The following is a 72,089-nucleotide window of genomic DNA, read 5'->3' as shown; positions in this document are numbered from 1 at the left end:
AATCCCTCCAAATACAAAATATGCTCATAATCAATTACAAAGTTCCTCAAACTGACTGAAGGTGAAAAGAATCCAGCTGAGTTTGGAAGAGATTCACGCTGCTTTGTGCTTCTATAAAACCTGGAGAAAGCTATTCGTTAGCATATTAATGGAAGTAGATGATCTGAAATGTGCCATCTTTTCCTCATCATGAGCTTTCATATGACTAAACTCTCTGGGGCAGCAGAACATTTACATCATTGCAACTCTGACACTACAAGAGCTTGCATTGTCCCCAAGCCTTTCCCCTAGCTGCTATGCTGAGCTGTGAGGTCAAATACAGCTGTAAAATGTCAAAAATGTCCAAGTCAATTTCGCCCAAGGAAACAACTTCATCTTACATTTTTTATAAGATCTTTTCAGAATATTACATAAGCACATTAACTTGTAGCATTGAGCATTGTCACGAAGAGCATGATGTTGCACAGTGCAAAGTACAGCGGATTTCCAAAACAATCATGCAATGGTAAAACATCTGCTATAATATAAATGGAATATCAGCCTTTATATACAGATATTTTTTAAAAGCCGACAAATGGAAAAAATGCTTCTTAGAACCAGATAGTAGGTACAGCATCTACTAGCAGGGGGTAAAGTCAAGTGCATCAGGCTAGTAACCAGCCAAACCTTGACCCTTTGCTTTTATAGCAGCTAGCAATATATCAATGCCATAGCTTAAGAGTCAGAGTGTAACATAATCTCTTGCTTGCTATCACACACTATCAGTTATAAATGTGTATTTATATGAATACATGCAGCCGTTATATTCTTTGCCCCACTTTCCTCACCCCACTATATCTGAAATCTATTTTTGTAATTTATTCAATATGCAATACTTTATCCTTCACTTCAAACTGTATTATGCAAGTACTTGAAAGCTGTAGCAATACTGCATTCTTCGACATGTATTCTGTCTCAATGATTTTAAAAGGTCTGGTAGGAGTAAGCGAACACAAAAACATCAAGATTACACTTAATATTGATTGATTCATACAATTTATTAAATTCCAACTTCGACTGTAAAGTATTTACAGTCAATGCAATTCGCTAATGCAATGTATATTATAAAATAGATATGCACTACTAGTCAGTAAGATTGTTTTATGTTTTTGACATATGTATTTATTTTATCAAAACACAGTAAACACAGTAATATTGTGAAACATTATTACAATTTAAAATGACTGTTTTCTATTTAACATATTTTAAAATGCTGTTTATTCCTGTGATGGTAAAGAAGCCCTTACTCCACTCTTCAGTGTCACATGATCCTTTAGAAATTATTCTAATATGCTGATTTGGTGCTGAAGGAGCATTCCCTTTCAAGGGAACTTCGAGCTGCGTCAAACGCTGCGGGAACGCCCCTGCGTTGTGCGTCATGAAGCACGTATGGAATCAGCCCAATGGAGAGATGAAACGTCATAGGCGGGTGACGTCATCGACCAGGAAACTATAAAGCACCCCAAAAACACAAGCGCATTAGCTTCTGTGCTTTCAGTCGCGCTACATGTGAATCTGTCCCTGTGTGATATTGTCTGTCTTACATACCCTGCACCACACAAACAATTTATCCCTATATATATATATATTGAGAGATTATGGCGGACGAACAGCAGTTTAGAAAGTGTGTTCCTCCCTGCTCGCGTTATTTAACGAGCGGGGATACACATGATCTTTGTGTTGTTTGTTTGGGAGTTCAGCATGCCCAGTTTGCTCTCGAGGGAGCAGACTGTGAGCATTGCGAGCGTTTGCCGTTAAGGACGCTCCGCTCCCGCCGGTCGCTCTTTGAGGAGAGCGGTTCGGTGCGCGCTCCCCGCGGTTCGGGTCCCGCTTCTGCCGAGGCAGAGCGGCGGCGCTTATCGTGGGGATCGCAGATGGATCTCACAGCGGGGTTTGAGACGGGCTCTGCCTTATCTCTCCCTTCACCTGTGAGATCCAGTGCCTCAGTCCCGGGTTCGGAAGCACGCGCTGCGGTTTCTTCCGCTCGGGCTGAGGCACCAATGCTGCAGCTATCCAGTTCTGAGGAACTTGATGTTGTTAGTGTTGAGGGAGATGTGGAGGATTCGCCACCCCACACTCCTAAGAGTGATGAGCTTATGGAGGTGTTAACAAGAGCTGTTGAAAAACTTAATATTGAATGGCCAGTGACTAGACAGGAGTCTGTTTCTAAATCAAAGTTGGATGAGAGATTTTTGCCGTCACGTGTGCAGCCTCCACGCCGGTGCCTGCCGTTTTTCCATGATCTCCACACCGAGGTGTCGAAATCATGGAGAAAACCGGTGTCATATAGAGTGTTTAGTCCCCAGACTTCAACATACGCTAATATTATGGGAGCCAAGGCTCATGGTTATGGTGCTTTGCCTCGTGTGGAAGAGACGCTTGCGAGCCATCTCTCCCCCGAAGCAGCATCATCTTTTAAGGCACCGGCATTACCCACCAAGCCTTTAAGAAACACTTCGGCTTTAGTGGGTAAAGCATATTCGGCAGCAGGTCAGGCTGCGTCATGTCTGCATACTATGTCAATCTTGCAGGCATACCAGGCTGATCTGCTAAGGGACATGAGTGAGAGTGAGGAGGTCAGTACTGACGTAGTTCGTGAACTGCGTCAGGCTGCTGATTTATCCCTGCGTGCCACCAGAGAATCGGCCAAATTAATGGGTCGTTCTATGGCAGCTCTGGTGGCCGCAGAAAGACATTTGTGGTTAAATCAGACTAATATTAAAGAGAGAGAAAAAGCTTTTCTTTTAGATGCTCCTCTTTCTCCCATGGGGTTGTTTGGTGATGCTGTGAATTCAGTTATCGATAAATTCCAAGAAGAAAAGAAACAAACTGCAGCTTTTAAAAAGTTTCTTCCCCTTAAAGTTCATGTCCCTGGGGCTGCTGGGCGGGAGCAGCCCCGGCCGTCTTCGAGCTCATCACATAGAGCGCAGCAGAGGCAGAGTGTCGCGTCTCGTGCTCCCCCTGCTGGACAGTGGGCTCAGCCGCGACACTCTCAGCCGAAGCCTTCTCCCAGTAGAACTGATCTGAGGACAGTTATATTGGCTAAGAAGGCTTCGGCTAAGAAGAAGTCCTGACGCCAAGCCGTTCAGGATGCTGAGGGTGGTCCCCACCGAGGCGGAAAGGTGTTCACCTCTTTTTACGGTGCCCATTCCTCCTCGGTGCCCTCAGGGGCTCGTTCTGCCAACCCCGCCTTTATGCCGGGGCACAGACGATCCCAGCGAGCGCTTTCCCGAGGGACGCTCGCTCCCTCTGAGGAGGGTCTCAGAGCGGTCAGACCAGTTGTTCCCTGCCGGTGCGCCGTTACAGGGCGCTGCGTCTGCTGCTCAAGTTACACCAGAGGCCAGTCTCGAGAGGCTGGTACCCTTAGTAGAATTTCTGGCAGAGTGGAAAAGCCTTCCAAAAATATCTCATTGGGTCCTGCAGACAGTAGAAAAGGGTTATGCTATCCAGTTCAGGTGTCGTCCACCAAAATTCAGAGGGGTTCTGCACACAGTGGTGGGCCCCGAGCAGGCTCTGGTATTGGAACAAGAGGTGAAAACGCTCCTTCAAAAAGAGGCTATAGAACGGGTTCCTCCTCCCAGTTTGGAGTCAGGTTATTACAGCCGATATTTCATCGTTCCAAAGAAGGATGGGGGGTTGCGTCCAATTTTAGACCTGCGCATATTGAATCGCTCGGTAGGGAAGCTAAAATTCAAGATGCTCACTATCAAGCAGATCGTGTCTCAAATCAGGTCCGAGGACTGGTTTGTCACGATAGATCTGAAGGACGCATACTTCCATGTGTCCATCCTTCCACAACACAGGAAGTTCCTGAGGTTCGCCTTCGGGGGCGAGGCGTACCAGTACAGGGTTCTTCCGTTTGGCCTAGCTTTATCTCCCCGCACTTTCACGAAATGCATGGATGCAGCACTAGTGCCTCTGAGGCTTCAGGGCATTCGTATTCTCAATTACATCGACGATTGGTTGATTTTAGCTCAGACCGAGCAGATGGCGGTTCGGCATCGAGATGTCGTCCTCGCTCATATCAGAAAGTTGGGGTTGAGGCTGAACGCAAAGAAAAGTGTATTATCTCCTTCCCAGAAGACCACTTTTCTGGGTGTCGTTTGGGATTCGGTATCGATGCGGGCGCGACTCTCTCCGACCCGCATCGCTTCGATTCTCTCAGCTGTGAAACAAGTGAAGCTAGGCCAGCTACTCACTGTCAAGCAGTTTCAGAGACTGTTGGGTCTGATGGCAGCAGCGTCCAACGTTATACCTTGCGGCCTGTTGTACATGAGACCGCTACAGTGGTGGCTCAGGACCAAGGGATTCTCCCCGAGGGGAAATCCGCTCCGCACGTTCAAAGTCACGCGGCGCTGCCTTCGTGCTCTGGTCATGTGGAGAGAAACTTGGTTCCTATCCAAAGGTCCTGTGCTGGGGGCTCTTTGTCGTCGCATAACGCTAACGACGGATGCTTCCCTCACAGGGTGGGGGGCGGTCATGAGTGGTCGCCCAGCCCAAGGTCTGTGGCAGGATCATCATCTTTCGTGGCACATAAATTGTCTAGAGATGTTGGCTGTGTTTCAGGCTCTGAAACACTTCCTAACAGACCTGAGAGGCCATCATGTGTTAGTTCAATCAGACAACACGTCGGTGGTCTCTTATATAAATCATCAGGGGGGCCTGCGGTCTCGCCGGCTTTACAAGTTGGCCCGTCAGATCCTCCTGTGGTCCCAAGGGAAGCTACTATCTCTGAGAGCAATGTATCTCCCTGGGTATTTGAATGTGGTAGCAGACTCCCTGTCGAGGCAGGGGCCGAGGCCAGGGGAATGGAGACTCCACCCCGAGGTGGTGGAGCTCCTTTGGTTGAGTTTCGGTCGCGCCGAGGTGGACCTATTCGCTTCCAAGGAGACCACTCATTGTCATCGGTGGTTCTCCATCACTCTTCCAGCCCCCCTGGGGTTGGATGCTATGGTGCAGCCGTGGCCGAGGTCACGTCTGTACGCCTTTCCCCCGATTGCTCTGTTACCAGGAGTTCTGGAGAGGGTCCGCCGGGACGGGGTCAGTCTACTACTAGTAGCCCCGTTCTGGCCGGCCCGAGTATGGTTTGCGGACCTGATTTCTCTCCTGGACGGTTCTCCTTTGGAGCTCCCGGTCAGGAGGGATCTACTCTCCCAGGCGGGGGGCACGATACTTCACCCCCGCCCAGAATTGTGGAAACTGTGGGCTTGGCCTCTGAGGGGGCCCAGCTCATAGACTCCGGTCTCTCAACCGAGGTTGTTGAGACCATTCTTAACTCCAGAGCTCCATCCACGAGGAAGCTTTATGCCTTGAAGTGGAAACTTTTCACTTCTTGGTGTGGAGAACACCTGCAGGACCCAGTTAACTGCCCAGTGGGTGCAGTGCTGGAATTCCTGCAGGAGCGCTTCTCCACAGGGTTATCCCCCTCCACACTAAAGGTGTATGTGGCGGCACTAGCTGCTTACCACGTCCCTTTCAGTGGAGTTTCTCTTGGGAGACACCCGCTTATAACTCGTTTCCTCCGTGGCACTTTGAGGCTGAGGCCAGCAGTTCGTACGAGGGTGCCGACTTGGGATCTGGCCATTGTATTAGAAGGTCTTTCCCTAGCTCCTTTTGAACCTATCGAAGAAGTTCCCGAGAAGTTTCTCACTTTTAAGACTATCTTTTTGCTTGCTATCTCTTCACTAAAAAGAATCGGAGATTTGCAGGCTCTGTCGGTTTCACCCTCGTGCCTGGAATTTGCACCTGGCATGGTTAAAGCTTTTCTGCATCCTAGACCAGGTTACGTTCCTAAGGTTCCTACTAATATTGTTAGACCTACGGTTCTGCAGGCTTTCTGTCCTCCTCCATTTATGTCATCGGACCAGGAGAAACTTAATTCACTCTGCCCTGTTAGGGCATTAGACGCTTATGTCCACAGAGCTGCCCTGTGGAGGAAATCAGAACAACTTTTTGTATGTTTCGGGCCACCCAGGAAAGGGTGTCCGGCGTCTAAACAGAGAATGAGCAAGTGGGTGGTTGAGGCTATCTCACTTGCTTATGAGTCGGCTGGCCAGCCTTCACCTTTGGTTGTCCGAGCTCACTCTACCAGGAGTATGGCTGCTTCTAAAGCTCTTTTGTCGGGGGTTTCCCTGAGTGATGTTTGTGATGCGGCTGGATGGTCTTCACCGCATACTTTTATTAAGTTCTATGACCTAGACTTAAGCTCTACCCCTGGGGCACAGGTGCTCTCGTCCTCTGTGCGCTAGTCTCACATGACGGTCATTTGGTCCTATGGCGACGTGGGTATTCGCGTTCCCGCAGCGTTTGACGCAGCTCGAAGTTCCCTTGAAAGGGAACGTCTCGGTTACGTATGTAACCCTAGTTCCCTGATAGGGAACGAGACGCTGCGTCGCTCCGCCATACTCCCGGCACTCCCGTTAGCGCTTCCTTCAAGCCTATCAGAAGCTAATGCGCTTGTGTTTTTGGGGTGCTTTATAGTTTCCTGGTCGATGACGTCACCCGCCTATGACGTTTCATCTCTCCATTGGGCTGATTCCATACGTGCTTCATGACGCACAACGCAGGGGCGTTCCCGCAGCGTTTGACGCAGCGTCTCGTTCCCTATCAGGGAACTAGGGTTACATACGTAACCGAGACGATTTTAGCCTTTACATGTGCGCTTGGTTATCTCTAAAACTGCTCTGACTAACTGGCCGGTAGGGCAGCTGTCTTGTGTTTCAGACATACCCAGTGCTGTACATGTTGTGGGCAGTGTTTGTCTTTCGACAGAATGAGGATTTTCAGATCTGTGAATAGCCTACTTCAAGGAGCTGAAAGCTCTCTGAAGCTCTTGTGTACCTCATCTTCTGAAGACAGGCAAAACCGTGGAGACGCTACAGCTACAGGCGTGAGTTTGAAGCACAGGTGTCCCTCCAGGTGTTGTATTTTTATCCTTTATGTGTTTTTATGATGTGCTCTTCTTTGCTTGTTCCTTCTTGACATCTTTAAAGCTCCTTCACTATACTGTCTTCTCATGGAGAGAATAAGTCTCAGAAAGACACAAGAGAACTAGGGCTGTGCGTAATTTACAGTGTAGCCTATTTGTGGTTAAATCTTGCGTACTAGTAAGTCTTTGTTGAGTTGCACTATTAAAATGACTTCCTCACATATAAACAAAATATTTACAGAAGCCTTCGATCGATTGGAAAGAAGTCGCAGGCTGATTGGATTACATCAATGAGCTTATGTTTTGTGTGACAGACTTTAATCCTTTAAATATATTGATTGATATGTAAATGAACTGAATTTTTATTGGTTGTCCAGAATGAAACTATTAAACAGTGCAATTTATTTATGCATTGCCATTTGTCACTGTGTAAATTTACAAAAAAATGTAAATAAATACACACTACCATTCAAAGGTTTGGGGTTATAAGGATTAAAAAGGAAATACATGAATACATTTATTCAGCAACGACATTGTAACATTATTAAGATTTTTACTATCTATTTCTGTTTTCAAATAAATGCTGTTCTGTGTACTTTCTATTCATCAACTAAAAAAAAAAATATTACAGTCGCCACACAAATATTAAGCTGCACAACTGTTTTCGAATGTGAAATACAAATATATATGTGTGTATATATATATATATATATATATATATATATATATATATATATATATATATATATATATATATATATATACATATATATTTGTATTTCACATTCGTAATCAACATTTGAAGTGGATAAAAAAAGTTCATCAAAGTTTTCCTAAGACAAGAACAGGTATAGTTCAAAATTCATGTATAACTTTGATAAAAGGTTTTGATCCTCTTCAAATGTTGACTATATATATATATATATATATATAATGTACTTCTTTTTTTTTTAAATGGAAGCGTTATATGTTACTGCTGTCATTTAAATTTGCACAGTACGGACAGCTTCCAAAGTACAAACTAACAAATAGTGCAACCAAACAAAGTACAGAGTTTTGTTACTTGCTAAGGTTAACTTTTTGTCCAATTTAAGAAAGACCTCACGGATGGCTGGTGCAACCCTGCCCTGATGAAATAGATTCTGGAAAGACAGACAGAATCATTTCTCCTCATCCTTTGGGGATGGGAGGTCTTACTTTTGCATTAGTGCCTCTCCAAACAAGCTCTTCACGTATCACCTACAGTTAATGGCCGGCCATGTTCATTAAGGAAAAAGCATTGCCATAGACACCACAACAGCCTTTCATCCGCCTCCCACTCACAGTCTCCATGGCAAAAAAGGCCACCATTAGTAGCGCGCGTCTTCGAGTAAGATCATCAGTGCTTTTAATGACTGCAAGGCCACAAACTCCTCACACACTCTCAAACACACACCAGAGTCCTCTGGCATCATCAGACCTCGCAAAAGTGAAATGGTCAATTAGGATTCTGGCCAGCTAGCTCCATTACAGCCCAGCACATGGTCATCACTGGTCATTAAGACACCCGTGTCACCAAAAGCCACCAATTAGGCTCCGTTCCAGCAGACCCTGAGATCAGCTTTCAAATGCTAATGTCTGTTTCAAAGAGATTTCGTATTTATTTCGAAGTTCTTTAAATAGTTGCATGGCTTTAGATGGAATGTACGTAAATGAGTCACACGCTCGCTCGTATGGCGAGGAAGGGGAGAAGGGGATCATGGGTACGATGATGGCGAGTCTATTAACAGTTGTGTTTAAGTAGCTTTGACCCGAACCACGGCTCAGAAAATAAATAGATCTCAAATTAGCAAAGGAGACGGGGATGAAATGCGGTGACATTTTAGCCAAATGAATCTCCTTCATCATTATCACAGGGGCTTAATTAGCAATCCCGGCGGAAGGACGAGAGGAATGGAGGATTGCTCATTCCACCTCCATGGCAGCTGAAACCGCCATCCCGGAGGTCGGATCATCTGAAGACTTCGTCTAATCTCTCAGATTAATTCATGGAGGCATTTGAGCCCTTGAGAAAATGAGAAGGCAGATATGCGTAACTGCTTCCTGGCCTTGCTGTTTTCCTGTTTTTAGCTGTTGTTTCACACCCCACCCACCCAGCCGCCCACCGCCGGTAAGCACCCTTGAGCAATGCAGGTCTGGCTGACACCAGGAAGAACCCGCTCTGGCCTCTGAGTCTCACCGTATCAATGCCATGACTACTAATGCCTTCATAACCGAGGAGCATCTGCCAAGTAACAGAGAAACCTGTGAGAAATGATCTTTCATTCACCACCTACACCTCTTTTATAATTAATTCAGTAGTCGTTGCTTAAAGACTACATGTGAAGTACAGATGTGTATATACAGATCATCTATTTTTATGGGAGAGCATTATCTGTGTGGTCCTTAACTTTGTGAAAATATACTTTTCTGGTTTAATTGTTTTGTATAAAATTGTAACACTTTAAAAATAAGATTCAGTTTAGTCTGGGATAATGTTAATATCTGCATACGGTAAGCTTCTTTGATAGAAGTCTTTTATGTTCACTAAGGCTGCATTATTTAATCAAAGATATTGATTCTGAAACAATAGATAACTGTTCAAAATGTAATTTATTCCTGTGGTGCAAAGCTGAATTTTCAGCATCATTACTCCAGTATTCAGTGTCACATGATCCTGCAGAAATCATTCTAATATTCTGAATTGTTGCTCAAGAAACTATTGCCTCTATTATAAACTCTATTATTATCAATGTTGAAAACGTCTGTGCTGCTTAATATTTTTGTGGAAACATTCTTTTTTCAGGATTCCTTGATAAATGGAAAGTTCAAAAGAACAGCATTTCTTTTTTTGTAAAATTATAAATGTCTCTATGTCAATTTTGTTTAATTGAATGCATCCTTGCTGAATAAATGTATTTCTTTCTCTTTCTTTCTTACTTTCTTTCTTTCTTTCTTTCTTTCAATATACCGTATATATATATACACTTTTGAACCACAGTGTATGCTAATATAGTTATAGAAGTTACCATGGTGTAAATGAATTATAAATGTAAATTAAAAAGAAATAATTATTGGCAATAATATATTTATTTAAATTTAAGGCATAATTTTTATAAATGAAATAATTTTGTACTGTAAAAGTATTGGTAAAAGTATTATTCATTATGAACAATTTAAACCTTATTCTAAAGTTTTACCAGGCATTTAATGTACACAATTTTTATATTCATATTAGTCTTATAACAATGGAATGTAATAAACAAATTGGCTTCCAAGGCAATAAACAAACGGGCTTCCAAGGCCATAATGTCACGTTTAATGATCTAAAACAAATTCAAGTTAGCAGACATAACCAAGCAAATATGTTGTCTGCAGTGCTTATTTCTTTGAGTTATATGTTGAATAAAATGGAAACAATTGATTTATAAATTAACTCACTCCTTTCAACTGCTCCTTCAGATGACATTTTTATTCTTTCAATCAAATCACACACAAGAATGTGGAATATAGCAAGCAGTGAAAGATACATCTGTGCTCCCTTCAAAAATCAAACAGATGAAGGTATGTTAGATGACAGGATGTGACATAAACATTGTGTTCAGACCTGCTTTGTTGCAATCTCCAAATACTGTCTTGAAGACAGCCTTTTTACAGCACACATGAAATGATGTTGGATTGTTTATTGGATAGTGGCACTTTATCTTATTCATTCATTGAGAGCTCAACCAATATCTGAACAATGTACTTGACTGACAACATTTAAAATTAAGGGGGCATTTGAAAACGGGTTTCAAAGTGCAAGTTTTTGAAAACAATAACGTCATTGTCTCCAAACTGCAAAGATAAACAGTGATGTATATTACGTGTTATAAATATGCATACTACGTGCTCATTCTATAATCTATAATATGCCTATAAAATGCATATTACGTGTTCAGTCTATAGGCGCATAGTTTTTTTTTTTTTTACAAAGTTACATCGCCAACTATTGTCCTGGCAGCATTATACAGCTTTTTTAGTCATTTTTGCAGATCTGTGGGAACGGATATTTTTGACAATGTATGTATGCGAAACTTCCAAACAAAGGAATAGCTGCAAGGAAAAAACTTTTCCGTTTCACTTTGTCGTGCAAACGTACGGCCAAACACTGTTGTATTTCAGTCACAGTCAATGCTTTGAGAGAGTAAGTTAAAGTCAAAACATGTATTTTTGTGTTCACAATCTTGTCTATTGGCATTTGAATTTGATGCAGATTATGTTTTTAAAAAGACAATTCAGAGATTGCATCTTATTTGGAGACTAAAACACTGACATGAGAAAGCACATTTTAGAAATGTTCTATAGAAATCATGAGAGGACTATGTCTTTTTATGTGACTATGTGATATGGAATGCTGACTTTTAAAGGGATAGTTCACCCAAAAATGACAATTCATTTTTGGATGAACTGTCTCTTTAAAGCAAAGCAAAAATTGTGTAGGCTGGTTAATGTAGCTAGTGCAATTGTAGGAATGGCATAAAGACCACTGAATAATATCTATCAACAAAAAGCATTGGTTATTAGAGGATTCTTCTCATCCCTTACATTCTCAATTTCAGTTGTTACCAGAAGCTGACGTGTGGGCGAGTAAAAATGTGTACCAGATGTCATTTGTGCCAACTGCCACTAGAATTTTAAATGTTGAGACATGAATATGAGTAGGTGTGAATGTGTATGCATATTGTATCTACACATTATAATTTCATATTGTTTTTAAATATGTATATTTTTATTTTGTGTTGGTGTCCTTGTGTGTTTGATGTATAGTGAAGCCAAAGACACATTTCCACTTGTGGACAATAAAGGAACTAAACTAAAACTAAACTAGTTTAATGTTCAAAATCCTGTATGGCAAAAATAAATGACAGAGATTTATTGTGTATATTAGGCCTATATTAAGTTATTCCACTGTTCAGTTGTAGATTGAGAAGGAGCTTTTGGGAGCAACATTGCAAACACATAAATCACACATTTTAGCATTGATAACTCTGCTGGTTCACTTTTTAAAACTTGTATAATATCTGCTTATTTGTGGTCTGTGTCCTGCTGAAAGAGCTTCCCTTGACTTAAGTGGAAGTGAGCGACAACTCTTGCTTTCTGAAGTACGGCCAAGATGAGACCAGAGTAAATTCAAGTTTGATAGGATAACAGGATCGTTAATGTGAGATAATAAAACCATAACCTGCAGCTAACGACGGCAGTGACTTTGATGAGGTCATTCTTGCTAATTTGGGTCAATGTGTGTGATGTGCATATCTGCTCTAACAGCTTAATTGTGCAGAACAGAAGACAAAAAAGATCAATAATTTACTCTGAAATTATAAATAATAAAGCAAAAGTTAAGCAGTGTCCAAACAAGGCTAAACTTTGAAATGTACTAAATGTGTTGTGAAATATTAATAATTATATGTATTTACTATTTGCTTTCTTCTTCCATTTACAAATGTATTTAAAATAATTCTAGTTTTTTGTTAAGTTATTTATATGCTTTTTAGTTTTTTTAAAAACAGTATTGTTATTATGACAACAGGATTTTTTACATTGATTTAACTCATCAAAATAAATTAAGCAATTATCTCATTAATGCAATTATCTAATCAACCAATCACATGGCAGTTGCCTCAATGCATTTAGGGGTGTGGTCCTGGTCAAGACAATCTCCTGAACTCCAAACTGAATGTCAGAATGGGAAAGAAAGGTGATTTGAGCAATTTTGAGCGTGGCATGGTTGTTGGTGCCAGACGGGACGGTCTGAGTATTTCACAATCTGCTCAGTTACTGGGATTTTTTCACGCACAACCATTTCTAGGGTTTACAATGAATGGTGTGAAAAGGGAAAAACATCCAGTATGCGCCAGTCCTGTGGGCGAAAATGCCGTGTTGATGCTAGAGGTCAGAGTAGAATGGGCCGACTGATTTAAGCTGATAGAAGAGCAACTTTGACTGAAATAACCACTTGTTAAAACCGAGGTATGCAGCAAAGCATTTGTGAAGCCACAACACGCACAACCTTGAGGCGGATGGGCTACAACAGCAGAAGACCCCACCGGGTACCACTCCTCTCCACTACAAATAGGAAAAAGAGGCTACAATTTGCAAGAGCTCACCAAAATTGGACAGTTGAAGACTGGAAAAATGTTGCCTGGTCTGATGAGTCTCGATTTCTGTTGAGATATTCAGATGGTAGATATTTGGAGAAAACCAAACACAGTATTTGGCGTAAACAGAATGAGAACATGGATCCATCATGCCTTGTTACCACTGTGCAGGCTGGTGGTTGTGGTGTAATGGTGTGGGGAATGTTTTCTTGGCACACTTTAGGCCCCTTAGTGCCAATTGGGCATTGTTTAAATTCCACGGCCTACCTGAGGCATGTCCATCCCTTTATGGCCACCATGTACCCATCCTCTGATGGCTACTTCCAGCAGGATAATGCACCATGTCACAAAGCTTGAATCATTTCAAATTGGTTTCTTGAACATGCCAATGAGTTCACTGTACTAAAATGGCCCCCACAGTCACCAGATCTACACCCAATAGAGCATCTTTGGGATGTGGTGGAACGGGAGCTTAGTGCCCTGGATGTGCATCCCACAAATCTCCATCAACTGCTAAGATGCTATCCTATCAATATGGGCCAACATTTCTAAAGAATGCTTTCAGCACCTTGTTGAATCAATGTCACGTAGAATTAAGGCAGTTCTGAAGGCGAAAGGGGGTCAAACACCGTATTAGTATGGTGTTCCTAATAATCCTTTAGGTGAGTGTATTATATTATATTATATTTTTCCTATTGTTTGGTTTCCTTAAATCTGTCATTCTTGTATTCCGAGGCTGTTAATTAAATAATCAAGCCATCGCAAGGAGTGTAAATTTTGGTTTAGAGTTTCCTGTTGTTTTCATTGTCATTTGCAATTTTGTTGTTGTGTTTTTCAGTTTTAACAAGCAGGGCAAATTCTGTTGCACCCATGAAGCATCGAACAAAGAGATTCTGATTCAAATTTCTATAACTAGACGCTAAACAATTCTGAGTAATGGCATTGTGGATCTCTCGTGTAAGAGACAGTCTCAGCGTGCAGGTAAACAGACAAACACACTCCCACATGCACCATTTATGCAAACAGAAATATCCATCTGCTCACGCACTGACATTAATTTCATCATATACACAATGTGCCAATCAAGGACCCATTGTTTCCACTCATTGATGCGAGCTGCAAGCAAACAAGCATTGTTTTAGTCTATCATCTCTAAACAGATGATTGTGCTGTTCTCCTATCAGTCTCACGGTGTTGTGTGGCTGCAGATGCTAGCCTAGGTGTCAACTAACAAATAAGAGAAAGTGAGCACATTAGCATCGTTATTTTGAGACTCATCCTCCACGTGTCAATCAACACTCCAATTACAAACTGCTCCCAATACCTCTCATCTGTCATACATATCTGACTGGCTTATTTGCTTGGGTGCTGGTTGTTCAAAAGCTCAAAGAGCAAACCCTGACTGAATGTAATGTCTAAATTTACGCTTCCCTCAGCCTGCGCACTACGTGTCACAAATGTATTTTTTGAGTGCGCCCTGTCAAGCTTGGCATCCTAATTAAAAAGTTTAAATATTTGAACTTCATTAAAATACAGCGGGTGCATAATTATCGGTTTGTGATGGGTACTACCCACTTTTTTTTATTTAGCTACTTGCACAACTGTTTGGTTAAGCTTCATTAAAGCTGTGATTCTTGTATTCCCAGAGATCGTGACACACATGATGCTTTTGAAATCATTCTAATATGCTGATTTGGTGCTCAAAAAACACGTTATTATCAAAGATGAAAACAACTGTGATGCTTATTTATATATATATATATATATATATATATATATATATATATATATATATATATATAAATCAGGATTCTTTGATGAATAGAAAGTTAACTGCCTCTTTTGATAATTTTAATCCATCATTGCTGGATAAAAGTATTATTAGATTAGTATTATAGATAATTTTTTTACTGCTCCATGACTTTTGAAGGGTATGCTTTTGTTTTCGTTCTGTGTAACACACAGAATTTATGAACATTCATTTGTATACTCAGATTATAGTAACAATGTCTGTGAAACATAAAAAAGGACCAAATACACTATAAAATCACCATTAAATGCAGAATTAAATACATTTTATGGTGCTTTGAGGTTTTTTAAATTTACTTATGGCTCTTTTATGGTTACTATATTGTTTTGAAAAGAGTTGTGGGAAAATTCTACAAAATATTTCATGGGAAAATTAACATCATATGGCTTTGGAACAAAATTGATAATTTTTCTTGAATTGCTTGAATATTTCTCTTTAGATGTGCTGTAAAGATCGATCATGCTTGTGAAAATGGAAACAGTTGTTTACGGCTATTTCTGTTAAGAGAGATGACAGACGATCCTTACACAATCTCTTTCAGAATAGAGATATTACCCATATTGAATTTATGTCAGCCACAAGTGGCTTATTAACTGTGAATATCCATCAGTAGAGTCAATACAGCTGTGAATGTTTAATTACATTTCAGCCAGAGAGAAATGTGATCTATAATCTCACACTAGCACAAATTAAGCCGTTCATCCACGGCCAATGCGCCACGGTATGTTCCGTGTTGGGATTTCTTGCATTGCAAAATCCATTTCACTTTAAAAACCTCATTTGAGCTACAGCTATGAATATGTTGAATGGCTTCCTCTCCTCTGTTTCTCCCCCAGTCAGTCTGTTCATAGAGTTTAATGTTCAACTCCCGGTTTAGCTTGGTTTGCTCTGAAAGCGATGTCTCTGTTAGCTGAGCTGCCGCGTTCGTCGACCTTGGCCTTCGGAGAGAAATTGCAAATGCCAAGGAAATACTTCCTCATTAGTTTTCCCCTTAGCCTACAGCCTTCACTGCGGGAGACATGATATAATCAGAGTCTTTGCGAGGCTCGGCTTGTCTAGCCTTTCTCTATACAGTCAAAGTCCGCCATCAAAAGCAATTCCCCTTATTTATGGGGTTTTCACCAAGTAGTCCGCAAGGAATCAAGCTCGGAAAGGGGAGAGAATCCCTATTAAATTGACTGACATGGGGGAAGCCCATGTAAAACACTCTTTATAGCTCTAAAACCACACGTAAATGGAGGCCCTTGCCGTGTGAGAGGCCATAAAGATTGAATAATGAAATCAAAACAAGCTTTTTTGTTATTAGGCTGTTATTCTATGTGCACGACTGTAACTCATTACACTTGTGGCGTGAGACGGCGTTTTACAATCCATCTTTATGCATCAAACTCTGTAATCAATGCCGTGGTTTGCTGTTTGTCCTGCCGGCACATGGGCACAATGCGCAGCTCATCCATCCTGATATCAAATATTGTTGATGTTATTGTTGGTTAGAGACATTACTACTCAGCTATGTGTTATGTGAGCATATTTCACAAGCATTTCTGATGCAAATGCGCATTATGTTTTTAACGGCCCCTGCAGAACAGGACAACAGCCTGAATAGGAAAATGCTGCATGATGCAGTATTGTATTTTAAGACTCTTCTTTGTGTTCATCTAAACGTTATCATATGCACTCTCAGCAGTCCTTGTTTTCATTTTCCATGTAAAGAATCCATTGATACAATTTTATTTTAAAATCACATCGCTATTTGTACTGTTATTTCCTCTGCTTACACCAAGGACGCTTTCCTGCATTGATTCTGAGTGAGAGGGGTAAGAATATCCCCCCCTTTCCTGGCCCATTAAATTCCCTCAATATGTCTGCATAATATCGATTTCATATGAACCCCCACTTTGATGTTCGCAATTTCAGAGTCATATTTCAGTCCGGCGCACACCGGCCGACCTCTCTTTGTCGATTGGTTTGTCTTGACTGTACTTGAAGATACGATTCAATAAAGGCAACCATATTAACTGCAGGCAGTTTCAGAATCATGTCTTGTTTGATGCAATTAAGTGTAATTTTCAAGCAATTTTAGTATGTTTCTAGGACTGCACATGTAACATTAATTTAGTGTTATTAATTTACACAACAAAGTAGCACAATCAGTTATGCTCTTTGATCTGTAAGGATTTTCTTAACAGCTTGAAGTACAATTATTAATTGATGAATCCAATTAATCAAAAAATAATTAATTTGATTTAAAATATATAAATGGGTATGTGTTTATGTGTACAAATATGTAGCCTGTATCTATATACGAATACAAGCATAAAAGCCATGCTCTATTTTCTAGGATGTTCTTTCATGTTGCTTTCGCAGTTGAACATTCCAACTTTTGCATTAGCGTTATGTACCGCCATAGATCCGTGGGAGGTCTCCGCTGAGCTGCATGGGAGATATATATATTTTCTCTGCTTTCTCAGAAGCCCCATTCCCACAGAGCATAAAGTAAAACTCAGTGACAGGCTGTGCGATTAAAAAAACATCTGCACGCTGTCATTCAGTCCTATATTAAAGTTTTATAGAAAGTAAAACTAAAGTGTCAAAGTACAGATTCTGAACACTGCCAAAGTTTTTGAATGGAAAAATAATGAAACCGGAAACTCAGTAGCTACCATGGGAATTTCATGAGAAATAGTTGACGTGCAACATGACATTCTTTAGTAATTCTTAGATTAGATTCACGGAATATGAGGTTGTTTGACTGTTACACAGTTTTTATATTTGCAAATGTTTTATATTTTGTGGCAATGCTTTATTGCACTTGTGTTATATGTTGTAGCTCTGTATTTGCTGAACCTTTATGACCATAAACATTTCATGTGTGTATAGACATGAACCTTGTACAAAGAACCCTGAGATATTTGTTAAAATATGCCATTCTGTTCTATTTTAAGCTCTTTATGAGCCTAATGTCCTCTCCTGTTTTCAAACCAGTTTTGTTCTGCAGAAACCTAATAATTTACCAAACACAAACTTTTAAGTTCGACACCTTTCCTTTACAGATTGTATCGATGGTCAGACAGTATTAACCTGATTTATAACACAGTAGTGTGTGTGTGTGTGTGTGTGTGTGTGTGTGTGTGTGTGTGTGTGTGTGTGTGTGTGTGTGTGTGTGTGTGTGTGTGCGTGCGTGCGTGTGTGCGTTGGGTACATGTTCTATTACCCTTTATGCTACACACTTTAAAAATAGTTTTATTGTTTGTTTTTTAATTCATACACAAATTACATTCAGGAATTGTTCAATTGAGAATCATTGCAAAAATATTAATAGCTAAGCAAAATAAAACCACTTATTCCCATTATGAATAATGCATCTTACACATTTGATCTGTTTGAAGACTGAAAGAGTTCTGCATAACAAAGCTCTATTTTTAAGTATCATTGTTTGTTGAGTAGTCTGATTCACTGGTGTACAGTTACAGTCTTATTTTTGCCTCTTCTTAAGGAATTATATTTTTGTAGTGATACAGTATTGTTTACTGAAACAATCTTAGTCCACTGAATAAATGCACAGGAGGAAAAATGAAATGATGCAAACCTCAAGGTCAGTTATACTGCTTAACAGCTATGGTCAGATGAGCATATGACCACTCCAGGGTTTGTGGCATCTGGAAGAGTTTTTGCCTGAGCTGGCCGACTAGGAAGTATGACCCCTAGGAAATGAATTTTAAAAGTCGTCCATTCTCCCAGAGTCATTTGCAGGACTTGCCTGAGGTCTTTGGTGTCACTGAAGAGGATCGTTCTGCCATCTATGAAATTTTTCCTTACTGTTTCATGGTATTTCTCTGGGAAGCTTAGTTTTGACAGCTAAAAAAGAAAAAAATGCACATATTTATATACAAGACCATATAATTTGGAAAACAGTCAAATATATGCAGCATACATCGATATGTTTGGGGTCAGTAAATTTTTATTTGAAAGAAATTATTTTCATTCAGCAAGAACCCATTAAATGATCAAAAGTATGTTACAAAAGATTTATATTCATAATTTGATTTTATCCGGGTTTGTGCAAAAATTTTAAGGAGCACAACTGTCTTTCAAAATTAATTATAATAAGAAATATTGTTTGAGCACAAAATCAGCATATTACAATTATTTCTGCAGGATCATGTGACACTGAAGACTTGGGACATGATGCTGAAAATTCAGCTTTTCCATCAAAACTTATTCACAATATTCATTTTACTGTTTTTTTTGTTTGTTTTTTTAAATAAAATAAATGTTGTCTTGGTGAGTAGAAGAGACTTTCATTAAACAAATATTTAAAAAATAAAATCACCAACCCCAAACTTTTCTATATAAATATAGTCACCTTGGAATTATAAGGTTCTATCTGACATTTTTCGTCAAAATTGAGTTATTCACATATTCTTATTCTATTCTGACTTGTTTTTTTAAGTTGTATAAGGTTCTATCTACAAAGTCGAATGGAATGCAAAAACTTTGAAGCTCGATATCTCAAAACTGTTTAGAATACAGATACAACCTTACAATTCCAAAGTGGTGATATATATATTTATATGTATATATATATATATATATATATATATACATATATATATATATATATATACATAATAAAGAGTGCTATGTCGAAACTAACTGCTGCTTTGACTTTTATCGTACAAACCTCGTGACAAATATCATCAGTTTTCATGTTCATTACAGTTTGTGATGAGAGGGACAGGAAAGCATTTCTCCCGGCTTTCTTCAGTCTGCGGTTCCCACGAACCTTGGCCAGCTCGTTCTTGATAGAGTAATTTAAGTTCACTGTGCAAAGCTGAAACATTTCCAACTCCCCTACAGTGAACCGGAAGTCTTTCTTAAGGAAAACCTCAAACAGCTCAGGGTCTCCATCTCTTTCTAGAAAGTTCTCCACCTCATGTCCAATGATGCAGAGTTCCAGGCTATTGTAATTGAACACTTCCCATATTGTCTTGGTATTATCAGCAGCACAGAATGATCCGTCTATCTCGTTACTCTGTTGGTCATCTTCAACACATTGAATAATCCAACTTAATCTGCAAGGCCAGCGGTCCACCAAAACCACCCAAGCTGCTATCTTCTCTGGAGGTGGAGGCTCCAATTTTTGGGTCTCCATGATCATAATGGTTACTCGAATTGAGTTAATCACTCGTCTCATGGACATGGTGTCTCCGGATATATATGATTGAAGTTTGCTTTTATGTCTTGAGAAGATGCAAGAAAATGTAGACTCGATTAACCTATTCGCTTCATTTAGATTAAGTTCTGTTGCAGCAAAGGTTTTAAAGTTTCCCTTGTTTGCAATCAAAGGGGTGACTTGTTCTTCTTCAGTCTCACTGCACTTTACAGAATACTCATCTTCAACAGAGAAGGATGTCACAGGACCTCCTAAAGTAGATGCAGCAGTCCCCTCAAGAGGAATGTCTTCAGAGATCTCAGACTGACCACGGACAATGTTTTCAAAGAGGCTGGACTTTGATGCATCAGATAGTGCAGGTACGGTGAAGGGCAGTGTGATTATACGATCTAGAAAGTCATATGCAGAGTCTCTTTTGTTTAGACAATCCTCTGCCTGTTGGACCTGCCTAACCAGGACTTCTGGATCAACAGCAAGCACAGAAATAAAAGGACTCTCTTCATCAGATAGGAGAATGTTGATGGCATCCAAAACACCGACAATTTTCTTAGGTGTGCAACGATCCAAGTTGGTGATCTCCAACACCACCCTGATCCTCCTCCTTTCGAAGATCTCCATTAAGTAAATAAAGCAGCACAGCAGTCTCATCTCCTTACGAACTTCATGCATTAGTCCCAGCTGCTGACTTACCTTCTTGTTGTCCAGCCTTTGTCTAATTTTAAGGTCTTGGTTGAAGATGAGGTTCTTCAACAACAATAATATGAATCGTAGAGCTCCAACTGCAGGAACACCAAGTGCAGCGATGGCAAAACCTTCCAGCACACCATACCCACTTGACGACTCAACTTTATCTCCTTCTGGGTAGTCCTTCAGATCTGCAAATCCATATATAATGATAGGAACCAGAATAAGGAGTGAACCAATGAATCCCATGAGTATTAGTGCCCAAATGGGGATGCAGCCCAACTTTTTGGACCTCCAGTTCTTTGGACTATCCTCAATCTTCTTCTTTCCTGCATCTTTCTCTTCGTCGTGTTGGGCGATCCGGAAAAGTCCCAGCTGGAGCTTACCAAAGCTGTTTTGAAGAGCCTTGCACAATTGCATTACCAGTCCAGCCCAGAGCAGGTCACTACCTGCAAAATGCCATGCGCTGAACCTTACGAACAGATAACGAATGTTCTTCATGTTCTGGTTCTGCTCCGTCCACACGGGCCGATAGAACAGGAGCCGCAAGATCAGAGAGAGCATATCAGAAACAGACGGTGTTATTGAGCGAGGCTTTGATTCCTTAGTGTACTTCTCTTCTCTTCTTTTTGCCTCTTGATTCATATGCACTGCAAATGGGAGATAAAGAGGCAAACACATGAAAATCTTCAAGACATCTGGGAGGACTTGTAGGGTCAGTCATTATAAGTTGTTTGAAAAAAGAGTGCACACTTACCCTCGATGTTCTTGAGCACCGTGTTGATCCTGTTGTGACATTCTGAATACAGACCCACCGTCACAGGAGAAGAAACCTTTGTGAGGGTTTTTGATAACGCATAAGCATACACATTATCAGAGGGAATATCCATCACTAGGAATGAAACGAAGTTAAAAACGCTGTCATTTTTAACTCTAAATTTGAGATTTCATAACACAAATAATGTGTTATCTTGAGTAAAACACAATGATTTATGCCTTTACTACACTATAAGGAATAATTTACTCATAACCTATATCTTTGGTCAGTATTTGATTTCAGGGTGAAGTCTACCAATTCAGGGTGAAGTCTACCAATTCATCAATTTGTTTTCAATCATGAGCCACACAATGTTGACACACATGGGTGAAGCAGGTCGCATAAATGTAGATAAGACCAATAAATACATACAGTGCGATAAATGTGCAGAGGACAATTTTTCATCGTTATATCTGAAAGGGTAAAGTCCTGGGTCCGTATCCCATCTCAGAGAGCTCCTAACTTAACCTAAAAATTCCTTGCCAGGAGTTTTAGCTTAGAAGTTATTCCAGAACATTTTCAGTGAACTCTGAGCAAGGAATGGATGGAAAATCCTATCTTAGTGAGGAGGTGTAGTTGACCCCATTGCTAGGTATGAGTCATCATTTCAAAAGCCGTGATGGTTGATCCCACAAGTTTGATGAAAATGAACTTTTGGTGATAATGAGCAAAGGATGTACCCTCAAATCAATAAACATAATTATACACTCTAATCTTATGCAGACTGTAATTGTAAATAATATTTCACATTCAAGAAAATATCTGGAAAATGAATAGTAATCTGTAGGGGTTATAGCCTAACATTAGAATCTAAAATATGTGAAAACTTAAGCTCATTACACCCTGTTCAAATAATGATTCGTGTCTTATTTGCTCATATTAATATCCTAGCTGGCATATTTTGTACTTTCACTCCCATATGGACCCCATTGAAAACAAGATGGCCTATCTCAAGGGGCTGTCCTTAATGAAGTAGAAATTGCAACGTTACAACTCAGTGTGGTCTTAACGAGGGTAAGACGGCTCAGCTTTTATCAATGTCTGTAGCGTCTCAATAATTCCCGGTCATCCAGTGTTTGCAGGACATCTCTCCTGCCTCCTCTGTTGACCATTTTGTGCAGCTGCTTAGGGGAACTCCTAAGCCACTAAAAGTCCTCTTCCCTGCTCTTAGCAGATCTCGCCTTAGGAGCCCTTTTAAGCGCTAGGAATCTTGAGAAATAGCTTTTATATCAACTGGGATTTTCGTGTAACTTTTAGGGGAAATTCTAAGAAAACGTCATGACTCTGAGAATTTTCTTAGAATTTGGCCGCTAGGAGCCACTTTTTGGACAAAAATTATTTAGGGATACGGGCCCTGGTTTCATTCAAACAGAGAAAGAATAATGGATTAAATGTTAATAATAGGAGGAGGACTCTCAGATAGAGCTATAAAGCTGAATGTGAAGTATGATCATTTTGTATCACAAGCATATTGTGTACAGCTGCATTTTTTTGTTTGTCTAGTTTCTTGAATTCTTGAACTCAAGAATTCGTGTATACTTGAGTATTGAGTTAGCAATTCCTTTGTATTTTGTATTACGTACCCCTATCGATTGCCATCTGTCCTGTATTTTTCCGTCTTTCGTGTTCCTGGAAATGAAAACCAAAATACAGAGCAATTATATTGCAAAAAATTCCAAACGCATAAATGTAGATGTGCATGAACACTAATTTATTGCGCTCTTTTGCTGAATTTCTGAAACGAATACTATGAAGCAATGCATTTCTTTCATTTAATTCAGCTAGGCAATGTCTTCCCAGAAAGGAAAAGAATACCAGATAATATGGCAAAAGCGTACCAATCTACATGCTGACAGCAAAATATTAAATTGGAATGTATATAAAACATATCTTTTTAACAGTTTGTGTTGCACTTTTGAAATGAAGCCACCATGCAAAGCTATTTGAATCTCTTACTATGAAAAATATGATAATGAGGAACAGAATGTCTCACCTTCACCCAGCAGAATTAACAAGCAATCCTCCAGGCACTGTTTACAGCAAAATTGCTTGTAGACTAATGTCATTCTCCATTTTCAGAGATATTTCATGTAGACAGAGGAAGAAGGCTTTTGTTTTACCAGATGCAGTAGAGTAGATAGAAAGTGGAAGAGTGTGTTTGCTGGTGTGTAAACATTAACTAAAAAGTAATAAACTTTGGGTCAGTTGTAGTTTAACTTTGGACCAAACCTTAAACCTGACTCTGTATGTAATTGATAACTCCAATATAATGTATAACTGATATTTATGTATTTATTGCCACATTTATTAGTGACACAGTCATGCAAGTTTACTTATCAAACATCCAAAAATAAAATGGATCACTATTGTGCAAAGCAGCAGAACTGGCACTATTTCATTTCTGTTGAATTTTAATGTACATTACGTGTAAAATTGAAATCCGCATTAATATTTTTACTGCATTTTAATTCTATAATTTTATATTGAATATTACTCTTATGTAGCAGGGCTCAACAGTAAGGATGACCTGCAGTTCAGAGGCCAGTGTGAGAGTTTGAGGCCAATTAATGTCGGTTTTTCCACAGTTTGTTTCATAAGATTACATAATGATTATGTACTTTTGTACATGTACTGTATATAGATTTGTGAAACTTGCGAACATTAGGTTGTGACATTTAGTTTGAATTCTGCTTGTTGGCTAACATAGATGAGGTTTTGTCGAAACTGCAGGAATAACTTATGAAAATCTTGTAGTGATAGCATCAGTAAGAGTGGGTTGAAAATTACAAGCTACTTGTACTATGTTTACTATGTTTTTTCCTTTTCCATTTTTTTTTATGAATTTATGGCCTTCTTTAAATTTCCTGTAATTGTAGCCACTATATAAAATTCATAAAAAAATTATTAATGTTGGAACATTTGAAAGGTTTAAAAGGGCAAGTAGAATCTGAATACTGCAGTAGGAAAAAATCATAGCATTGAGGCTTAGGTATTCTTTTTTATTCTGAGGCAACTTACAACTTGTTCCCTGTCCCAAATGCCACACTTAATGTACTCTTGCAGACTTTTGGGGCTCTATTTTAACGATCTAAGCATATGGTCTAAAGCGCAGGGCGCAAGTGCACTTAGGGCGTGTCCGAATCCACTTTTGCTAGTTTAACGACGTGAAAAATGTTTGGCGCGCCCGTTGCATGGTCTAAAAGGGTTGTCCCTATTCTATTAATGAGTAATGGGTGTGTTTTGGGCTTTACATGCAAAAAATCAATCAGAATGTAATTTCCCATTCCCTTTAACAATCAGTTGCACTTGTGCCACGGCGGATTCGCTATTAACAATGGCGGCAGGGGCGTGGTAGCGGGGGGAAAAAGGGTACCGAGTACCCAGGGCCCGAGGGAGGAGGGGGGGGGGGGGGGCCCTTAGAAGACGCCGAGCTTAAGTCAAAAGTCCGTCCAACCCCCCCCCCCCGTTGGAGAAGTCGCCGCGCTCAAATCGAAAGTCCTTCTCCGTCTCTCTCTCATCCCTGCCCGCTCCGGGTCAGAAACAACCAATCAGAGCCAGGAGGAATGTCTTAGCAGTGTCAATCACGCTCGTGTACGCGCTGATCACACCCCTCTCTTTCACAGCGCGAGCGCGTACTGTCGTTCGTGTCTCTCCTGTTCGAACTCGTTCATCCAAATGAACAAATCTTTTTTCGAGTCATTTAGTTCATTCAACAAACGAAATGACTCGAAAAAAGATTTGTTCATTTTGAACGAGTCTTTATCGGAGTCATTTCGTTCATTTGGATGAACGAGTTCGAACAGGATTACGAACGTGCATCACAGAACAGAGCAAGGTGAGCATTTGTGCTTATAAAACTTAAAGTTTTTTATTTATTTTTGAAATGACCGATCATTTCGCTAGATAAGACCCTTATTCATCGTCTGGTATCGTTTAAAGCCCTTTGAAGCTGCACTGAAACTGTCATTTGAACCTTGAAATGTTTGTGTCCTATTGAAGTCCATGATATGGAGAAAAAGCCTGGAATGTTTTCATCAAAAACCTTAATTTCTTTTCGACTGAAGAAAGAAAGACATGGACATCTTGGATGACATGGGGGTGAGTAAATTATCAGCAAAATTTTTTTTTAAAGTGAACTAATCCTTTAACGTTATCTTACTAGCTATTTATAACTTATAGAAAGAGTGTCACGGAACACACACTGGAGGCAGAAAATCCAAAAGCAGTAATTTAATATAAAAGGGCAATCCAAACTCTTAGTCATCCAGGCAGGGGTCAAAAGTCCAATAAGGCAATCCAAAACATAAAATACAAACGAGAACCAGTCTGATACAAATAACGGAAGTGTGGGGACATAATACAAGGACTCCGTGACACATACTGAAACAGACAGGGTTATATACACAGGGAATCGACAATGATAATGGGGAATTGGCTGAGTGCAATGATCAGTGATAAGAAACAGCTGAGTGCAATGATGAGACAAAGGATCGTGGGAAATGTAGTTCATAAGTGAAGGACACCGTGGGAAAGGAGGACATCTAGTGGACATCAGGGGAACACAAACCCAACACTGTGACATAACCCCCCCTCTACGGAGCGGCTACCAGACGCTCCATGACAACAACAAGAAACACAGAAAACACAACACAATATAATACAAGAGGTTCAGGAGGGAGGTGGAACGGTGGAGGATCAGGGGGAGGGAAGGTGGGCCAGGTCCATGAAGGGAGACAGGAACAAGGAGTGAGGGTTTAACCGGGGACCGGGGCAAAACAAAAAATCTATCGGGCATCCAGGGGTAAACACAAAGTCTATCGGGATGCCAGGGCGAAACGCACAGTTCATCGGGAGGCCAGGGCGAGACGCAAAGTCCATCGGGCGGCCAGGGCGAGACGTAAAGTCCATCGGGCGGCCAGGGCGAAGAAGACCTCTCGGGCGGCCAGGGCGGCAAAGACCCCTCGGGCGGCCAGGGCGGCCCCTCGGGCGGCCAGGGCGGCCCCTCGGGCGGCCAGGGCGGCGAAGACCCCTCGGGCGGCCAGGGCGGCGAAGACCCCTCGGGCGGCCAGGGCGGCGAAGACCCCTCGGGCGGCCAGGGCGGCGAAGACCCCTCGGGCGGCCAGGGCGGCGAAGACCCCTCGGGCGGCCAGGGCGGCGAAGACCCCTCGGGCGGCCAGGGCGGCGAAGACCCCTCGGGCGGCCAGGGCGGCGAAGACCCCTCGGGCGGCCAGGGCGGCGAAGACCCCTCGGGCGGCCAGGGCGGCGAAGACCCCTCGGGCGGCCAGGGCGGCGAAGACCCCTCGGGCGGCCAGGGCGGCGAAGACCCCTCGGGCGGCCAGGGCGGAGCAGACACCGGCTCAGGAACAGCAGACACCGGCTCAGGAACAGCAGACACCGGCTCAGGAACAGCAGACACCGGCTCAGGAACAGCAGACACCGGCTCAGGAACAGCAGACACCGGCTCAGGAACAGCAGACACCGGCTCAGGAACAGCAGACACCGGCTCAGGAACAGCAGACACCGGCTCAGGAACAGCAGACACCGGCTCAGGAACAGCAGACACCGGCTCAGGAACAGCAGACACCGGCTCAGGAACAGCAGACACCGGCTCAGGAACAGCAGACACCGGCTCAGGAACAGCAGACACCGGCTCAGGAACAGCAGACACCGGCTCAGGAACAGCAGACACCGGCTCAGGAACAGCAGACACCGGCTCAGGAACAGCAGACACCGGCTCAGGAACAGCAGACACCGGCTCAGGAACAGCAGACACCGGCTCAGGAACAGCAGACACCGGCTCAGGAACAGCAGACACCGGCTCAGGAACAGCAGACACCGGCTCAGGAACAGCAGACACCGGCTCAGGAACAGCAGACACCGGCTCAGGAACAGCAGACACCGGCTCAGGAACAGCAGACACCGGCTCAGGAACAGCCGACACCGGCTCAGGAACAGCAGACACCGGCTCAGGAACAGCCACAAGAACTGTAATAGTCACAAAAACAGACACACACACAGAAACAAACACTGGCTCTGGAACAGGCACTGGCTCTGGAACAGGCACTGGCTCTGGAACAGGCACTGGCTCTGGAACAGGCACTGGCTCTGGAACAGGCACTGGCTCTGGAACAGGCACTGGCTCTGGAACAGGCACTGGCTCTGGAACAGGCACTGGCTCTGGAACAGGCACTGGCTCTGGAACAGGCACTGGCTCTGGAACAGACACTGGCTCTGGAACAGACACTGGCTCTGGAACAGACACGGGCTCTGGAACAGACACGGGCTCTGGAACAGACACAGGCTCTGGAACAGACACAGGCTCTGGAACAGGCATTGGCTCAGCCTCCGGCTCTGGAACAGGCATTGGCTCAGCCTCCGGCTCTGGAACAGGCATTGGCTCAGCCTTCGGCTCTGGAACAGGCATTGGCTCAGTCTCCGGCTCTGGAACAGGCATAGGCTCTGGAACAGGCATTGGCTCTGCCTCCGGCTCTGGAACAGGCATAGGCTCTGGAACAAGCATTGGCTCTGCCTCCGGATCTGGAACGGGCAATGGCTCTGGAACAGACACTGGCTCTGGAACAGACACAGGCTCTGGAACAGACACTGGCTCTGGAACAGACACAGGCTCTGGAACAGGCATTGGCTCAGCCTCCGGCTCTGGAACAGGCATTGGCTCAGCCTCCGGCTCTGGAACGGGCAATGGCTCTGCCTCCAGCTCTGGAACAGCAGACACTAGCTCCGGCTCTGGAACAGCAGACATGGGCATGTCCAGGATCCGAACCAGACGCTCCAGATAGTCCAGATCCAAGAAGGCAGATGGCACTGGCTCTGCCTCCGGCGCTGGAACGGATACTGGCTCTGCCTCCGGCTCTGGAACAGGCATTGGCTCTGCCTCCGGCTCTGGAACCGGCAATGGCTCTGCCTCCGGCTCTGGAACCGGCAATGGCTCTGCCTCCGGCTCTGGAATGGGCACTGGCTCTGCCTCCGGCTCTGGAACGGCCATTGGCTCTGCCTCCGGCTCCGGCTCTGGAACAGCAGACACTGGTTCCGGCTCTGGAACAGCAGACACGGGCATGTCCAGGATCCGAGCCAGACGCTCCAGATAGTCCCGGCCCAGGAAGGCGGACGGAACGTGAACAGTCTCTCGCTGGGCAGACGTGACGTGAACAGTCTCTCGCTGGGCAGACGTGACGTGAACAGTCTCTCGCTGGGCAGACGTGACGTGAACAGACTCTCGCTGGGCAGACGTGACGTGAACAGTCTCTCGCTGGGCAGACGTGACGTGAACAGTCTCTCGCTGGGCAGACGTGACGTGAACAGTCTCTCGCTGGGCAGACGTGACGTGAACAGTCTCTCGCTGGGCAGACGTGACGTGAACAGTCTCTCGCTGGGCAGACGTGACGTGAACAGTCTCTCGCTGGGCAGACGGAACGTGAACAGTCTCTCGCTGGGCAGACGGAACGTGAAGATTCTCTGACTGGGCAGACGGGACGTGAACAGTCTCTGACTGGGTAGACGGGACGTGAACAGTCTCTGACTGGGCAGACGGGACGTGAACAGGCTCTCGACCACCTCCTCCACTGCGACCTCCACGGGTTCCACGAAACTTAACTAATCGGGTCCCCTTAAAAAACTCCATTCTCTCCCGCTCGGTGGCTGGGGAAGAGATATTGAGAAACATACCGCTGGATCTTGTGTGACGGAGTCCTTCTGTCACGGAACACACACTGGAGGCAGAAAATCCAAAAGCAGTAATTTAATATAAAAGGGCAATCCAAACTCTTAGTCATCCAGGCAGGGGTCAAAAGTCCAATAAGGCAATCCAAAACATAAAATACAAACGAGAACCAGTCTGATACAAATAACGGAAGTGTGGGGACATAATACAAGGACTCCGTGACACATACTGAAACAGACAGGGTTATATACACAGGGAATCGACAATGATAATGGGGAATTGGCTGAGTGCAATGATCAGTGATAAGAAACAGCTGAGTGCAATGATGAGACAAAGGATCGTGGGAAATGTAGTTCATAAGTGAAGGACACCGTGGGAAAGGAGGACATCTAGTGGACATCAGGGGAACACAAACCCAACACTGTGACAAAGAGTGCAACGTTATAAAGTTACATGTATTGCAAAATACATAATGATTTGAGGACCAAGTTTGTAGTCAAAGTATGGGCAGGCCATAGTCAATGTAAAGCAAATTGTTGATGTTTCGTCCCTATTAGGGAATATTCCATAACTGTTTATAATCCGCCGTCATCGGTGGTCCTGCTTACAAGCCTGCGCGTTCACGGCAGGCTCCGCTGTGGGGGAGGAGCTGTGGAGGGAGGGCTGTAGTGCAGCAGAGAGCAAGGGGGTTGGACCTGTAAGTTGTGCTTGTTCAAATTTTCAGGCTAAGTCAACATTTTCTCAAAACTCCCTACTGTAGCTTTAAAGCATACAGGCCGGATTCCACCATATCTTTATGTACACAATATTAATCTTTTACATTGTAATCCTTTTATTTTTAATATTTGGCTAGTGTGTGTGCTTGCGTCCCTGTGTAAAAAGCAGAGTGTACGTGTGTGGACCCGCCTATAGGAGCACATTACTAACGTGCTCTTTAAATAACAAAAAAATATTGCGCCATTGACTTTAGACCAGGTTTTTGTTGGTCAATGGCGCAGTCTATTTCAGTTGCCTCAAAATAGCAAAGCACCAACAATGAGCCTGAACAGACATCATTTTCAGACCAGCACGCCCATAGGCGCACAAATGGACGCAAACGCATTTGATATTTAAACAACGTGGTGCTGGACGTGAAAATGATAACTGCGCCTGGCTGAAACTTGCAAAAAACACTTGCGTTGCGTTTTGCGCTGCATTGCGCCGGGTGTATGATAGGGCCTTTGGACTGCCGTGTGAGTGTGTTTGTTCAGTCCACAAGACCATAGGGTGTCCCTTTTGTCATTTTAGGTTACAGATGCATTTTATGGCCAATATATGTGCCCTCAATGCACACTTGTGCCAAGCACGCAAACCTGCAAGCTGTGCTGCAGACTTCTACCCGACAGTCAAAGCGGCATTTAGTCACGAAAGTGTGGACTTTAAGGGTTCCTTTTGGGACAGGGCCCAAGTGGTCTGATTTGTATGGAGCCCCTACGTAAAGAGATATGGTGGTGGAAAAAATATGAGATGGGAGGAAAAAAACATATTTAAAAACTTTTGCATTTGCTCGCAAAAGTATTGCATTCCCCCATGAAACTTTCTCGGGGGAATGCAAAAATTTCGAGAGCAAACGTAAAGTTTCTTCGGTGAACGTAACATTTTGCAAGGGAATGCAAACTCCCTATATCTCATATTCTTTTCCCCACCACCATGTCCCTCCGTAGATTTGACCCAGCTACGGTAAACCTGAATATGCATTACTTAAAAACATGATGGAGCCATTTGTGAGCTGCACTTAGCTCTGATAATGCATGCCAGTATAGAGTCTGAACCACAAGTGCCACAGGTTTCAGCATGATTACCACATGCTATCTGCCAGTTCTCCCAAACAAAGAGATTAAGAATTTGAGTTTAGGAATTGTATTACCATTATAGTTTGATGTATGTTAATCACTGTATAATTTCAACAATTTCAGTTTTATTCTGTTCGCATCTACAATCGCATTTGCTTCTGTGTATTGTATTTCCTGCAGCATGATGCAATAGAGAAGCATAGAATAACAACAGAATATGCTGTTTTTCTATGAAGGAACATTTTTATGTATTTTTCCTTGAAGGCATGTCTGTCGTAGTTGTCGAGGATACAAACAGAAGAGGGGAAAAAAAGCTCAGCACAAACTAAACATGCTATTACGAGTCTAAAATAGTACAATATAAAGAAAGAAAAAAGATGCAAGGGCTGACAGCTCTGTGGCATTTTTTAAATAAATAACAATAATATGTTGTATTTACATGACAGGTAATACGTTCTCAATTCACAAAACCACCTCCCCGGTAGTGATATTTCTAAAACCAAAATCATGTAGAAATTTTGAGGTATTGCCATTTTGAAAGCCCTAGTTGCTTTTTATTGGAAGACCGTGTTTAAAAAGGCCTCAAGCTAATTCACTGCAGCTCTATTCAACATGAACTTTATATTGAAAATGCTTGAATGACTGGTACTTTGTCAGGAGCTAATAACAGTTGGCTGTGCTTTCATGACTCTTTCAAAGTCACTTTTTCATTGGAGGTGCTGGATTTCCCTTTGTAGAGAGTGTGGGATTCTGTACATCTCTGTAAATAGATTTCCCAAATTAGATTCCCTAGGCTAAATTAAGTGTGCTAATTGGAAGTACAGCACCTCCCAAATGTTTCCCTTAGGATTAATTACAATTGCAGAGACAATCTATCCTGCCCGTTTTCTGCTGCGTAAGATATGGAGGATGTTCCCTGAATGGGTCATTGTATTTCCTCGTATGCATTACAGGAGCAACGGTTATCTGTGAATGCAAACCATAGACTTGTGTTTAGAGTTGTTCATTGCTTTTAGAAATAAAAACGTATAAATAAAGAATCACATAAATGAATGACTGAAAAAAAGAGGCTCGAGTCCGGAGTCAGGAGCACATTATTATTCATCAAAGAAAGTCATACCAGAGGGGGACTGTTTAAAAAAAAGTCTCTTTACACGCTTTAGGTTTTAATCATAGGTTTACCACAATCTAGATCACTCTGAAATAAGCCCATCCATCATCTAAGACAATCAGATTGCTGTTTCCATCATAGCTTTCCTCAGTAATTGCCACAATATTACAAAATTAAGGCTTTACGACTCTTTATTCTGCCTCGTTCTGCCTCGTGACTCTCAATTATAGCCTGCAATGAGACGTTATAACTTAAATAATGTTTTTATTCTTTTTTTGAATGATTCTTCCCCTGGTTTTCACACTTTTGGGGTGTTATTTTTTCAACATTGCAGATGTTGCACGCCAAAGTGGGATAAATGGGAATGCATTCAAAAGAGAAGGCTGTCTGGATGTATTGTAATATTGGTACACCTGGTGTGATGAATGGACCCTGGATTCCACTTCCAGATTCATTACTGAGAGTATCATCTGAATATGCTGTAGAAACAGTAATTTTTATAGACACTAGCACTGCAACGCAAGGTTTCTTTAAAATTATACCTCATTAGCATTACATATCCAATATAAATTTTTTTTTTTTACCTACTAATGTGACAGTGTCTGCTTGCAAATGTCAACTTGTCTTGAACTTCACTTCTTTAGTATTCCAGACAGAGGCAACTTATACAGATACTTTTTTTAGCTGTATTGCTGCATTTTAGGTGTCCCTTTTTATATTTTGGTCATTTTTTAAAAGCTGTGCACCAGACGGTCGGCCAGCATCTGTAGGGCTAGTTTTTGTGACGTGTTCCACACGTCAGCTCTAGTCGGACTCACTTCTGTGGGAGTTCGTCTGATTCAGCATGTTGAATCGGCATTGGCCGTCAGTGAGAGAGATGGCTCTGATTGGCTAGACAGTTTAGCGAATTAATCAATGCAGGAGGAATAAAAGCAAAAGTGATGAAAGCTAGCAAAGAAACCAAGACGTGTAGGTGAAGAAATTGATGAGCGTGATTGATATTACGGTTTGAATATCTGCAGTTCTAGTATCAGTTTCTCTTTTTGAATGACGAATATACTATTGATCGGCCTACCTGCTGATATACAGTTAATTCCTTTGTCGTAGGCACAGAAAGCACATGCTGCAAGTCGCTTGTAGTCCTATTGTACGGTGGCCGAGAGAGCTCAACACACTCCAACTGAAGAAAACACATGAAAAAAGAAAAATCACCAGAAATTTAAGAAAACATCATCAGTTCGACAATACATGTGCCGCAAAGCCTACTCACAACACAACCAAACATACTGCAATCCATCTAACAATTCCCAGAACGTTAGTTTTTGCTTCCCGGAACCATTTGTAAGGTTTGTTTTTGGTGAGCTAGGAAAGTTCTCTTAACGGAAATAGAACGTTAGTTTTTGGTTTGTAGAACATTACGTTCTCCTAACATTTTTTTTTTTAACGTTGCTCTAACGTTATTCTAATGTAATGATTTGGTTTTGGTGGTAAGACAGCATTCAGCAGAGAGAGTGAGAATCCAAAAGCAGTTTATTAACAAATATAATCCAAGGTCATAATCCAGACAGGAACAAGAAATCCAAAACTCAGGAACAAATATATAAAGGAACCAGGAACTGCTCAAAATGCTGACAGAAAGTGTGAAACAGATCAAACAAAGAAAACTTTATACTGAATGAAGGCAAAAAGGCGTTTAAATAGACAGGGTGATGATGAAATTAAACAAGACACAGCTGAAACAGATAAAGTAATAATAAGCAGGGGGTTCTGGGAAATGAAGTCCGGGAATAACAGAGTCTATGGAAACAGTGAGGGACTAGGTTGCCATCTGTTGGTACAGCTGACAGTTGTAACATCTAATGTTCCCAGAACTTTCCAGATTCAATCTAGGTCTTACGTACTGCGCATACGCACATGCACACTCTTCGAAAAGGACGCTTTTAATCTCTTGACAAATTTAAAAGATGTAAATGACATTTGTATATTCTAAATAAAAGATATAGATTGTACTGAATGTCAGCTTGCTTATTTTGTTCAAGGATTTATTCAGCAAACAAGAAACTATGCTTCGAACCACAGGTCGAGAGCTGTTGTTCCAACCACACAACTTTGCTATGCTGTTTGCGAATGATCGTTAGAACTATGGTTTCGGGAAACACCGACTCGTTGAACTATTCGTCCTACCGGTACATCCAGGAACTTAACTGTCGATTTCGTCACTGCCCCTTTTTAGGGGAAAATAAACTAGACTTCCCATAGACTTCAATACAAAATAGCGTCACAAAACAACGTCCGTACACAGCCGTCATTCGTGAATAACTTAAGAATCACTAATTTTATATATAGGCCTATATATATATATAATAAACATTTATTTGACTTGAAGTAGGATATCAGTAGCCTACATTTATTTCTTACCTCTGAATTGTAGTTTAGCGGAACATGCTTCTTTTGGAGAGAAAAAAAAATCTCAATTAACAATAGGTTCTCTTTAATAAAGTTGTCAAATCTATCCGAAATTATATTTACTCAGATCTATAGGCTATTAATTAAAAGTAATTATTAAAACAGAGAGAGAGAGAGAGAGAGAGAGAGAGAGAGAGAGAGAGAGAGAGAGAGAGAGATAGAGTGGAATGTCAGTTAGCCAGTAAAAGGAAATGACCGTTAATTTTTAAATTAGGCGAGTGCGCGGTTTTTGTGGAAGCCCATGCTGCACGCACTTTGGGTGTGATCACAAAAAGGAAGGAATGAGTAAAATTATGCGCCAATAACGACATAATATAGCCTACTAATGGCATATAGTAGCCTACCAATATAATAATAATGGTACAGAGAAAAAATATGGAATCACTTTCACAATGCAATTTTTTTTTTTCTAGCCTGACCAGTACGAGATCTAGTTTTCGTTATAGCTAGGCTACCTTTAGTTATCATTTTTGGTATGAATGCTTTAAGAGCTGTATTTCTGTTTTATGAAGCTGTATAGGTGCAGACAGAATCCGTGGCCTTGTTTTTACATTTTCTACACTCATTTTGGAGGGAAGTCTTTGGAATTGTGCATGCTGCATGGATTTTAAACATGGTACAATTTGTTAAAATGATCTGAGTGCATTCTTATCACTTGCTGAAAGGATTACAAAATTAGCCTAAGGCACAATCTTTAATGCCATCTATGAGAGAACTCCTGACATTAAAAAGGATTTGATACCTCTCTAATTACCTCTAACTCCAGAACCAGAAAAGCCTTGTGTTAATGACATGCTGCCCCCCTGTCATAGTATGGAAGCATATGGGTATGTCACAATTAAAAAGTCTAGTTAGTTTCGTTTTCATGGACTTTTACTTTGTATTCATCTGTTGACTGTTTCCTTTGTTCAATTTCCCGCCATTCATCAGTTTCCAGTTTCACTGATTTGTGCCGTTAAACATTTCTTTTGTGCTGCTTTTTTGTGCGTTTCTTAGATCTACATTAAAATAATATATGTATTGCTCATTATGAGGTCACTCAGCTCCCATGCTCCAAATGCACGCAAAATAGTCTCGTTTGTTTGTGTCGGTAAAAAAAAAACGTTTGTGCTGCTTCGGTTTTAAAATCATACACTGAATTATAGGTCTATGAATTTGACCCGTCATATTCCGCGACCCTATATTTATCAATATCTGATATGCTTTATAAAACAGACAGGGGCGGTCACACATCACATGAGTCACTTTATTGAACATTACATTAATTCATGGTCACATTTTTAGGTATGAATTTATTTGACCCATCATATTCTGTGATCTCAGAGTAAGGCGGCGCCTATGCATTTGTAAGGAAAAATATATGATCTCCAACATTATCGGGTCATTATAGTTAACGTTAATAGTAATAAGAATAAAAATAACCATATGTGTATCAGACAATTTTACCGTAACAAAACGAAACCATCATCAACACAGTCCAGCATTGAACAACAGCGTAACAATGTTAACACCAAACGGGTGTCGACGCCTTTAAGGCAGAAAATTCTCCCAGACGTTCAACAAAGTGGTTCTATCACATGCAGACGCGTATTAATCTTCGGAAACACAAGATAGGCTACTATAGCCTACTACAATTTCTCTGTTCACGCTTACTTCATCTGCCAGTTAATTTACCGTTCGTATCAGCTCTGCCACCGGTGTGTTTCCTTCCAACACCTCAACATGAACATACGTATGTTTACCTGTTGCTGAGCCACGCCTTGATGCAGTGATTGACAGGGCAGGGCGGGATGGGACGGGACGGGGCGGGGATGCGTTTTGGGGAGCGGCTCGGAATGCATTTTCAATTGCACATTGAACTTTGCTACATTCATTGCGGGACGCAATCACACGTGTCTTAACCTCTATTAAGAAAAATAACATTTAACTGATCATTTTGCAACTGTTTTTGCTTGAACATGTTAAACATATCTATTCATTTCTGTAATACATTTTAATTTTAATTTTGCAACTTATAAAGCGTTAAAATATGTATTCAGTAGGAATATACATATTACAACTAGTGTATAAAATGGCAAATGTAATTTATATAATTTCATTTTCATTTTGCACCAAACGTTGCACAAATGTAATGGAAAATGTAAATTTAAATACAGAAATGTATTGCCATTTTACATATTGTATTGTCATTTTGCATTTCAAAATGTTACCCATATGCTTCCATAGTATGATGAAGAGTGTATTACTGCTTTGAAATCTGAACTTTCTCTTGCACAATGCATTTTTTACACAACACTGCCCTCATCTGTATGTACTGTGAAATCAGATTAAGGCTCCTTTATTTGAATTGAAATGTAGCTACACACTGTTAGTAACATGTAAAGGCTCCCAAAACACATACACTATCTCAAATGTGTTATGAAAGAATCTGAATTTCCTAAGACAAAAAACAAAACAAAAAAAAGTGCCATAAAATATAGACAAAGTGGATAAAAAGTATAATCCAGTAGCAGTGTAAATTACTCTTAAAAAAGTAATTTATTAATAGCTACTATTACATCTTCAACAGTGTAGCTAATTAGATTAGCCTACTGTACAGATTATTCTCTGTAAAAAGTACTGCATTACTTATTATTACTTTCCAAGTCTCAACCATGACCAGTAAATCAATACAAGGATATACATAAACAAATCTGCTCTTCTAATTCCTTTAAATAAATAACATAAAATTGCATAAATGATTATTGAACTGACCAAAGTATTTAAAGGGAGAAGGTTAGATAAAAAAAAAAACATACATTTCTTCTTTAGACATTAAGTTTTGGTGTAATATCCACTACTATTGTTTTTATAATGTTTCTATATAATATTTAATGTAATTAGCATCAGAAGTAACTGTATTAATTACAGAAAATTAAAAGTAATCCCTAACTTTACTTTTCCAAGGGAAAAGTAATTAAATTACAGTAATTAATTATAGTAATACATTACACCCAACACTGTCCAGTAGCGCCATACGAATACTGACCATGTAATAGCCTAATCAATCCTGGTTCTGTGTTTTTGAAGGGGAAGAACGTTAAGGTTAAGCAAATGTCCCCATCGTGTTCGCTGTGTGAATAAATGCTATAGCTTAACATCTGCTGAATACACTGAAAACCCTGTGTAAAATTTGATTTGCATAATTGAAAGTTCAAACTGTCAATCAGTGAGCAATTTATAATCATGCTCGTGACACGATGATGAGATTTTCGCTTAGGCTGGCTAATTTTGAATATTAATTCAATGAGCAGCATTGAGTTCATGTTGACAACTAACGTTCTGCCCGGTCTAAAGCAGCTTGTAAGCAGTGGGAACTGAATGTGTTGATGGGAATACACGCTCCCTTGAGCCTGAACATGCAAGTGATGTCCATTACGATGCTGGTTGGCTTCCTGACAGCGGATTGGTATGTGACTGATAGCATTTGCATGAAACAAGTCTTAATTAAAAAGCTATAATTATAATTATAAACTGGTTAGATGCATACTGTTAATTATTATTTTTTAAATTCATGTGCTTTTATTCAGCAAGGATGCATTATTTTGATCAAAAGACAGTAAAGACATTTGCAATGTTACAAAAGATTTATATTTCAAATAAATGCTGGTTAATTTTCTATTCATAAAGGAATCTTGGTGTCACAGTTTTCTGCAAAAAAAACAAAAACAAACAAAAAAAAAAAACAATTAAGCACCAGCCATAACTGTTTTCAACACTGGTTATGATATGTTCTTGGGCAGCAAATCAGCATTTTAGAATGATTTCTGAAGGATCATGTGACTAAAGATTGGAGAAATTATGCTGAAAATTGAGCTTTGCCATCACAGGAATAAATTACATCTTAAAATATAATATTAATATAGAAACTTATTTTAAATTGAAATAATATTTTACAATTCACAATTGTTGTTACTGTATTTTTAATCAAATAAAAACAGCCTTGGTGAGCATACCAGACTTCTTTTGAATATGAAAAAAATCTTACCAACTCATGCGTGACTCTACAGATTTTTAGTGGCAATGATTGCTTTTTATGCTGAAACCATAGACTGTAAAAAAATATGGACTTAGTGTCCATGACGTCACCCGTATGTTTCTGAAGAGCGTTTTTGAAGCCTAAAGTGGGCGGAGTCGCTCGTCGCCATCTTGGAAGCGCGTCACTCCCGGATAAACGAAAATGGGCAAAAAGGCGGGACGTGGGTGGAGTTGAGGTTCCTGGATGCTGAAACTACGCCCCCTAGCTTGACGTGATTCGAGTTTGCTCAGGCTAAGCTAATGTACTGGCCTCGCGCTAAAGTGACAGCTGACTTAAAGTAGACCTAAAGCCAATAGTTAAAGTTCATGTTTTTGCCCTTTGAAATACTATAATAGTTAAAAGACATAACTAACCGTGAGACTATGTGTATTGTGATGCATTATTATTATCATGCAGTAACTTACAATATTTGCTCTGAGTGTGTGTGTGACAGTGATTCATGCGCATACATGTCAGTCAGCGCGGCATCGCACGTCAAGTTCGTAGAGAGCTTTATTCAGTCCATTTTAAATTCTGATAGATAATACCTAAGAAGTTCAAGTAATGCACTAGAAATCCGCGCTCATTTAAGGGACGAAGAGAAAGCACTGACACCTGCAAGATTTAATCTGAGGGTACATTTTGTTGAACACTAAAAAGTTAAATAAGCATATTATAGTCTATCTGCTCCGTAAGATCAACGGTACAGCAGAACAAGTGTGGCCTCTATAGACGTTTAGACGTTTTTAAATCTTAACTCCAAAAAGCAACGATATTGTCAGACATCCATGAGTCCATGTTCACAGAGGAAAACAACTGAAGAAGAACAGCGCTGGTTGTTCTCTCGATACTCGACAACGACGGAATCCAACGGCGTGGGCGAAGGTAACGGCGGCGTGTAATAAACTGTATGAAATAATCCCGAAAAAAGTACAAACACGGCAGAGATGACAAGTTCAGCAGCTGGAATCAGCTATGAATTGCTAACAGAGCAGACAAACGGCTAGTAACAGCAGCCTCAATCCACCTGTCACTCAAGTGGCCACGCCCTTGATTATGCAGCATTTTAAGACTTAATATAATTTAAACGGATGAGTTCTAAAAAAACAAATCACCCCCCTCACAGTTGTCATGAAGGGCAAAATTAGCTGTATAGACCAAAACAACTTAAGACACCAGGCTGTAAACCTATTTTTTTCTGTGGTAAAGTTGGGCATATTAACATGGGGAAGATACAAATTTGACTCACTTTTGCTGCCAGCCTCAAGCGGCCAGGCGATGAATTACAGTTTAATTCACTTCCGTGTTGGTTTCAAGAGAGAGACAGGGAGGTTGCCGCATGGCTGAAACTCATTTTTATTATTCAAAATATCAGCATTTTATTGGATTTTCAGCTGTATTCATGTATTTAAATCTGATGAATCAAAAGTGAATTTTTTTTTTTTTTTATGTAATGCAATGTCTTGACCCAACAAATACAGTTTTGTATGGATGCAGCATTATGTTGTTTACCAACCACTGCCAGGCAAGCATATGAGTGTTCGAGGGCACGCGGCTTTTGCTGGACCTGGTCAGCTGTGAGGCAGGATATATGAATTTTAAAAGTCGTCCAAGAGACATTTGAAACACTGTTACATTCGCCTTCAATGTTTTGCCATAGGAAACCTAGTCAAACCTAGTAATTTTTCATATTCATCACCGTTTTTAGAAGGTATTTCTTTCAGCTCTTTTCTATCTGCGTCTTCCCTGGATTCTGGTCAACAAATTTTTTTATTGAGTAGTCTAAATTAACGTTTTTCCATGATGCAAGGAAATGATGGGTCTCTCTGCATGAGCAAGTTCTCAACACCTTACTCCACTAAAATACAGCAGAGCACTACATTCAATTTTACCTTCAGTTCTAGTGTTATATTGGCACCAATATCATTATCACACAAGTCTTATTAACATTATATTTTATCTGTTGGATCATGACCAAAAGGCATCAGGTCAGTCTCATAAGAGAATGTCTCAAACTGGTGTAGGCCTAATCATGATTCAAAATGCACTTTTTATTACATTGTGTGGGTGGGGTGGTGAATTCATTATTTTTTTTATCATTCAGTTTGTACTCAAATGTCATCACTCTCTAACCAAGGAGTGTGCTGCACAATTTGAAAACCACTAAACAAGTCGTTGTTTATTGATCTCAAAGACCCCTCTGATCTTCCCTTGCACATGAACGAGCACAGTCCCTTCTGAAACGTTCCAGCTGTTGACTGACTCGACGATGAGATTCTTCACCAACATAAAGGTAAAACTATAAAGACATGAAGGGCAAAACCACCCATAACCACCCAAACAACAGCTTCTACACAATAGGATGCACGTCCCTGCTCAATTTGGCTCTACATAGTGTAATAATCCCATGTTTGCTAGGGGCTGTTCTGGCTATTTAATACACAAGGAGTCATATATATGCCATTATACTACATTGACATTTGGTAAAATAGTTTACAACCTGGTATAAAATGTGATTAAAGTAATTAACTTACAATTCACTGCTGAGTTATTCAGTATGTGGGCTGAAAGGCTGTAACTGAAACTGTGTTCTTCTGCGGCTCTAGTTATGAGTCACAAGGCTTTATATACATACAGGTCCTTCTCAAAAAATTAGCATATTGTGATAATGTTCATTATTTTCCATAATGTAATGATAAAAATTAAACTTTTATATATTTTAGATTCATTGCACACCAACTGAAATATTTCAGGTCTTTTATTGTTTTAATACGGATGATTTTGGCATACAGCTCATGAAAACCTCAAAAAATTAGCATATTTCATCCGACCAATAAAATAATTGTTTTTAATACAAAAAAAGTCAACCTTCAAATAATTATGTTCAGTTATGCACTCAATACTTGGTCGGGAATCCTTTTGCAGAAATGACTGTTTGAATGCGGTGTGGCATGGAGGCAATCAGCCTGTGGCACTGCTGAGGTGTTATGGAGGCCCAGGATGCTTCGATAACGGCCTTAAGCTCATCCAGAGTGTTGGGTCTTGCGTCTCTCAACTTTCTCTTCACAATATCCCACAGATTCTCTATGGGGTTCAGGTCAGGAGAGTTGGCAGGCCAATTGAGCACAGTAATACCATGGTCAGTAAACCATTTACCAGTGGTTTTGGCACTGTGAGCAGGTGCCAGGTCGTGCTGAAAAATGAATTCTTCATCTCCATAAAGCTTTTCAGCAGATGGAAGCATGAAGTGCTCCAAAATCTCCTTGGATAGCTAGCTGATTTAACCCTGCCCTTGATAAAACACAGTGGACCAACACCAGCAGCTGACATGGCACCCCAGACCATCACTGATGTTCCTCCAGTCTTCCTCCAGGCTCTGGCACCTTGATTTCCGAATGACATGCAAAATTTGCTTTCATCCGAAAAAAGTACTTTGGACCACTGAGCAACAGTCCAGTGCTGCTTCTCTGTAGTCCCGGTCAGGCGCTTCTGCCGCTGTTTCTGGTTCAAAAGTTGCTTGACCTGGGGAATGCGGCACCTGTAGCCCATTTCCTGCACACGCCTGTGCACGGATGTTTCTGGATGGTACTCTGGTACTCTGGATGTTTCTACTCCAGACTCAGTCCACTGCTTGCGCAGGTCCCCCAAGGTCTGGAATCGGTCCTTCTCCACAATCTTCCTCAGGGTCGGGTCACATCTTCTCGTTGTGCAGCGTTTTTTGCCACACTTTTTCCTTCCCACAGACTTCCCACCGAGGTGCCTTGATACAGCACTCTGGGAACAGCCTATTTGTTCAGAAATTTCTTTCTGTGTCTTACCCTCTTGCTTGAGGGTTTCAATGATGGCCTTCTGGACAGCAGTCAGGTTGGCAGTCTTACCCATGATTGCGGTTTTGAGTAATGAAACAGGTTGGGAGTTTTTAAAAGCCTCAGGAATCTTTTGCAGGTGTTTAGAGTTAATTAGTTGATTCAGATGATTAGGTTAATAGCTCGTTTAGAGACCCTTTTCATGATATGCTAATTTTTTGAGATAGGAATTTTGGGTTTTCATGAGCTGTATGCCAAAATCATCAGTATTAAAACAATAAAAGACCTGAAATATTTCAGTTGGTGTGCAATGAATCTAAAATATATGAAAGGTTAATTTTTATCATTACATTATGGAAAATAATTAACTTTATCACAATATGCAAATTTTTTGAGAAGGACCTGTATATATATATATATATATATATATATATATATATATATATATATATATATATATATATATATATAATCGGGTGAATGGTTAACTGTATAGTAAACAAGACAAACCTTGACCCACACAAGCAGACTTTACCAGGCGCAATCATGTGACATTTCTCAGAGACAGAATAACTCTACTGCTCCTAGTGGTTGACATCGGATCTGCATGTTTATATTTCGTAATAACAAGGGTTTTAAATTATTTATGTGTTTTAGTTTTTCTCTAAAGAGGAATATTATATTATATTATTATATATAATTCAAAAAGTTTGTGATCGGTGAGATGTTTTTTTTAAAGAAGTATATGCTCACCAAGGCTGCATTTGTCGAATCAAAAATACAGTGAAAACAGTAATGTTTTGAAAATATTATTGCAATTTAAAATAAACTTTTTTATTTTAATATATTTTAAGATGTAATTTATTCCTGTGATGCAAAGCTGAAATTTCAGCATCATTACAGTATTCAGTGTCACATGATTCTTCAGAAATCATAATAATATGCCGATTTACTGCTCAAGAAACATTTCTTATTATTATAATTGTTAAAAACATGGTTATTTTTCTTTCTTGAACTTTTGATTACTAGAAATTTCACAGAAATCTTTACAACTGTCTTTCACTTTTTATCAATGAAATGAAACTTTGCAGAATAAAGCTATACTATAATTTTCTTTATTAAAAAAAAAAAATCTTACTGAATCCAAACTTTTTAACTGCAATGCATATAAATCTATTGTATTATATTATTAAAGAACTGGGCCAGATGCACTGCCCTAAGGACGACCCTGATGTTGTTCTTATGTTCAAGAAATGCAGCCAGCTCTCATAGTTTTAGCAGCAAGAACTGTTAACTTCCAATGGCACAGTGTAGGGGTGCAAAATACATACAAATGTAGTGTTAATGCTTTTGATTTTAGATCTCTGATGGAATAAACCTACATTATATCTCCCCAGCTCTATTGAATGAATTTATTAACCAACATGTGTCACTCAGACACAAACATTCATTAATAGTAGCAGGGCCGTTGCAATATGAATGAAAAGGCTCACTGTTTCAGGGAGAAATGGAACCGAAAAAAGATGAATCTACTAAAAGTCAAATCAAGCTGGAGTGTTTGGAGGTCAAGTGAGTTGAGAGAGAGGTGTTGAACTAAAGAAAACTGAATATAAATGACGGGATCTCAGAGACAGAAGCGTAAATTAAGGGTACGGTCATGTAGGCTACAGTATGCACACTCTATATGATCTCTGTCTTGTATATCACTGGCAAAGTAGGTCTGCGAATTGCAACACGATCTGAGCGAAAGTGCATCATTTATTTTTATCCTTTAGAAGTCTGTTCTAAGAAACTGAAAGACTTGGAGGCAGTTAGCTGATCATGTTAATTACTGGGAAAAGTAAACATTCATGTTAGGTTTCCCACGGGGTTAAAGTTTAATTCATTCTGTTATGATAAAGATAATATGCAGTCAGCACTGTCATTAGTTCATTTATTTGAGGGTTTTATTGCTTTAATTAAAGCAGATTACAGTGATGATTTGAGAAAGGAGAGGGAGATTAATGAATAGATACATTTTTCAGCCGTAGTGCTGTGCATTTGAATATAGAATAACCTACAGAAGAAATTTGCACCATGCCCTTAAAGGTGAAGTGTTTTTATTATTATTAAAAAGTTTTTAAATAATACCCTATCCCAGCTTAATATGCAAGGACAACAATTAATTTACATAAAACTGTGGCCCTTTAAAAATTCAAACAAACTCTGTTTGTTTGACTATCCCTACCAGGGGTCGTTGAAGAAATCAACTTGCTAGTCACGACTGTTTCCCGAAACCAAATTGTCGCAAAGTGGTCGTTTAATGTTTATGCCGTCACGCACGTGCGTGGTGGAGTAATAACTTATTTTAATGAAACAGTTTGAGATCGAATTAACGCTAGATTTTTTGATATAAATTACAGACATGGCATCTGAGCATAGATATAAACACTAGATGTCGCCCTGGCTACGGCAGTTACAAATGCATTAATAGAGCCGCCATCTTGAAACAGGGGAGCCCCTCATCTGCGTCAATGTAGGAAAAGGTCTAACGGAAATAAAATCACCATAAATTGTCATGAATGTGATTTTTTAGTCGTTTTGGTTCATTCCAACCAAGTCAGACAGACTTGTCAGATATGTATTTATTATAGAGTCCAGAGAAATTTCAAATTTTTAAAAAAGAATTCACAATCTTGTGAAATGTAATCCCTTGCTGTCTGGTTTTTAGATTTCGTTCGTGTGAACATCCATATGCAGCACAAAAGCATCATTCATGAATTCAGTTTTAACTAGCTACCTATGACAAGATAGCGGCGGTTTTGACGCATGCTTAGAACCCCAAGGCGACATCTAGTGTTTATATCTATGTCATCTGAGGACCATTTCTCTTTTTTCTCAGTTATTTTGCTCTATTTCCAGATTCAATCATATGATCGTTCTAAGAGCACGTTCGCACATGTGCAGCCTTCAAAAAGGGTGGTTTAAATCTAAAACTAAAAGACGTAAATTACATATGTATTCTAAATAAAAGACACAGGTTGTATTGAATGTCAGCTTGCTTATTTTGCTCAAGATAGGGATTTATTAAGTCCACATGTCATACATTGAACTATGCTGATAACGCCGGAACTTGCGACCCTAGTTGGATAGTGATGCTTTTGGGAAACGCACCTCAGCTTAGTATAGCAACATTAGCCAATGGTGGCCAAAGTTTAGAGCCAGGGACTATGTTTTGATATGTTTTTTCTTTCTTTTTTGGCCATTCTTTTTTGCACAGAAATTACAAACAAACAGGTCTGCTAAAAGTATATTTTATCATATTTGATACATAGGCCTATGCAATTTTTTGTAAAAAAGCAAAGATTTTACAGCAAAAGAAGCATGTGCCACAACCTGAATTACATTAAAAAGGCATTTTACTTGCTGAAAAAAAATATCAATCAAAGAGAAGACATGTAGAAGATTTAGTATACAGCAGTTTTGACCACGTTGATAATTCGGAGGCCTGATTGCAAGTTTCAAATATGATACAAGAACGTTAAAACATTACAGCATTGAATAATAGTGGATTATACTGGTAAAACAAAAATCTTTCTGGAGGTCAGAGTCGCCTGCAGTGAAGATTTTGGTCTGTAGGTGGAAGTGCAGCACTGTGGTTCTGTTCTGATCAGGCGTAGCATTCTGATTCTTGTTGTGTAAAGCTTTCAAATTGTCCAAGATTCACACATCTTAGTTTCAATTTCATGTGAAATGTGATGTGTCTGATGGAATGTGATTCAATGAAATAACATCCAATTTTATTTTGTTCTTAGCGGCTGAATGAGTTGAATCAAAAGCCTTAATCAGATTTGTTCATTCAAGCATTGCGGAGGCCCGTGAGCTGAGATTTCCCATAATAAAACAATAACCAAGACTGGCTCCATTTTTGACATCAGAGGTGTAGATGAATGGGAATGCTAACACATTTCTTAAGTGTCTCATTTTAAATTTTTGACCCCATTTTAGATGGTCTTTAATTGGTGTGCAGTGCAATTTCTCTCTGTGTTTTTCTGTCCTCCATCTCACTAACATGATGTGAAAGATTTAATCCACTCTGGAGATCCAGATCTACGCCTCCGTGTAAGGCCTACACAAGCAGGTTGGTATGCTTACCTTGTCTGGCTTGCAAATTGGGTGTGTTTGCTAATCACAGTCCTATGAGGTGTGCATTCTCTCTCTCTCTGAGTGTGTGTATGTGTGTGAACTTCTCCCGCCTAGTTTTCATCCAGCCACCCCTCACTCGTCTAAAGGATGAACATATTCCAACTCAAGTTGAGCTATGTGGCTCAACAAGCAGGATGTGAGGTGATTATTAAACACCGGTGCAATCTCCCCTGGCCAGATAAAGCTGGATAAAGGGAACAGGTATGTGGTAGAATCCTTTTCCTCCTCCACTTCCTCATTACGGACTGCGGCACCTACTTGAAAGTCCACACGCATCTCCCGCTCTCTGTGCTCCTGCGCAACCAGGAATACCTTTATTAAATCAGAAAGGGAAGAAATCTAATTTAGGCTTGATATCATGAACAGGAATGTCCCTCGTCTGCCATGATGTCTGGTGAGAACATTTTTCCAACCTATTTTTTTTAGTGGCTGCTTTTTGTTGCAGGTCACTCAAAAAAAAAAAACTTAAATTTTTCCTCAAGCTTGTTCTCTGTCTATAAAAGGGTTAGAACTCACAAACTAAATGTTTTTTCAATTCCTTTTACTTTCCTTCTTTTGCTAATATACTTTCAGAGACTTAAGTAATATATTTGAAGGTTAATTTCCCAGTATGTGTTAACAACGTATCTCTGTGGCACTTCCACAATCCCAACCAGCCCAACAACAGCAACATTGGCTCAACCAATAATGTGATTGTGGGGCGGGATCTGTTTTTGTAGGACCAATGGGAAACTGCAGGAGGGTTTGTTTAAAAGCAATCTTTTTTTTTTATATAATTCTGGCGCCAATCATAGGGCAGAAATTACACACTTCAACTTCAGGGGTGCCATATTTGACATTTGGCCTATTTTTTGCCCCCAGTAGTTCGATTATAATGTCAATAAAAAATTTTTTTCATACCATTTGCCTCTCTCTGATGCTTACATTACACGGTCTGTGGTGCCTTTAAGACTTCTATAAGTAGATGCTTTTTGTTACAATTGGCTATCCTCTCCTTATTGGTATGTTTGTATTGTTGTTGATTAGGATGGGCCACTGAATCATACATTAATATGTAAATGTGGGCAGTCAAATAGTTAAAGGGATAGTTAACCCAAAAAATAACATTTTGTGAGCATTTACCGACCCTAATTTTGTTCCAAAACTGTATGAGTTTCTTCTGTGGAACACAAAATAAGATTATGCAGATCTGAAAAAGTGTTTTTTTTTTTTGTCCATTTAATGACATTCAAAATATCTTCTTTTGGGTCATAGGTTTGAAACAACATGAAGGTGAGTAAATGACTACTTCATTTTTAAATTTTCAATATGTATTAATGATTGTGACACTATGAATCAATGAATGAATGAACTTTTACAACTGAATTTCAATGAGCTGTTTTTGCATCTCTTAGCTTTCATAAATGGACAGGGAGCTTTGCTTTTGAACGAATGTCAAAATAGTTCAGTAAACAAAAGAGTAAGACTTATGCTTTGAAAATATTTACACTTTAAGGCTAGACATGATAAAGTCATCTGAGGGAATCACAAGATCACAGTATGTTTCTTGAATGCACAAAAATCTCAACTTAACAAAAAGAGAGACTGGGAGTATGAACCTCAAAGCCAAAACCTAGGAGATTACTTCAAACGTGCAACTATGTTTCTTATTTGTTGTGTAAAGGTCAGTACAATGTCTGAGAGTAAGAGCAAGTTAACAGGCATCGGTGTCAGAAAATGTTGTTTTGTGGCATCATAACCATTACCTCCGTGACCACTAGGGGTCAGAAAACAGCTCCTCTGAGGTTGTTGGGATGTTATCCTGTAATGCAGCTCTAATCTCTCAGTCTTTTGCATTCTTTTCGTTTGCTCATTCAGGTCAAGTGTAAAGACTTGTTTCCACAACAGTCGCATAATGTAGAAATATTAAGTCGTAAAATGTTAAGATGTCGAGGATGTTGATGAAAGGCAGTGGGATTTGGTTTCAGAAAAGTGGGAGAGAGTGAATTAATTATGTTGGATGACTCATTATTCTGGAATTTAAGACGTTCCCTATCAGAAAAGACAGAAAGCCAGAGAAAATGTGAGGGAACGATTCTTCATAATCCATTGTCATAGATGGGATTAATTTGCATAATTCCCTCATTTTCTGGGATAGTCTTATTTATAGTGGACCACAACCTGTTGTACAGAGAGTAGAAGAGAGGGAGATCAGAAGAGGAGACTGCTCTGAATTGTGAGGACCAGATCAATAAGTTGTTAAGGGAAGATCAGACGTGGCTGAGATTGCTCACCGTGTACGGACGGCTAAAACTAAATCTACATATGTTTGTTCATGCAAACGGACGTCTAGGCATAGAGCAATCGATGTCTCAATGCAGGCTTTGAAGGTCTGTATTAGAAACAGCATACTTTATAACGTTATTATAGGCTATTATGTATACTAGGCCACAGATGCCAATTTTCTTCAGGAATATCTGCTACACAAAAATAAAGGTTCTATAATGGCATCGATGATTCCATGAAGAACCTTTAACATTCATGGAACCTTCCCATTGCTCAAAAGGTTCTTTACATTAGAAAAGGAATCTTTTCTGGAAGGTTCTTTTGGGAGCCAAATATGGTTCTTATGACATTGCTGTGAAAACCTCCTTTTGGAACTTTTATTTTTAAGAGTGTACATCTTCCAAAAGTGCAGGAATATGGCAATCCCATAATGCAATTCGCTCTTGACTTTTGGCGCTGAATTAATTTGAATATATATACAATGTTGCATGATATTTGGTATTTCAAGCTAGTATTCCATTCCAAAAATAGCCCAGGTCAACTCTGCAGTTGAGTACTAGTGTCTCCCCAAACCTGAACATGAATCTTTAGCTGGAGCACTGTTACACTTGACACCTAACGTGATTTACCTGAGTAGGACATGTTCCTGGATCAATATCCTTGTCGGTCCTGGAACTGCATTCTAATCAACCAATCAGGCTGTAGGGTTAAGGGTAGTGTTTGCTTATCATTTCCATCTGATTTTAGGAGAAGTTGTAGGTTTTGGTCTGTGATTGTTTGATAGAAACAGATTGAATGAATCAGTCAAGCTGACTGCTTGCATCAAGTGTTGGAATCCTGTTGTGTTTTAATTAGCGATTTGCCATAATTACTGAAAATTCATTAAAGGAAATGTGACCTCTGCTCACAATTAATAACCCCCTGACCAACAACTTCCACTTTTATCTACCCTTTTATTATGATGTTTTGGTGCAGAATAAACAGTTCTTCTTATTATAAATGTTGAAAACAGCTGTACTGCTTAATATTTTTCTGAAAACTGTGATATTTTCTTTCTCTCCAGAATTCTTTGGAAAGTTCAAAAGAACAGCACTTATGTGAAACTGACACTTTTTTAACAATATAAAGTCTGTTTTGACCAATTTAAAACATATTTGCTGAATGAATTTCTTTAAAAAATAAAAAAAAGATAAATAATGACCCCAAACTTTTGAACGTTAGTATATATTATCAGCATAACAACATAAATATACAATTAAATAATTTGCTAAATGTACACTGTGAAAAATGTTGCTGCAATTAGTTATAAAACAACTTAAAATTTGTAGAAATAACTTAAATATCCAACTAAACTGAAGTTAACTAAACTTAATATTTTAAGTCAAGCACAAACACATACTTTTTTAAGTTGAAACAACACATTATTTCTTATTCTAATGTTCAATCACAGCAACCATTTTTCACAGTGTAGGTCATTTCTTTGCTTTGCCTACATTTTGCAAATGATCACACATTGTGTTTTATTGTTAAAGACATCAATGAGATTTGTTGAATTGACGTGGCATAATAAATGGTAGGAATGATTATCTCCAGTATTTCTAGAAAATAAAATGCTTGTCTTAGTTTGTTATGAATATGCTAATTTCATGAAATAGTCCAGAAAATGCATAACATGTAGATGTCTTTCAGAAAATAGGAATATAAACCTTAATCTGAAAATTAAGTTTGCCTAAACACAGTGCACATTGCATTTCATAACACTGAATCTAATAGGACATTCGCACAGCAGCAAAAACGGCACTAAGACCTCATTATAGTCTTATACAGCCTCATTATAGACCAGGCCATTATAGCTCCCTGTCCAACAGAGCTGTAGTATCAGTACTGGATCCCAAAATCACAAAGGTCAAGGAGCTTCACAAACAAGAAGGACTCATTAGTTCACTGTCCCATTAGCTTTGGCGCTAAGTGTTTTATTTCTGGTCTTTTGGGGTGAGTATGTGTTCGAGAAGGAGAGTCATAAATCATAACATCATCCTGTATATCCAAGGCTCATAAGTATCCTAACTGTTCTGAATAACTATAATGTGTTTTGAGCAATCTGTGATACAGCCATTTTTCTCTCCTAATCACACCTATGGTTAGCTCTTATGCCTCATAAAAATAAAACATAATTAAACTGACAAATAAAATACCATTCGAATCGTTCACAACAGTAAACATCAGCCTTGGAAACTTTATTTGAAAGAATAGATTCTGCCATTGTGTATGATAGTCCTCAATGCTGTTTCAGGCCTGTATCCCCCCCCCCCCCCCCCTGTGGATCACAAAATATGTTTTTTAATATTCATGTCTATAGCTTTCATCAAGTTTGTTCTTTAACATGATAATTAATAGTGCCCACTGCTACCGGAAAAGTATCATAAAGGTAGTAAATAAGATGTGCGCTGTGTTTTGAGTCTTCTGAAGCCATAAGATATAAGGAACAGACAGAAATGTAAGTTGTTATTTTCAGAAAATATTTCCGTTAGCAACTGTTCTGTTAGTTTAAACTATTTTTCTCACTTATAATAATGTTCAGAATTAGGTTTGCCTCAGTTCTGATTTGCAGTCAGCACAGTTTGTAATTGTTACTGCATAATTTAACAGTTTCTTTAAAGATAAATGGCAGACAGAAATGCATTGCAATGTCAAAAGTTCATGAATAACATCCAATCAGTTTTTATAATTTCATGACCACATTTGACTGAAAATCAATTATTTACTATTTTATTTGTTTTATTCAACTACATTTTAAAACATAAAGGTAATTTTAAATGACTATTTATTTATTAAAATGATTTATGTATTGGTTTATTTTATTGGTTTATTGGTTTATAGTTTAAAACATTAATTAAATAAAGAGTTTTAAATGTCTATTAATTTGTCCATTCAAAATGTAATTTTTTATTTCCATTTTAATGTTTGAATTATTAAATTAATAACTTATTCCCTCATTTTACTTTTGTCACATATGCACAGAGATTCCCTGTCCATTTAACGAGATTAAGTTCATTTTTATGAGAACACAATTTGGTCTATTTTTATTGTGCTTTTACAGCTGTTTATCTCCTTTTCGTAGACACTATCAAAAAAAATCATCGATTTCTCATTTTGTATTCCCCATAAAAATAACCCAATACAGGATGAGTAAATAATAATTATTTGTTCACTTTTGATTGAACTATTCCTTTAAGCTAAAGAAGCATGACTGTTGAAACAGGACTCGTTCTGAATGTAATGAAGAGATGAATAAAACCCAGTCTGCCCTGTCTGCCTTCCGCCTGCAGGTCTCAATCTGCAAGACAGCGAACCCACCCCGAGGAGAGACAGACAGCTCCACTCAGGCAGAGATCTGAGCTCACCGTGGCAGCAGAATGTGTGGTGATTAGAGTAATGTGGTTTTTTTGGAGCCCGTCGGCAGCCGTGGCAGGTCGGGGAGCAGAACAGGCAGATAAGAGCCAGCGGTGAGGAGTTTAATTAAATAACGGGACATTATACGGCTGGATTATCCGAGTCTCTAGCGTGAGGACTTAGAGCGGTAGGACGACCGGACAATGGGAATGCTGAGTAGAGCAAGACTGGACATGGGCCAAAAGAGGACAGGGAGAGAGAGAAAGAGAGACAGGAGAGAAGGCTGAAATCCACTGGTTGTGTATGTGTGGGTGCAACAGACAGTGAAAGGGAAGACACAAACCACAGACTAAGTCGCGCACACACACACACACACACACACACACACACACACACACACACACACACACACACACACACACACACACTCAATGAACCGAGCTGGTGCAGCAGAGCTCTAATGAGGCTGAACAGAAGATCTGGACTTAAGGTTAAATCAATGATGTGTGTGTCTGAGCCACTGACACACTAAATGCCAGTTACTGCACACACACAGGTGAAATAATTAGCCTCTCCGCTACACAACGTTATCAAAGAAATTGCATCATTACGTGACTACTTTTTTCCCCCTATGGTCCCCATTCCTGCAGCTAGACAAACAGAAGTCCTGCCCTTACCAGGGTTTGGACAAGAGTTTACTTAATTTACATTTTTACTATGCTTTCTCATCAAGTCACAACAATACTAACCGGACAGGTAGCTGAGAATGCAAATACAGTGCCTCGAACAGCAAGAAGCAGCTCGACGCAAGTGTAAATACAATGAACTTCTAATCCTGTTGCCGATAAATGAATACAAAGCTGGGCTGCTACTGTACAAGTGCTGACTTAGAAGATACAAATGAGTCCCTAAAGACGAGTCAAGACAATGAAGGCGAGGCATTTGCAATGCAAGTATGGAGGTGATTACATTATATTAACAACACTGGGCTGGACAGAACAACATTAGTGGTGTGTTAGGGGCCGTCCTGACCCGATCTCATAAGAAAATGTGTATGTTTTGCAAGATGGCGATTTTGTATGCATTTGCACCATGTGGTTTTAAGCAGATCAGGAAAATGAATGGATAAGATTGTACGAATTCATATGAATTAACCACCAATTAAATTATAATTATAGTTAAATTATGATTACAAACCACCATGTTGGCTGTTCTCATAGAACACGTTTTTGCTTCTTGTCCATTGTTTTTTGATGTAGAAATGTGCTAGACGGACATGTTTGTCATCGTTTGAACATCTCGTACATGATACAGCATTCTAAAAACACAGGACTCAAGTTAAAAGTTCAGCTTTAAAAAAAGCGTCTCTAGACCTTTTGTGTTTTTGCATTGATCGGAAATGGGAAAATAGGTCTCGAGACGCTTTTTTAAACTTTGAGCAACACCATGTAGGCTGGGAGGATGCCTGTTTTAAAGTATGTAAGAATATATATGAAACATGGAACAGGTTTGCCCATGTCATGTAAATATCCCATTCCGCTTAATCCTACAATTTTTTTACATTTTAGGCCACTAGTACAATTGCAATGGTCTCCTGTTTGACATTTATAGATAATACATAAGGATGCAAAACTCATCTCATATACAGCTTTGTCTAGGAAAGGAAAACCAGATTAAGAGGTTACAGGATGTAGTCTATGACATCTGACAATGGCAAAAATAATTTCGAGCTTACAGTATGTATAGCACTCTTTGTTATAGATTAAATTACACTTTAAATATTAGTGTTCTCTTTGATAAGATATGTTAAAACTTTGGGTGTTTATGCACCAAGTGTTCATCTCAATTTCCTCCGATTTAGTTTTGCCATAGTTGTCTTGGTTCTCTTGTGTCTGGCCTGGTTCGAGTGCTGAATTCTAGGAATCCAGGGCTGTTGTTGTTCACAGCATGATTGATTATCCATAAAATATGCTTGGCACTGTTGATTTATGTTTGAAGAACAGCCAATAAATTGTTTTAGATGGCTTATTACAACCATGTTACTGGAATGACATATTAAATTATCGTGGACTTTTTTTTTGGAACAAGCTCATTAAATTGGTGATAATTATGTTCCTTAGTCTCTCTAAACATTACCACTGCTGTCAGTGTGTATTTTGTTTGGCTGATGTAAATATTGTCATCTATCAGATATGATTATGGTCATAATGTGGCTTAGTTAAACACAACCACAAAGCTTTTATATCTGATATCTGTTAAAAGCCAGTGAACTTAACACTTCTTTCAAAAACAATTTATTGACAGCACAAAGTTGAAATGATGTAATTAGTAAAACTGCACAGATTATTAATGGAAAGCAAAAAAAAAAAAAAAAAATGTATTTTTTAAAATACTGAAAAAATAGTAGGTTAAAACTACCATGGTGATGGGGATTTTTTCAGTGATTTTTTTCTGTCTTTTTGAGTCTTTAAATCCATTCAACCAATCCTGAAAGGAATGATTTAATTGAATCAGTCCCTGAATCACTGAATGAATCATCTGAAACATTCAAAAACACTGATTCATTAACAAGTGACTTTCTGAGTGAATCATGATTCATTCAAGAACGCCTATGCGTGCTGGCTGCTCAGAGACTGAGTCCGAAATCACATACTGTCTTATTTTTGAATAAGTAATTATTTCACGAGTGCTGAATAAGTAGTTTAGTTAGTATGAATGGGTGTATATTATCTGGATGTACTACATTTGCCATGCTGTCATTATCATGTGACCTACCAGCATGACTTCATTGTCATTCACAAATCCTCTCCCATGGCCTCATGAGATAGTAAAGTGTCCATCGTATGCAGACTTCAGAATCTCACCGGTAGAAATAAGTCACCCAGGTACTTTTTCCCTACTCTTTTTTGAGTATGTGCATTCTGCCATATTTTTATGTCACACACTGTTTTCCACCTACTATATAGTATGTAGGTATGTGATTTTGGATGCAGCCACTTTCTTTATGAGTGAATCATTGGTTCATTCAAAACGCTGATTCGTTCAAGAATGCCTATGTGTGCTGGCTTCTCGGATGCTGCATCCGAAATCGCATACTTTCCAACTAAATAGAAGACGAAAAAACAGTATGTGACAAAAGTAGTATGTCTGAATTCACAGTACTCAAGCAAATTGTACCCGGAACCGACTACTTCCAGGGAGATTCTGAAGTGTGCATACGATGGACACCGTTTACACTTTAGTGATGTAACTGACGCTGGTAGGTCAAATGATAATGACAACATGGCGTATTTAGTATCTCCAGATTACATTCTTACTACACACATTCATACTATATAGAACTAACTTGTTTAGCAGTTGTGCTGTAATTACTTATTCAAAATAAGTACCTACTCAAGAGAGAATGTGATTTCAGATGCAGCCGAAGATACAACATTAAATGGCTTTGTTTGGAAATGAAAGCGTAAGCGTAAGTTCTATCAGAAAGACTCCACTGCCACGTCATTAATTCATAATTTTTGCGCAGCCAATCACAGCTTCACATCAAATATAAAAAAGACGATGATCTTGATCGTAAGATGAAGGTAAGATGATCTTACCCTCCTATTTTGTTGCCTGTAGGTGTCGTAGCGAAGTTCCCCTCCATCCACCCCACCACCACCAGGATGGCTCCCGTCCACGTGTTCTTGGGGTAGGCTCCGCCCCTGCCTCTATCATCAGGCAGGACCTACCAGTTAACTTCCAAACCTGGACGGAGGACGGGGCCTACGCCAAAGAACTTTGAGACGGCGCTCGTTGAGGGTTTACTTTTATTTTTGTCTGTAAAATCTTATTTTATAAAATTAATCCATTTCATACAAGAATCCTCCTGAGTCTTTTGATAGAACTAGTAACTGCCATCAAACTGTAAGTTACTCTTTTAACTAATGGTTAATTTAACTTTTGTGTAAAATCAGTGTCTTGCTGTCTGAATATGAGATATTAAACTACAACACTCATGTTTGTGTGATATTGCTTAACTATTTTCTGAGTTTTGTCTGTGCAATAATTCTTTTTGAGTGAGAGAGAAAAGTCTAACCACTTTTTTAATTATTATTTATTGTTGTTTCGCAAGGTTCGCAGTGACTTCCAAATCTATTTTTGTAATATCAGTTGCATCAGATAAACCCTCTCATGTAAAAACAAAACAAAGTGTGGTTGCCTACTTTACATGTCCGTCAGACGGTGTCTTCTTGTTACTAGGTTAGAACAAGCTGCAGTCTGGACCAGACAAAGAAAACAAAGGAACAACAACCCTTTTCTTCTCAAATTATATCCCCTTCAAACTAATTTGAAAAGAGCAACTGCGTGCGTTTGCGTTTGCGTTTGTACACGTGTGCCTTTGACCCTCCGTCACCCGATCTGTCCCATGATGAGTCCACAAAGAGGAGGGGTCTTCACCTCCAAAACCGGCAACAGCCCGGCTCTCCCGGGACTTTTGTGAAACTCTGTGAAAAAGACATGTTGAGTTTGAAAAATAGAGACAACATGTAGAGGAGAAAGGGACAGGTGGACAGAAAGAGAGCAAAGGCAAACAGAGAAAAATAGCTGGAGAGGAGAACATTTCAAATAAGACAGCAGAAATAAAAAAAGGTATAGGCCTACATGACAGAGACCGAAAGAAAGAAGCTGACAAATATTGTGTGGGATGTTGTGGAGGACAAAAGGAGGGAGGGTAGAAAAGAGCGAGAAGGTTACATACCTGGAAATAAAGGGGACCGTGAGCTGAGAAGAAGTGAGTCATAAGTAACATAGGTACAACGGCTGATTCGCCTATTTCAGCCTTGAGACTTCAAGCAATGACTTTTACCTGCTGTCAGACTTGTTCACAGATAATCTATTCCTTGATCAAAATTCTGCGCATTGTGAACTAAAGCCAATGTCAAACTGAGCAATTGAAATTCATAAATTCAGCTGATGTAAGATTCAGAAATCTGAAAAATGTTCACCATATAAATAAACCCAGACTGACAATGACTTGTGTTCTAATTGCAACAAAAAGATGTTTTAATTGCTTTTTGGATTCAAATGTACCTTTACAAAAAGTACTGTGTTCGCGCAGTTATGCTATCAGATTATACTACTAAGGTACCATAGTACTTCTAAAAATGCATATTAAAAAGATTGTACTGCCATGTTACCATGTACTAAAACATAAAAAAGCATGACACAGTATGTGTTCATAAATATAATATCGCTATCGTCATTTATGTTGTTTTGTTAACTGTTAGTTTGGTAATCATGCAAGTGTAATTTTTTCCCCATCCTATCATGCATCTCTAATTTGAATTCTGAACATTTTCTCTTTTTGTGCAGCAGAGGAGAGAAGGACATTGTTAAAAAGAAGAAATAGGAAAATCTGGACATGGGCAGAAGTCCACCCAGGGAAAGAAAGGTGAGGAAAGGGCGGAAATGAAAGATAAACAGACAAATTGGAAATTTTTAAAAGTGACAGAAGGAAAAAAGTTAAGGGGAATTAATTCAGACTTTTTAAAATACATTTTGAGCAGTGTTAGTAGATATTGTGGTGAATATTTAACTGGTTAGAAGTGCTGATACCTGCTAAATACTAATATTATTAAAACACACTACATTTTTCTCTTTCTGTGGTGTTGTAATTGTTAGGCCCGCCCACAGTGAAATCTCATTGGTCCAAGCATAGCAACAAGCTCAAAACCACGCAGAACACCGTTCATTCAACAGGCGTTATTAAAGAGGTCCTGTTATGCCCTTTTTAAAAACTTGATTGGTTTTTGGGGTGTACTAGAAATGTTTGCATGCTTGATTGTTCAAAAAACACATTATTTTTCACATATTTTACATTATTACACTACCTCTCTACCCAGTCTGTCTCGAGAGTGCCATCTAAGTCCTGTTTTGATGAAGCCCCTCCTTCTGAAATATGAAATGTGCTTTGATTGGTTAGCTGGCCCAGTGTGTTGTGATGTGTTTGGGAAATGTCCTGTCCCTCCATAACTCCGAGTACTTCTTTAGTGTAAATATTGAGGATGGTGTCCATTACAAAGCAATTCGAGCCCGATTCAGACCCTGACAATGTTAACAAACAAGAGGATCATGCAGAATGGATTTCATGGACAGACTTTGGAAGCCCAGATTTCTCAGGATGTTTCAGACTGGTATGTCGTAATTATCGAATACATTATAGATACAATGTTATCCACCACTTAATCGTGATATTTGTCGGAAAACTAAGGTAATACAATCAGTAATCAGTTACAAAACCATGGTTAATTTTCCGAAGAAGCAGTGAACCATCTTACAAACGCGAGAGCTAACAAAAGTAACAGAAAACAAGTTGTTCTTCATAAAATGTGCAGCGCACAGATAAATGTTGGGGTTACAATGTTCAGGAACAGTATTAAAAAATTATTTTGTTTGTAAGTTTGTCCACCTTAAGAAGACCAAAAAAAAGAGTTTTGCGTTGTAGTGCAAACAAGCTGTTTGTTGTATTTCTTGGAAAGTGGATTCTGTTAAATTAAATATCTCCCTTTGTAGTGGACTTTGAGCTTCGTAACCTTGCATATCTTTTTTTATGCTCTAACAGCAATATTACACACTAACTAAAGCTGAAAAAGTGAAAAAGCATATTAGGACCCATCTAAAACATCATTCTTGAAATCTCATTGGTCCAATATTCATTCTTTCTTTCTTCCTTTCTTTCTTTCTTTCTTTCTTTCTTTCTTTCTTTCTTTCTTTCTTTCTTTCTTTCTTTCTTTCTTTCTTTCTTTCTTTCTTTGACAGAAAGAGAACATGACACAGCGGTTGGCATCAGTGGACTCATCACATCAGTGAACTACATTCAGTAGAAACATCACTCCTGTTATCAATAACACACATGCACTCAGATAGGAGCACATGACATGTAAAGCTGCAGGGATGTAATGTCATTTGTTCATAGTTCAAATTTTTACTGCTCTGCACAAAAAGGTTGAGGGATGAACAAACACACAGAGTGTTTGATAATGCCGCTCAGAGGCTCATTCGATGTCTGAACACATGTGACAGGCAAACAGGGGGGCTGCCCATTTGATCCCATGCCCGCCCGGGCACATATCACTCAGTCTGAGCTAAAGCAGATCCCCTGTGGCTTGAATCTCTCTGTGAGCTTACCCTGCTCTGGGTGGCAGAGAGATAATAACTAGGAATGAAAGGCAGATAAAGAGAAAGATCCGTCTATTTTGCACATATGTTAAGCATAGCCTGATATGCGGACGTGTCACATTGAAGCTGCATTAGTGTCTTTTGTGCATGTGTGGGAGATAGGAAGAAAGCTGCTACAATGAGACAGTTTAACCATGTCAAATAAAATCCTCCGCTTTGAGTTAAAGAGGGGGCAGAGAAAACCCGCAATAAAGTCTCAAAGAACAATGTTTTGTGATCTGCTGTTTTGCGAAGGATATGAATAGCTGTAGGCGCAGAAATGGAAGCATTTTCTTATAAACATTATATAATTATGCTCTCTCTGGAGGATTGTGCTTTTTTTAATTGTAAATGTTGAAGATGGGAAGCTAAGGGAACAGAGTGAGTCAGTGTAAATTATTTTAGACTTTCTAAGAGAACAAAAAGTATGTAGTATGTGGTAAAATAGGTTGCGAACCGAAGCAGCCGAGCACCATTTCATGTTGACTTTAAAGGGTAAATTGAAGATCAGAAACTATTCTAAATATGCAAGTGTAACTTATTACTTATAGTAAAAAAAAATACTTTCAGTGTTGTCATGCTTGCCTTATCTCTTCTAAATGCTTGTCTTGATCTCTCCTATATTTCAACCACCTGTCATATAAAACTTTTCATGGTCCACTCAATTTCCTCATAATTTTGTTTTATCGTTGAATCCTGTTTCCTATTAAAATGTGTCATATTATTAACCCTTTCATTCATAGAGGTCACTACTGTGGACAGCTATTAAAAAAGAATTTTGGTAAATTTGCACGGGTTTTGTTAGTATAGTTTCACATTAACCTCTACAGTGGGTCCTGTTGCATCATTCTATACATTGCCACCAAGTTGTAAGCCGTTGTGGGTCGTGTTTTTTACTGTAAATAAATGTAATTTTCATTGACATCAAAAAAGTAATGTGATTAAATAATGTATGTGACTTGTAATGCATTACTTTACTCATTTCATCGAAAAGGTAATCTTATTACGTAATGCACGTTACTTGTAATGCATTACTTTACTTGTTAGATCAAAAAGTAATCTGTTTACGTAATGCATGTTACTTGTAATGCATTACTTGTTGTTAGATCAAAAAGTAATCTGTTTACGTAATGCATGTTGGTTGTAATGCATTACTTTACTTGTTAGATCAAAAAGTAATCGGACACTGCTCATTTCAGATGAGATTTAAAACACCTGATCGCAAGGTTTTCTCAGAGGATTGCTATTTTAGAAATGAGTCCATCTTGAACATAATCAGAATTATCAGCTAATAAGGGTTGACATACTCTGGAGGGAGCATCTGAGTGGTTTCCACAGTTGTACCTTGACAGGCTGTAGAGATCAATTGCCTTTGCAATTGCCTTTGCAATATTTCACATTTATATTTTTTTGTATACATTTTATAGTTTTCACATGATTTTATATAATTGTATTGATTGGTTTGTTAAATACACACAATATTGCGGTGTTATTATTGTATTATGTTTAATACAGTATCTCTTCAGTTTAAACCACAAACGCATGCTGTCCACTCAAGTGGACATCTGAAAATCTCTTAGAAAAATATGTGTAAAAAAAAAAAAGAGTCAATTCTTGTTTTTCATGCCAAAGAGGGCTCAGCCTGTGTTGATAGATTGAGTTCTTGTAAAGCGAAACAAAAAGTCTGTGCAAGACACTAAACATTTCTTACAACATTACCTGTAATCTACTGCCAAATTAACTTGCTGTGAACTTCCTAAAAGAACTTAGACATAAATCTACTTTTCAGTGTATTAAATGCACCCCTTAGTACTGAATGAGTGAGCGAGGTCAGATGGATGCTGGTTGATGTGGCAGTTGTAATATCCTGCTGGAGGCTGCACTCAAACTCAGGGTGAGATGGGAAGATGGTGATTGTGGGATAGCACGGTGATAGTCATCTGCCTCCCCATGTAGTTGACAGGGCTGGGGTCACGAGGTCAGGGGAAGTGAGGATGCTCCCGGTGTAGACACATTGACTGCTTTATTTGTAAAGAAATCAGAAAGGCACGACCCATTTACAGCTCTGTCTGTGGACACGCACTCCCATCCTGATAAGAATAGCACTTCATATGCTGGAGATGCCTGTCTAATGCGGCGGCTGGGGAAACAAATAAAAACAAGACAGGAGAAGCATCTGTGAAATTAAAAAAGAACAAAAGAGAGATAGAAAGAATGAGATCCAGAGCTCAGTGGAATGTGACGGAGGGACTGGCACTGAGTACAAGACTATATAAAAACTCTCTCTCTCTTCCCTTTTAAAAGAGCCACACCTATTTTATTGAGAGATATTTCACTTAATTTTTCATTTCAGAAATTTGAAAGTATACCCACACAGAGGCAGAGCTATGGCCTAATGACAATTGAAAATAAATCAGTTCTGTTTTTTATTTATTATTTGTTGTGCAATATTTATTTTTATACAACATTTTGCAGTATTTAGGGGGGGTTTCTTTGAAAGCTTGTTTCCGCCACTGAATAAAAAATAAAAGGTAATTGCGACTTTTTATCTCATAATTCTGACTTTTTTTTGTGCAATTGCGAGTTACAAAGTCAGAGATGTGAGTTTATATCCCACAATTCTGACTTTATAAATCGCAATTCTGACATTATAACTAGCAATTGCGAATTTATATCTGTTTACATCTGAGATAATAATAAAACTGATAATAAACTATATCACCAGACAGGAAGTTACAGGCAAGTACAGAATTGTGTTTCAGGTTGACCTGCTTAAGTTTATGTCACATTAACTTAACTAGTATTTCCAGCAAACACAATCACTCATTGCTTCTGACTTACTGTGGATGTTTTAGTTTTTTTTTAAACACTGTTCTTACTCTACTGACACAATCCATATATGTGTGGTTTTTGTGTGTGAGCACAAACAGCTCAGATGTACATGTTTTATTGTGGTACTAAAAACAGCCATGGACCGTCTGTTCAGAAAACCCAAGGTCAGGATGTTTATGGCCATGAAACACAATAAACCAGCGGACATTGCCGGTCTATCAACTTTGACGCTCACTGTCCCTGAGGAGAAAATCAGACCCTTCAAATCTCACACTGCTGTGCACAGTCACTATGGTGACGGTTACTACTGTTGCTAAAACTGCTGCTATCACCTCAGATACATATTCAATGTCATACTGAAATGTTACTTCTACATTTATTTAATCATCTGGGCTGCGTTTTACAAATTTAGTATTGTTGATGCAACGTTACTGGTGTTTTCAGCTATTCCCTGATGGTGTGTTGGTCTTAGCTGGTTTAAGTTGGTCTCCTAACCTGGCCAAGCTGGTGTTAAACTGGGTTGACAGCTGTTTTTCTAGAATAACCATTTACAAGTGTTCATGTAACTGGTCCTACTCGACTCGCTCCGAGCGGGATTCGAACCAGGTCTCCGATGTGGGAGATGGGCGTACTAACAAGGACGCCAAAGACCTCAGCCGCTAGCACGTCTCTTTAGGTCAGGTGAGTGAGGTTTACACGCACAGCTCTTGGCCCACATCCCTTACACTCACACCCCTATATCTCACTCCCATCCGGGTCACGGCACCAAATGCAGCCAGTCCTACTCGACCCGCTCCGAGCAGGAGTTGAACCGGGATCTCCGACGTAGGAGGCGGGCATGCTGGCATGCTAAAAAGGACACTAAAAAACACAGCCGCTAGCGTGCCTCTTGAGGCCAGGCGGGTGAGGTTTACACGCACAGCTCTTACTGGCCTACGACAGTTACACTCACTCCCCTAAACCTCACTCACATCCGAGTCATGGCACGAGATGCAGCCAGTCCTACTCGACCCGCTCCAAGCGGGAGTTGAACCGGATTCTCCGACGTAGGAGGCGGGCATGCTGGCATGCTAAAAAGGACACTAAAAAACACAGCCGCTAGCGTGCCTCTTGAGGCCAGGCGGGTGAGGTTTACACGCACAGCTCTTACTGGCCTACGACAGTTACACTCACTCCCCTAAACCTCACTCACATCCGAGTCATGGCACCAGATGCAACCAGTCCTACTCGACCCGTTCTGAGTGGGACTTGAACCGGGGTATCTTGCATGGGAGGTGGGCGCGCTAACAGTGACGCTAAAGATCGCATCTCTTACTGGCTTTCATCCGTTAAATTCAGAACCTGTCTCAAACCATCAACCTAGACTACCTAGGTGGCTAGTTGAGACCAGAAAACATCTCGGTTACATATGGTAAACCTCGTTCCCTGAAGGAGGGAACGGAGACAGACGTCGTGACCGACGAATAGGAACCTCGCTAGAGATGCCAATCTACTTCGAGTGAAACTAAACACGCCAATGCATATTGAAGTGCAATCATTTGCATCAGCTGTTCAGCCACGCAACACTGGTATATAATGAGTAGCAGGTGCGATTGCACTTCAGTTTTTTGCTGAGGAGCCGAGCCAATGAGCTGGCTCCCCTGGCTGGTTGAAGCAGATGTGGCGACGGGACGTATGAATCCGTTCCCTCCTTCAGGGAACGAGGGTTCCCATACATAACCGAGACGTTCCTTATCAGTCGGTGACTCTCGTCGTACATCGTGACCGACGAATAGGAATTCCTACCAAAGTGCCACAGCTGCTGACCCCATCCAGCGCCCTGTGTGAGCCTCTTGCCCCTTCTTGCCTGGAAGGATGGTAGGAGAGGGCTTACACAGAGTATATCTGTCACTGTTGTTCCGTGATAATCCATACAGTGAGATTATTGGATAACACTGGGAAAGCATGCCCTTTCTGTTAGGAAGGAGAACGCTGCAGTGCCCACATTCTTCCCCAAAGGAGTTATGTAGCGATATACATATGGACTAACCCGAAGGTTGTACTGCATTTGAAATACTGGGGGGCTCTCGACCGGTGGCTTCGGTCCGAACCTCCCAGTCCACCCAGCTCCGGAACCTCTCGCGGTCCTTTCGCTGACCCTGGACGAGGCGCTCGAAACGGCGTTCCATGTCGCTCCTCATACCCACCAGGGCCTGATGCTGTTCATGATGGAGGGCTGAAAGGGATGTTATGACGTCTGCAAGTGGAGACATTGATGTAGATGGAGACGGTTGGCTGGCGGCAGCTTCCATCTCCCTTCCTGGGTTTCGGCACCAGTATAGTGGATTCAGTATGCAGGGAAGGAATAGGACAGGGTCAACTTACGGAGAACACGTAGGTTTTATTTAAATCAAAAAGAAAGAACAACCAAAACAACAGGCGCGCACACACGCTATGTTCAAACAGTCACTGGGTGCTGTGTCAGCTGACACTCCGGCCGTTTCACTCACACTCTCCTCAATCACCGATCAAAGTCCATACTGTTTTGGTCGTGTCGTTCTCAGCACGTCTCTCTTCCTCTCCTGCTGTTTCGTCGTGGCTTTTACTGTCTCTCTAAACCAATCACTGAAACCAGACACAGGTGTTTGTCATTTGCACTTGACCCACTTACACCGCACCTGTCTCCCAATTTTCTCTCCTGTCAAAGACTTCGCTAGACCACGCCCCCCTTGCCACACATAGCAACACCCCTTAACCCTTAGCCCCCCCGCCATCAAGGGTGGTGAGGGAGGAGGAGCCACAGGGATGGTTTCTGGCAGTAAAAGGTGCCGTCCACGCCTCCGTGAGCTCCTCATGCACCTCTGGGAAGAAAGGCACTAGGGTGGGTTGCTGAGAACCAGCACGCGCCATCCCAGGATACCAATCATCCAGCCTCGAGGGCTCGGTGGACGATCCACACGTGACCGATCCTGTTGGCGGCCCGGGAAAGCATGGCCATCATCTCCGGGTCCGACTCGGGCACCATTGCCACACCCGAAGGGGGCAGCGGCACCGAATCATCATTAGCAGAGAAGTCTGACCCACCCTCCGATGCAGCGTTCGACATCTGTTCATCATGAGGAGTGCCGAGGCTCTACCCATGTATGCTCTTTTAGGGACTGCTCTCCTTGGTGCTGAAGCACGCAGGGGAACGGTCACAGCAAACACAGACAGGAATTTGCACCTGTCGTGCGCTGTCTCTCTTGCTGGCGATCTTACCAGCCGTGAAAACAGCCTTTCACAGCGCTCACAGCGCACCTTACCAGCTGTAAAAACTGCTTTTTTTGTTTTTGGTCTTACAGAAAACAAGACAGAGAGAGAGAGAGAGAGTGACCGACTGATAGGAAACCATATTACTCCATTTTTGTTATTAAGGAGGGTTAGTATATGCAGTGTTTTGTTTGAAATGTTCAGAAATACATCATTAATTAACACCGATCTTCACAGTTAGATTTTTAAAATTTATTTAATAAATTTAAAAAAAAAAATTGTATTAAAGTAATTATCTCTACATCTCATTAAAAACAGACAAATCTAATTCCTCAATCAAGCCATTAGAAGTCAGTGGTTTTAATCTGTAATAATCCAAAATACTTCTTGTTTCAATAATTCTTTATTTATATTACATTCTTATTTATATTGATTTCCTATATTATAATATTATAAAATTACCTCCCAGCTCATTGAAATGTCTAGCTACTGGAGAAGTTATGTTGTCTAAAACCTGATCTATGTTCATTAATCTGTGATTATTGTGTGTGATGATTTTCCAATAAATATATTTTGGCAAGGACATTTACAGATCACATTGTGAGTAGTACAGATGATGCAATATTTAAATTTGAAAAATGGATTTATAAATGATTATATTTTTATCAAAATCTGCCACACGGCACAACTTACATTTTATATTGTACATATCAAATTACACTGAAAATATCAAGTTACCATTTTATTTCATTTGATGTACAATGAAGCACCATGCAAATATCATAGCAGGTAAATAATTGTGTGTATGTAATCTTTTATTCAGCAAGGACACAAACTGATAAAATGTGACTGTAAAGACATTTATAATGTTACTAAATTAATAAATAAAACAATTGTATTTTATTTAATGTAAATACTATTCTTCTGAACTTACTATTCTATGCATCTCTCTATTCCATAAAAATATTAAGCTGCACAACAGTTTTCAACATTGATAATAAAATGTTTCTTAAGTGATTTCTGAAGGATCGCGTGACTGTCACGGGTGGTTGCAGGAAGGCAGACGGAGGTGAGGATATAATTCCAAAAATGAAGGTTTACTTACAATATAACACAGGAGAGCAGAACAGGCAGCAACACACACTAAATACAATTGGGATCGGACCAAGACTGACTGAACAGACGGAACTTAAATACAAACACAGATGACACATATTTAATGGAACACAGGTGATACAGATGATGATATGATGATGATTATTAACTAAACACAGGTGATACAGCTGAACTATTAATGACAGTGAAGATGATGCGTGGCATGTGATGACAGGCAGACAAGTCCAAATGAAAACAAACTAAACAAAACACCACTGTGACAGTGACACTGAAGACTGGAGTAATGATGCTGAAAATTCAGGAATAAATTACAATTTTAAAATATTTGACAAAAGTTATTTTAAATTGCAATATATGTTTTTGGTAAAGTAAACACATCCTTGGTGAGCATAAGAGACTTCTTTCAAAGACAAAAAAGACATCTCTTCTGAAAAAAAGCCCCCTCCGCCGAGGTCACCACCTGCACCTGCAGTTCTCCACTTTTTGCACTCTTTGGAACCCTTTAAAATAATGAGCCAAAGAGTTTTTAGAAGAATTTAAAATCAGATGCTTTCCTTTTCACCCCTTTCTCAACTAAGATCAAAGGAGAGTTTGAGAAAGAGTGCCGCGTCTTTTGACTGTGACAGATATAAACAACGGCTTGTTTTCTTCTGTCTTTGTGGCTTTTTGTGTATTAGGAAGAGTGATGGGGACAAAAATGGACTTCTAAAAAAAAAGTGCAATAGTATTTTTGGACATAAAGCATGATATTATTTGTAGTACCTTGCAAGGTTGATGTACAAATATGTCAAAGTACCACCATGGTACAGATTACCATCTGATACAATCAATGTATTATATTATAGCCACATTTCTTTTGTAGGGGAACTTCACAAGTTTGTATTATCATATAAATCATAAAGAGATCTACAGAGAGGTGTGTTTGAATAATTATATAAAATCACACCGCATGTGTGAGTTTGTGTGTGTGTGTGTGTGTGTGTGTGTGTGTGTTTGTGTTTTCAGTGTTGTTTAGCCTGGATTCCTTGTCCTGTATGTAAGCTGCACTGGGGAAAGCAGTTGATTTATTTGGCTATAATTACCTAATTCAACTAGTGTACATCCACTCAGAGAGACTCGTCCCCTAGTTCACTGTCTCCCTCAGTGGAACAGTCCACCAATGTAAAGCTGTCAAATCCAAATAGTGCCTGCTGTGATTGATCACCTCCTCTCCCGCTTTACTTTCCGGACAACAAACCGTTATTTCAACTGAAACCTGGGGAGTTAAAGCAGGAGCTGTTGAGAGGAATGTAGTGAGTCCCTGATGAAAAAGCTTCAGTAGTCTGTGTTGATGCAGCCTGCCCAATCAGAATGCCTGAAGGTCATTTATTTAAAAGAAAATCATATTCGGTGCAAATGTGTTTGATTTTTTTTTTAACAGCATGCTTTTTGGATTTGATGTGTGTGTGTGTGTGTGTGTGTGTGTGTGTGTGTGTGTGTGTACATAACCTTATAAAACACAAGAACCCACACATTGATATTCCAATCCTTTACACTAACTCTACCCCTAAACCCATCATATAAAACTTTCTGAATTTTTACATTATCAAAAAACATCACTTAGCATAACATAAGCTGTTTTCCTCATGGCGACCAAAAAACGTCCCCACAAGGACAAGGATTTCGGATATTGCCATATTTTGGGGACGTTTTGTTCCCATAATAGGGTTTACTCAACTTTAGGTGCTTTTAGGCCACTTGTAGGCCACTATAGGCACAATGTAAAAATATTTTGATGATTTATCATCACATCTTTTCACAAATATTTTTTCAAATCAGCTTAGGTTCACAAACATTTTTCAGATGACAATATTTAGAGTTTCTGTTGAATAAACTAATCTCTTTCTTTGTATCAACTTACATTTTTTGTGTAAATGAACTGAATTTTTCTAAGGCAATCAGGTTATACCTTTTAAGGCAATCAGGGGCCCGTTCTTCGTACGTTGCTTAAAACATCCGAGTTCAAACGAGACATCCAAGATAATATCATCGTGCTCATCATGATTCGGCTAATTAGGTTGTTCGAACACTCCTGCCGGTTATGATTAGTATAGCTGGATTGAGTTATCTGAGATAATTGCGCGTTCATGCGCTGGGTTAAAAGGGGATATGTATCGATAGTAGAAACATTGATCAGCAACGCTGCTATTGGCTGCTCACCGTGGCCAAAGAACACGCTCGGTTTTTTTCTCCACAGAAGAGCAAGAGTTATTGCTTGAAGGATATGCAGAATTTGAAAACTTAAATAAAACGCCAGGGAACACCTCAAAGTGTGCAAAAGCCAAGAGAGAGGGATGGCAAAACGTAGCAGACAAATTAAGTTTGTAGTTAGATGTTTTTATCACTTATTAAAGTATATATTTTGATATTTTAATAATTTCTAAATAATTAAAAACTTTGTTCATTGTAATGTCAGAGTCACCACCCACTACTAGAACATGGGAACACTAAAAGTGAAGTACTAGAATATTCTACATAATAGTAATTTGTACTAACTAATCTCTTTTAAAAAGGCACTGTTAATAAATGTTTGCCTGTTTATAAAAGCAACCAAGAAAAAGGCTGAGAAAAAAAGAAAAGAAAAGAAAAACAAACAGGTGGTGGTCCTGCACCCCCACATTATACCCAGGCAGAAAAGCTGGCCCTTGGGTTGAGTGTGAACCTTGTGGAGGGCAACCCTGGGTTCAGCTCTTCCTCATACCCACAGGCAGAGGCCAGCAGCAGAACACCTTCACTGCTGGTAAATGAACTTTAAATGATCCTAGTACACTGTAAAATAATTTGTTGCTGCATTAAATTAAGTAGGCCTATAATCCAAATGGCTGTCCAGTCATATCAGCTGTTAAACCTTGAGTAATGAATTGCTTTGACTTGTGAAAGTCTATATGTGTGACTGTGAAACTACATAGTTAATGTAAAAAAAAAAATGTTGCAATGAGTTATTGATCACATTTCCCCCCCAGTGTACTTCATTGTAATGAAATTGTGTTTTCCTCTTTTCTGCAGTATTAAACAATACACCAACACTTTTATGTGTTCCCAAGCAAGTGGCTGAAGCATGTGCAGTAAGTGGACTTTTTCTAATGTTACATCAAAAGGGAAGAAAGTAGCTACAACACTTTGTAATGCCCATTTTCCCCCCCAATGCACAGGGCAGTGAAGAAACCCTCTCAGGTATCTTTAAGTGCATAAATAACTTTACTTAATTTACTCTTGAGTACCTATTATTTCTAATATGAGTTGCAGGAGTCCACATCTGAAGAGTCTGCACAAAGCAGTGATGCAGAGGTGGGCAGTGTTGTACTTTTCCTTTTAATTTTTGATGCATAAGCCATGTGTTTGACAGGTTTACCCCTACCCCTAGAAAACAGAGTATTTTGAAAATACTTGACAACTTAAAGAAAAAAAAAACTGGCACTAGAGATAGAGTTGATTCATAGGAACTTCAGAGTAAGTGCTAATATATTATTTCACACAGAGTACAATATATATTATTTGGAGGCAAAAGATGACTTGATCACTGGCTTTTCTTTACAAAGAACAATAAAAATAAAAATCAAGGAACTAAGCATATTTGTCTTGTCTTTTATTAAACATTAATGAAATGTTTTATATTTTTTTTCTGATGGTGCAGTGTTGTGTATATGGCCCATACAATGTCACAGGCCCTGTCAGGTGCAACCCTCAGACCTTTCAGATACTTTAGTTGGCTAAAGTTCACTTCATTGTGTACCCTTGTCCTGGCTAGAGCTGCATTGTAACTGGTCTGGGGTTCGGGTCAGGGAATGGGGTCATAAAACACCTGTCTCCAAGCAGGATCCGGTTGTAATCACCTGTTTAATGGAAAAATTCAGTTCTGTTAGGATAAGCATACGTGTATGTAATACAGTGAGCTTGATATTTATATTTTTCCTTACCACGTTCAAATAATGTGCATAAATCTCTGAAAATTCTTGAGTCATGCACAGATCCTGGCCATATTTGTGATATGGAACATAGTCACACACCATCTAAGAGATTTTAGTCAGTCAACTGCCTTTTTAAAATTTGATATAATACTAATCTGGATAAGAATCGCAATAGTAACTTGCCTGCACTGTTATTAAAGCCCGACTCCGACGAGTCGAACATTTATGCGTTTCCAACAAATTAATGATTTAAACGACATCCTCACGAGTCATAAGAAAAATCATATCTCTCAAAAAGTACACTATCGCGCTGCGCTAAAAGACTTCCCGTATCAGCTCCGCTTAAAAAGCCGCGATCTAATCCTGTTACCATGAAATAAGCCTGCTCGCGAGCAGGTTCAAGCTGGCGCACCTGTTGCTATGACAGCAAGTCCAGGATGAGCGTCGAAGAACCAAACAATCCAAGATCATGCCAAATCGCCAACAATCAAATCCAGCTAACTGAGTTAGCGACGTACGAAGAACAGGCCCCAGGTTATACTTACTAAGTTAAACCAACAAATAATTTTTACTGTGGAAATAAATTAGTCAATTCAATCATTGAAATATTGATTCATTTGAATTATGCATGCTATTCTTTAAAGCACCTTGGAGTATTATGTATACATTATATGTCAGCATACCATGGTTTTACCATTTGAAACTGTACCATGGAACCATCATAGTATGTTTTTGTAAATGTTTCAGGACAGGTCCATTGCTATCTGATGTGTTTCCAACAACAGCAGACCAAATATTAAGATTTGAAGTCCTTGCACTGGGATTGCATGTTTATTCAACTTCGCCTGAGGCTAAAAAGAAAAGGTGGAGGTGAGGGGAAATGAGTGAGTCACGAGATAGCCAGATCTCAGTAGCAATTTCTATTGAGCTCTGTGCTATACCTTCTGCCTTTACCCAACTTCCTATGCCCCTCATTTACATTTCATTATTTAGCCTGGAGTGCTGTTTTGCAGCATGGGCTGCATCTGCCTCCATAGCAACAGTGTAGCGCTGTGTTTGGCAAAGTGACTGCAGGAATCAGAGGAGCATTATTCAGCCTCCCATCTGTCAGTCAAACGCGCATGCCTGACTCTCTTATGGACTTGTGTGTGTAGACCTCGATTTCTCTTTGATCAACATCCCTCTGAGGGCGCGACGTAACGAACACCACAAAGCCATGAATCTTCAACAAGTGGAACAAATAAAAAAGGTACACAACACAGTTTGACTATATATAATATTTGTTCGCTGCATAAAATAGCAGTTAAGTAAATCAATCCAAACTAAAATAAATACGAAATTATATTTTGCATTAATAAAAT

General features: G+C 39.8%; 1 protein-coding gene across 7 annotated transcripts; it reads right to left on the bottom strand.

The window, feature by feature from the left end:
• Positions 1 to 18,151: 18,151 nt before the first annotated feature.
• On the bottom strand, positions 18,152 to 36,463 carry nkpd1 (NTPase, KAP family P-loop domain containing 1). 7 transcript variants are annotated; one of them, XM_077203773.1, is made up of 7 exons: positions 36,374 to 36,461; positions 33,309 to 33,413; positions 23,606 to 23,679; positions 23,196 to 23,241; positions 21,553 to 21,687; positions 19,620 to 21,445; positions 18,152 to 18,793 (listed from the first exon to the last, which is right to left on the bottom strand). In XM_077203773.1, exons 4-7 carry the CDS (start codon positions 23,209 to 23,211, stop codon positions 18,545 to 18,547), a joined length of 2,226 nt encoding a protein of 741 aa, XP_077059888.1. In that variant the 5' UTR covers positions 23,212 to 23,241; positions 23,606 to 23,679; positions 33,309 to 33,413; positions 36,374 to 36,461; the 3' UTR covers positions 18,152 to 18,544. The 7 variants fall into 7 exon arrangements, with proteins under 7 accessions (XP_077059888.1, XP_077059891.1, XP_077059889.1 ...); XM_077203776.1 differs by lacking the exon at positions 36,374 to 36,461 and adding an exon at positions 34,652 to 34,764; XM_077203774.1 differs by lacking the exon at positions 23,606 to 23,679 and having other exon boundaries at positions 36,442 to 36,463.
• Positions 36,464 to 72,089: the final 35,626 nt, after the last annotated feature.

The sequence above is a fragment of the Siphateles boraxobius genome, unplaced genomic scaffold, assembly GCF_051911475.1.
Source record: "Siphateles boraxobius isolate OS27281-9 unplaced genomic scaffold, OSU_SipBor_1 5, whole genome shotgun sequence".
NCBI lineage: Eukaryota > Metazoa > Chordata > Actinopteri > Cypriniformes > Leuciscidae > Siphateles > Siphateles boraxobius.
The sequence above is the reverse complement of the archived record's forward strand: the minus strand, read 5'-3'. Positions and strand labels throughout refer to the sequence as shown.

Coding starts and splice junctions, on each gene's coding strand:
- nkpd1 (XM_077203771.1), bottom strand. CDS start 33,428: ATGTGTTTTCTTCAGTTGGAGTGTGTTGAGCTCTCTCGGCCACCGTAC. Junction 23,242..33,308: donor AATTAACTGTATATCAGCAG/GTAGGCCGATCA, acceptor TTTCATTTCCAG/GAACACGAAAGACGGAAAAA. Junction 18,794..19,619: donor CTGATGATATTTGTCACGAG/GTTTGTACGATA, acceptor TTTCTTTTTTAG/CTGTCAAAACTAAGCTTCCC.